Consider the following 72,089-nt stretch of genomic DNA (forward strand, 5'->3'; position numbering starts at 1 on the left):
TTGATGATTTTCTCCCCGATATTTCATCATCCCCAATAGAAATGGTGGGTCTCATCTCCAATTGAGCTGATGATTGATCCCTTTTGCAAATTCATATTCCCTAGCTGAGGTGCTCATGTTTTGTATCCCCCCAGTTTGTGATTTATGATTGGACCCTAGAGATCTGGAACCTTTATTTGGTTCCCATTTGCATAATTGTGTTGCATAACTTCGGCAGTTTCTCCGTTGTGTGAATCAGATTCGGCTATCTTTGCCCTAGAATTGGTTAATTTCGCAATTTCCAAGAAGAATTTGTTGATTATTGAGGAATGTTATGATCTTGGTAATGACATCCCCCAACAATTTGCTTAGATCCCCATGCAGAGTTTTATCTCTTATATTCCCCGGCGGAGTTCATCTTCTGACATGAAGATCCCTTGTTCCGGCGGTATCGGATTCTGAGTAATATTTGTTTTTGTCCCCTGCAGGGTTGTCTCCCATTTGATATGGTGTTGACCTAAAATTCCCCACATTGTTGACAATTTTGACCCTCGACAGATCTTTTATCTATCCTCGGCATGATTGGTTGATATTCCTTCAACAATATTCTTTTCTCCCCATAGAGTTTGTTGTGATTGATTGGAAGCGTTTTCTCCATGACTTTCTCAACAAAATTTGATTTGTTCATAGCAGGATGATTTATTTTCATCCTCAACATTTTCTCTAGTTGGTGTTTCCATCTTGTTGAGATTAGCCGGGTGTTGCAGTAGTGACTCAAATCTTCGTTATTTGTATCATTTATGTTGTTTTGTCAGCATAATAATAAATCATACTCATGCATTATACATGCATAAAACACAAAATCAAATATTTCATTATGTATTTTATCGCATTTGATTTCTTTGTTTCGATCCCCTGCTTCGGTGATGTCATTTACCTATGCAGATTTGGTGCGTTTGTCCTCCTTCAATCGTAGAGTGTCAGCCCCTTAAGCAGAAAGATTTTAACCTTTCTCATTCCCCATTGAGTTATTTCCTAGTGGATGATTATTATTTCAGTTTCCTCCCCAGTTAATTATCTGGATGGAACCATTCCCCTTGATTTATATCCTTATTGGGTTGAGTCTTTGTTTGACCGTTTCTTTCTAGCTATTACCTAGATAAATATTTTGTCCCACTGAGAGTCTATTACCCAGTAACTGGTAATATTTCTTCTCGATTCTTGATTACTTTACTTTTTCCCAATACCCGGTAAAATGTAATCTGCTTCCTTTGCTTTCCCCAGCGAATTCGTTTTCACGTTTCCCCAGGTAGTGTATCCTTGATATGTTCACTTTAACCGGTGACGAATATTCTTCCTTTTGTGTTTTTTTACCCAGTAAAAAGGTAGTTGTAATCCATATTTGTCATACCCCAAAAGTTGCCCATTATTCTTGCAAAACATTTCTCGAAGCACTCCAACTTATTCCGCAAGGCACTGACCTTAAAGGAACAAAAGCCCAGCTCACAACAGACCCAGTCCAGAAAATGGCCCAAACTGTCATGCTCGCTAGGCGAGCAAAACCTTCGCCTAGCGAACCCTTCGCTACAATACTCGCCTAGCGAAGCTTGCGAATATCAGAATTTCTAGGCTTCATTCTGAGCCCATTAGGTCACAACAAGAGCATTATAAATAGCCAAGCTTCAGTCAGAAAAAGGGAGAACGAAAACAGACGAGGACGGACGGAAACCCTGGCATAGAAACCCTGGAGACCGATTCAGAGAATTCCGAGTAAAGAAACCCTGAAGGCCGCTCATCCGCACCGAAGTTACCTCCGCCCAATTCGACCCGATTTGCCATTCCAAAGCTGCAATTCCATTGCAAACAGGTTTGCGCATCACTACTGTTTTATGCTTTTAATCGGTAATCGCTACATACATAAGGCATCATGATTAAATTTTCGGATATGTAATTTGATTTCACATGTGAATTTAAGTATGCCTGAATATCCAGAATGTTTGTCCATGTTATTCCTGTAATTAAATGCCATAAAGTTCAGGGTGCCGGAGATCATGCTGCTATCAAACTCAAAACCCGTAGCAGCTCGCTAGCACATCGCTAAGCGAGCCTGTAGCGAGCACTCGCTAAGCCTTCGCTAGGCGAAGCAGGAGCGAACGGGACAGTGGTTGTTTTGTTTCTTTTCTGTTCTGCCTTATGTTTATCTAATCAAGATTTATTATAATTCTGCATTAGTTGGCCTGACTTTATGACTGTTGTGTTTATTTTGTGGTGTAATTTTCAATTGTACTTTATCTCGATGTTCTAACCCGTGTGCTGAATTGTGTAAAGGCTTACACATTCCCGAAGAAACGGCCGGCTAAGTATTCCACTTCATTTGTGGGATACCCTTATGGAGATGGATTCTGAATTACTTAATTTTAATGTGGAGATACATCCTAAATTATCTAGCTGATTTTAATGTATTGATTTCATCGATTTTAATGTGGACCTAATTACTTAATCGATTACGGCTATCTAATTAATTGTAAAACTTTGCTTTTAAATATGCGATCTTGGACCTCTCTTTGTTACCCTACGATATTACGGTATTATGGTCATGTCCCGCGAATGTGGGGATACCCTTAGCCAAGACCCTTCGATTAAATCATCATGTCCCTCTAAAATAAATCATAGCCCCTCGGATGTTGCCTTCGAATATATGATTTTGTCCCTCGATGACCCTTCGATGTAGCCTACGGTTAAATGATGATAGTCCCTTCGAATGCTAAGGTATCCTTACAACCGTTGCTTTCAATGACCAATCGATGACCCTACGATGACCCTTTTACATCCAAAGGATAAAACTACTTATTTCTCAATAATAAGGACGGTTTTACCCTCACAAGGATAGGAAATGCCCATCAAGACCTTGGGTAGGTATAACTCTTAATTGCTTACTCACAATTTAAAAATACTTTTCACACTCCACAAATACTAGAAAATCACCACTTGGTATACATTCATACTAGAATCATTACTGAGTTATATTTTTCTAAACCATTTTCAAAACTAAATAACCACTTTGTATACATTCATACGAGAATCATTACAAAGTTAAATTCTCTTTTTCAAAACGTTTTCTAAACAATTCACAAACACCTTTTTCAGACCAACATAAGTGATCAAGCAATTAAGAGCCCATGGATAACCATGGATACAAGGGGTGCTAACACCTTCCCTTTGTATAATGTACCTCCCGAACTCAAAATCTAATTAAGGTCTTTCCTGTACTTTTCCACCTTTCCTTATTGGATAAAAGAAAAGTCGGTGGCGACTCTTGCTAACCGCGACATTTTCTTTCCAAAGCAAAACACAAAAAGTCAGTTCACCGTATGACAATATTCTTATTCCCTAGAGAGTTTATCCTTGATATGTTCACTTTAACCGGTGACAGATTTTCTCTCCCCTTTCGGTATTCTACCCAGTAGCCGGTAGTTGTAATTCCTATTTTATCTTTCCCCTCTGAGTCTATCCTTGATATGTTCATCCTAACCGGTGACGGATATTCTCTCTTTGGTATTTTATCTAGTAACTGATAGATATAATTCCTATTTCTCCCCGGAAGTTTATCCTTGATATGTTTACCCTAACCGGTAACGAATATTCCTACTCGTTCCCAGGTGGTCTATCCTTGATATGTTCATCCTAACCGATGACAGTTATTCCTCCTTTGAGTTTATCCTTGATATGTTCACTTTAATTAGGTGACAGATACTCTCTCTTTGGTCTTCTGCCCAGTAACCGGTAGTTGTAAATCCTATTTGAATTCTCTCCCTAGTAGGTTATTCTTACCCAGTAACAGGTAAAGAATACACCTCTCTCTCCTCAATGAGTCATCCTTGATGTGTTTACCCTAACCGATAATGGATGTCCCTCTATCAGAGTGTATTATCTTCCTACCCAGTAACCAGTAGTAGATAGTATATCTCCAGTACTCCTATGTTGAAGTTCATTCTTCCCTAGTTGAGTTTGAGTGCATGTTTCCTTAGTGGAACCGCCAACCCTCTGTTTGGTTTTGATACTTCAGTTTTTTTCTGATCTATTCCTATCCCCTGCAAATTTTCCTTTATCCCCGGACCGAGTCTTTACATTAATTTATTTTCGTGGAAATCCCCTCGTGTCTCCAACAGTTTTTAAGTCGTAGCCTAGCTTACACATAGTTTTTTATTCCCCTAGAGTCTCTGTCTCCCCGTGAGTTTTCCTTATGGAATGCAGTACGCTCCTGTGGACTTTCAGTCTCTTCGGATTCTTTTCCTTTGTGGCAATATATTCCCCATAAAGATTATTTTAACATCCATATCATATGCATCATGAGGTCTCTTAGGGACCAAAATTTGTTTCTATATGTTGTTATTTAAATCCATTCTACTGAGTTGATACGAAGATTTTAACCTTCACATCCTCACTTAGAATATCCTTAAATAGGGGCAGCTATAAGACCCCAATTTTGACCCTAAGATCCCTCATGCTATCTCATCATATGCATTGGCTTTGGGGGTAACACTTTTCCATTTGAACACTTTTCCAAACTTCCACCTCAAAATTCATCATGATCCAAGCTTCAAATGGAAAAGTGTTCAACATGAAAGTTGTTCCTCTTGATCTCACCTTACCAAAAAGTTTAAAATCACTTCATTTGGACAAGGATTGAATGACTTGCGCATGGCTCTTCTTCAAGGTTCCATTTGGATGAATCTCATTACCATTTCCCAATTCCAATTGCATAACTTCATGACACACTTTCAGCATTGCTCATGATCAATTTTGGACCTTTTGACATCACTTGATGGGCCTATCACATGCCCATGCATCCATGCAAGAGAGAATTACTATTTTTGGCATTTTGATGGAAGTGTGTGGAAATAAATTGCATAGCCTATAAATACAACCCCTTCTGCTCATAATTAGGGAGATCTTGCCCAAACATTGATCCTACAACCCTACCCTTCACCATTAGAGGATAAACTTGAAGGTTTTCAACTGAAAATTGAGTTTCAATTTCACTTCTATTTTGAAGTTGAAACTCCAAGAATCCAAGCCATTCTTTGATCCAATTCACTTCCTACAAGCTTCTAAAGTCAAGCCAAGGCCAATTGGAAGAAAGATTCAAGCTCCTCGAAGGTAATTTTCCAGAAACTTCATCTCTTCAATTCTCTCTTAATTCTTCACCATTGTCTTTGATTTTTGGTTGGCTGAAGTCCTATAAATGTAGGCAACAAGATTGAGTTGCTTTGAGGTCAAATCGAAGCGACTCAATTCATTATCCTCAAAATTCAAATCCCTGTATATTTTGATATACTTTGAATCAGAGAAAATTGAGGTCAGATTCGAGCTCTTGAGCATTTTTCCTGTGGATCCATGTCCTTATTTTTTTAATTTTGTTGTGGTTGAAGGTGGACCAATTCGGTGAGGTCCACCGGAGAAGTAGACCGAAGCCCTAGCTCCGGTGATGTGTTGGCACGCCTCCTGACTATCTGATCACGTTTAAATGTTTTAATCTGAGCCATTCATTTGAATGACCACGCGTGCATTGCATTGACTTGAGTCCACCATGGATAGCACGCGTGTGGCCATCAGATCTGCCACCTCAATTAATGAGGGAGATCTGATGGCCCTTGTTTTTTCTAATTTCTTTTTAATTTCTGATTTTTCATTTAATCCATTTATTTTGTTTAATTCATAGAAATTTCATTTTTAATCCAAAAAATATGGGACTTTCACCAAAAATCTTTAAATATTTTTCTCTTCCATATTCTGAATTAAAATTATTTTTTGGATTAATTTTGATATTTTCATGAATTAAATGTTTTTATGCATATTTTTAATTGTTTGAAAAAACTTATGACTTTCCAAAAATAGTGTTTTTTTTGTCTAAGGTCCTTTGACCTTGTTTGACCTAGGATAAATCCCTTGGCCATTTATTTGGTGTTTTGAAGGGATTTTAGATTTTGACCAAATTAAAATGTACTTTAATTTATTTTTAAATTGATTAAATGTTTAAAAATATTATTGAGTCATTTTTAGGGTCTTGTGATGTTTGACTTTCTGTTTGGACCTTAGTCAAGGTTGGTTTGACTTTTGTTGGATGAAAACCATTGGATTTAGGGGATTGATGAAATGTACATTTCATCTTTCAAAATGAATGGATGGTTTTGATTTGATAAAATTTCTCCCATGATCAATTTGTGTTTCTATCTTCCCCTCCCTCTTCACCTTCATCCCTATTCTTTCCCATTCCCCCATTTGACCAATGAAATCTCTAATGTCTAAAGGCTAATTGATTCATCAACGATCTTTGTGTCAGATGAATCAATACAAGTATGACTGAGATAGGTCCTTCCCTCTTGATCCTTTCTTTTAGTGTGTGGTATGTTTTAAGAGTTTGGTTCTTCATACAAAATCTCTAACATGCATTCACACCTAAATATTTAGTGCCCGACCTCAGATAGTTGTGACTTATACATAAGTCCAATTACGATTGCTTAACATAGAGCTAAATTTGACCCTCAAGGCATAACATTCTAGTACGTGAGATTGTAAGTCTCCCATTCTTCATGGCATTGTGTGAAGACTTGACCTTTTTTACTTTCATGAGAGCTAGTGGCATACTTGTTGAATTATCGAAGTTGGAGCCCTTCTCATGGAAGATGTCTTGGTTTAAGGATTCATACTTGTGAGTGAATGGTTGAGTGTTCTCCAAAGAATGACTTAATCAATTAAAACATCTCCACTAACACTTGACTAACTTTTAACTAACATTTGACTAACTCTTGTTAATATTTCTTTACTTTCAAGTCATTTACTTTATGCAATTTAAATTTCAGTCGTTTATCATTCATTGCCATTTACATTTCATTTAACTTATTTATGTTTATGTCATTTTCACCTTGCTCATTTGAGCCATATCTTGTGATTGTATATATTGTTTGTGTATTTTGGTTTTGTTTGTGGTCTTAGGACCTTAAAATACCTAATTACAAAAAAAAACCTAGAAAACATTTGGTGGACTGTTGGACTTGATATAAACTTTTGGACTTAGGATTAGGCAACATTCCCTGTGCAAAAGGACTTGGCCAATGCCAACATTCTGAGACTAAGCTATCTTGAACTGAGCCTTCATCTGATACAAGCCTTGGGATTTGTTTGAATCTATCTGCTACTCTGTCTTTGTACTTAATTATTATTTTGATCTTGTGTCTGATGCTTTGCTCTGAGTTGATAAATGAATATTTCATCTGATACATTGGAAGACAAAGAAGACTGCTAGCTATGGGAATTGCTTGCTTGGATGTGGATATCTTTATTTGATGCCTTGATCTTCATGATGTCTGGATATTGCTCATTGCTTATTGATTATTGCTTGATAAAAGTCCAAAGGAAAATGGATTTCTATATGACATTCTTGTTTGTTGGATTGCACCTCATTGGTTAGATCTTTTCAACTCTTAACTTTTAAATTTGTGCTTAGGATATCCTGTTCATCTCCTCCCACTTCTTAAATTTCAAAATCTCTCCCTCTTTTCAAAAATATTATTTGCTTATGATTCTTAAGCTTAGACTTCGTTTTAATGATTAGAAAGTTTGGCCTTATGCCAATGAATTTTTAAATCTTTTTCTTAATCAAATTTGTAAATAAACTTAACCATATTGACTTAAAATTTCAAAAGACAAAAATAACTAATAACTTCATTAAAACTTTGGCCCTTTGTGCCTTTTCATTTAAACTTTTATTAAAAGCAATTCACCAACTTTGAAATTTTTACCACGAACTACGAGGTTTTGATCCCTCAAACACAAAAATATAATCAATGAATTATTTTCTCATCCCCGCACTCTGTTTTTTCTCAAACATCTTTTATACCAAAACATATGCTCACATAAAAAAGGGTTCCCTAGGAGTACCTATGACACTTTGGGTGCTAACATCTTCCCTCCGTATAACCAACCCTCCTTACCTGTAATCTTTGGCATTTTATTAGTTTTGATTTGAAAATTTCTTATCTTTGGGTTTTGTTCGTACTTTTCCCTTTTCCTTTGGAAACAATAAAAGCACGGTGGCGACTCTGGTTTTATTGATGTTAAGCTTATCCATAGCTTGATGGTTATGAATTTACCGCTACAGGTAGAATTTGAGATCAACCTCCATCATCACTTACCTAGCAATGTCATATTATCCAAGCAATAGTCATAAACACCAATCTCGCCTTTCCACTTAGACTTACAGACACCATACCATTTATCCTAAAAAATATTAGAATCTTCTTTCAAGCTCCATGAACCTTATTTGGATCCCTTTTATCCCTTTCTATATATATGACTGCATCATACCAACTTCCTAGTAATAAGGTAAACTAAAGGCTCTCAAGTGGTCTTGAAATATGGGTTTCCACTCACCAGAAGTCCAAAATATTGGAAAGGAAGGGTCCTTTTAGAAAATTTGGATATACATGGACCATAATTAGACTATTTTTAGCATAAATGACACATGCACTAGAGGTAAGCTCAAACCCGACAAGATATCTTTAATAAAACAAATATTCTCAACTGAAGCTTATGTCAGAATAAGTGTATCATCTGCTTGGTGAATATGAGTATTACTAAGTGTGAGAATATCCCCCCTCCTCCCAAATTGAGAAAAAAGCTTCAAATCCACCACCTTATTAAACAAACCAATAAGCACTAGCACCTCTAATAGAAAGCGAAAAAGGGCCAAAAGATCACATTGCTTTAAGGACTTGAGTTTTTTTTCCTAATATAACTGCTTAATATTTCTTCAAATTTTATTTAAAATACTTATCTTTTGAGAAAAAATTCACACATACACGTACTTATCTCTTTTTACTTTTTGTTGTGTTGTGAAGTTGAAAGTTTCAACCACCCTAAAACCTTTTTGTTGTGAAAATCTAGCAATAATATTAATTTTGTATCACTCCAATAATAATGATGTGTGTGACAAAGAACAATGAAAACCAAATAAATGGCCTCGAACAAAAAAGTAAAATGCAAAATAGTATAATAAAATACATGTCAAGAGAGAGAAAGATAAAAGACAAATACACGAATAATTTGTTTATCCATTTCAATCAAACTGATCTATTCTGGGGGAAGAGCAACTCTATGATTCCCTATACTTGTAAAAGTTATTCAATAGATTAAAAATAAATAGTCTCTCAAATTTTCAAGAACAAACCTTATTTTCTATCCCAAGTGTTTCTTAATCTCTTAGATACTTCCAAAGGTTTCCCCAACTCCAAAAACTCAAGAATTTCAACATTTGCCTATATAATTAGGATTGTCATGTCTCTCATATATCTTTTCCTCTTAACTAATAAAAGTGATAGAGATGCATATTTATCACGGCTGAATCTCAACATATCTAGAATAGACCCAAACACAGTTGTCACGCCGCGAAAGATGCCCGAGCGCATCACACACTCGAAATACAAAAATTCACCACTGAATTTTATTTATTCTAAGAGAAAGGGAAAATATCAATAAAACTCAAATGGAAGAGAAAAGGGGTAAGGAAGTCGGTATTGCAAGGGATAAGTATTAGCACCTCTCACATCTGATGTACTCAACGGGAACCATTTTGATTGTTCTTTGCGCGGATGAGTGTTATTATCTAAAGATTACCCGCAATTGGATTTAATTAAGGGAAAAATAAGTTTTTAATTAATGTGCTCTCCAAGATTTCAAAACCTAATGCCTACGTATTCTCATAATGCAATGAGAAAATCAGAGCTTCCTAGTTCGTGGTATAAAACTATGTATTTGTTGGTTGATTTTAGGGAACACTGTTATAATCGTATCCTACAAGTGTTTTGATGTTAGCTGGTTTGATCCTAGTTCTAATGCTCTAAGCTTTTAGTCTGACTGCTAAGGAATGGATTATAACAATTATTTTGGGAAAATAAAATGAATTGAAAAGGTGGTGTCTGAACTAAGGACAAAAAATTGTAAATATGGTGTCTAAACCAATGACTAAAATGGTAAAAGTGGTGTCTTTAACCAAGAGCTTAAATTGAAAAGGATGGTTTCTTAACCAAGAACTAAAAATGAAAAGTGGTATCATAACCAAGAACTGAAATAAAGGTGGTGTCATTGTCAAGAACTGAAATAAAGGTTGTGTCATAACCAAGAACTAAAATAAAAGTGGTTTCCTAATCAAAAGCGGGAAATAAAAGTGGTGTCATAACCAAGAACTGAAATAAAAGTGGTGTCATAACCAAGAACTGAAATAAAAGTGGTGTCATAACCAAGAATGAGGTATTAACCATAAAATTTTGACTAACCATGAATGAGGGGTATTTTAACCAATGACTGGTGATTAACCCATGCATGAGGTATCTTTAACCAAGTTGTGGTGTCTAAATAAAGAATGAAATATTTAACCACGAAGTGGTGATTAATCATGAATGAGGTGTCTTTAACCAAATTGTGGTGTCTAAACCAAGAATTAGGTATTTAACCACGAAGTGATGATTAACCATGAATGACACGACTACTAAAGTTGTTGATGCCAACTTTGTAAATCAAGAGGCAAGAAAAGCTAATGCAAAAACTTTTGGCCTTTGGAAGAAAAAGAGGACTAGACACAAAACTATTACAATATTTAAGGATAAGGGGACCGAGGAAAGTGAAGTTCCCCTTCAAATAAGAAGAAAAAGAGTAACACGAATTCCCGACAACCTGGTCAGAGTCCCGGGAGTGCACATTCGAGTCTGCGTCCAACTTTTGATAAGGTAAATTATTACCTTATTCCTTTTTATATTTCTATGTTTTAAACTATATAATAATTAATATTCTTCATTTGGGAAGTCTGTCGATGTTGACCCTGCAAACCTCCAAGTACAAACAGATGCATCCTGTAGCCATGCTGATTTTTCCAGCATCAAATACGTAAAGCCTTCGACAACCACTTCACCCTCGTCCATCCACATAGTGATGTTGGAGATGGCGGGGTAGTCGTCAATGTAAGAGGATAACCCGCTGGAGGGACTTAGAGCTAATTACAGAAACTGTTGAAAGTCCGGCTAATGAGTCTCCCCCTGAAAAACAAGGTCCTCCTACATATGAAGTAACTCCTCATAGTGACAGGGTCGAGGCTTTAGCGCCAAGCGTTCCCATCGAAGCTAGCCCTGCACATGAAACAAATGGAAACGCTTGTGTCGAGAAGACTCCAGATGTTGGTATGCCCAACAAAGTTCAAGATCCTGCTGGATCTCCTTCTCATGAAGGCCTAAGAACGCACTCATTCTTCCCCAACTCCTAGGTCTCAGTCCCAATCTCTTGATAGCCTTGGTGATGTTTCTGATTCGACTCTAGAATCCTCAGAGGCTGGAGCCAACTAAGAGAATTGAGTCGAAGCCTTCAAAAGGATTGTTGATAGCCACACGGACTTCCCTTATGTATCTCTTGCTTCACCCGACATTCAGAATGATGATTTTGATGAGTTGTTCCAGCTGTTTGAGTACAGACTTGTCAACACGGATCTCCTCCAAATGATCAAAGACAAACTCATTGCCCTCTTTGAGATACATGGGTTGCTTTTGAAACTAAACAAACCGGAGGTTCCAAATCCTATGGCTGACTTCGTTTTAGATTTTGAGCCTTTTCTTGAACAAGCCATCTAGGTTGTTAGGCTTAAACAAGAGTTTTTCAATTGACTCAAGAGTAGAACTGAGGTTCTGTATGAGGATCAAAACCTATATTTTGAATCTCAACATCAAGTTGCTTAATTATAGGCAAAAGCCAAAGCGAAGAACAAACTAGAAACTCTAGAGGCTAACATCTTATCCTTGATTCAACAGATGAATTGGCTGCAATTGAAAAACGAGGCAACAAAGAAAGTGAAGGCAGAGATAGTTGCTTATGAGTTGCACATTATCTTGATATTTTGACTTTCTACAACATAGGCTTATAGTTCTTCAAGTATTTCCAATTTACTCGTATTATTCGCCAGTCAGGATTTAATTTCTCAATCTCATAAACATTGTTCAAAAATACTTGGTTAATTTTAAATGATCAAATTCCGTCTGATGAACCGACGCCGCTAACCACTTCCAGACTGACGCCATGTCCTCCACGTTGACTTTTCTAAAACTTTTTAGAATTATGACATTTTCGAATAATACTCCCTCCGTTCCTTTTTAAGTGTCATTTTTTGACTTTTTACACATACCAAAGAATCTAATCATTATTGTGACTTTTCAAACATTAATTCTTCTTTTACCTATAATACCCTTAATTATTTATTACATTCACTTTACTTTTTCTCTCTCTGCAATCACTATCTAGGGATAGTTTTGACAAAATTGCAATTAATACTACCTTAAACTTTGCAAGTGACAATTAAAAAAAAACAATTTTTTTTGCAAGAAAGTGACACTTATAAAGGAACGGAGGGAGTATTTTTCATTGATTTTGAGACACATTTTCCACATGTTGCTTTAAAAATCTCACTTTCCTATCCAACACATACATAAATATTACATACTTCCAAGTACCGAATTTCATCTGCATCAAATTATATTTCATCGCCTGCTGGTTTTTATTTGTGCTAACAATGGTTTTGTACCTCACATTCCAAACCATGGTTGTGTGATTTTCACTAAACGATAATGTAACCACCTACCTACAAACAAGGTGTGGGTTGAGGATTTATATATGGACCACTCAAAATAATAGAATAAGCAACATTATAATTTTGTCGCATGCATGAGCAATATGCACCTACTACAAGTTTCTTGGTCCTACAATTACAAGTAAACTCCAAATACAAGAATTGTGTGATTCAAAGATTGTAACAGATACACACTCCCTATTTCAATTCACAGATACCAACAAAAACAAATAACCCCCACTAAACCAAAACCATGAGCTGTTTTTTCACACCAAAACACACACTCCACCAAACTGAACTATGTTTTTCATTTATGTAATTTTTCTGCTACACGCTATATTTATTAACAACAACCTGAACCCATTTTCTACATCACTACATCTTCAATAATTATTCATTAAACTTAACACCTTATTCTCAATTCAACAACAAAATGAATTCAAAAAACCGAGATTGGACGTGGAGTGTGGCAACAAGTTTCGGAGTGATAGAGGCATTGAAGGATCAAGGAATATGGAGGTGGGACAGTGTATTAAGATCAGCACGACAACATGCTAAACATAGTATCGGATCTCTGTCTAATGCCAACAACAAACTTTCTTCTTCTTCGTCCTCATCTGCACCCAAATTGAGGGATGAGATCAAATCCAAGCAATCAGAGGAGTCTTTGAGAACTGTCATGTTCTTGAGTTGCTGGGCCCCAACTAAACAAGTTATGATATTTTAATCATGCTATATTCAATTGCATCATTCAAGGAAGATAAGAAAGGGAAAGATCAAAACAAGATAAAATTTAGTCATCATCCCTTTTGTTACATTGGGACATGGATTGATCTTGGAAGTGATATATATATATATATATATATATATATATATATATATATATATATATATATATATATATATATATATATATATATATATATATATATATATATATATATATATATATATATATATATATATATATATATATATATATATATATATATATATATATATATATATATATATATATATATATATATATATATATATATATATATATATATAATCGATTTATTAGTATATGATGATGACATGTAGGGGTGTTCGCGGTGTGGTTTGGGCGGTTTTTGCGATAAAAATCACCCGAACCGCAAGAGAAAAAAGCATGCAGTTCGGTTTGGTTCGGTTGACTTTTAGAAATAAAATCAAACCAAACCAAACCAAATCAATGCGGTTTGGGTTGGTTCGGTTTTTTATAATATTTTTATTGAGACATATATACTCCTATAAATAACGACATAACTTTTTGTTTAGTCATTCATACATTACTAAATAACATCAAAATTCATCATATTTAGACAAAAACGTTCCATTCAATATACAAAAAACCAGACTAGACAAAAGTGGAATAAAAGACAAATATAAATAGTAGAAGAAAATAATATCAAGGACATTATAATAAAACATAAGAAAAACATATGAGATGAGAGATTAGAGAAAATGAAAAAAAGAACATAAGAGATGCGAGATTAAGAAGAAAAGTGCAATAAAAACGTAATTGGAAGAGAAAATAGTAACATAAAAGATAAAAAAGAAAGAACATAATAGAGGACTTATTAGAGTAGAATAGGCGAGACCTACATGAAAAAGAAGATGAGAAGAATGTGTGATACTACTATGAGAGATTTAAGAAGGTTGAAATTGAAACCCTAAGTGTGATTAAGAGAAAATCGTTTGTAATTGTAAGGTTAATGCATACTAGGTTTGAGGTTTGGGTTGGATGTGGGATAAGTGAACTTTTGGTTGTAACATAATGCGGTTTGGTTTAGTTTAGTTCGGTTTGCAAAATACAAACCGCAAACCAAACCAAACCGTGCGGTTTTATTAAAAAATGACCCAAACGAATCCGAACCAAATGCGGTTTTTTGCGGTTTCGATTTGATTTGGTTTGGTTTGCAGTTTTCTATTGGTTTGGTTTGGTTTTGAACACCCCTAATGACATGAGATAGGAATTATGCTAAATTAATGGAATGTAACTTCTCTGCAGCAAAACAAGTTTTCACAAATTGTTTCTCTCATGAATTTGTCATGGGTTCTGATCTCAATTATTGTTAAACAATTCTTATGTTAATCAAAGGAAATAAAAATGGAATCATTTGGTATGGACTTGACTCACACACCGAGAGGTTGTGGATTCAACTTCCGTTACCGATGTGAGAATTAGGTGATCCGTAAGTATCTCTATAAAAATATTGAGTTTTGAGGTCAGTTCTGATCCTGATGAATTTACGTAACCTAATTCACTTAAACTCTTTATTAACAAGAAGGAATATTTTTCATCAATTTCGTTAAATCGATATAATTTATAGTTATAAAAACATTCAATTACATGAGTATAGCTTAAAATCAGAGTTTAGGTTTATTTATAGGAGCGATATATTAGATATAAAAATAGGGTTAAATATGTTTGTAGTCTTCATAAATATCTCATATTTCACTTTTAATTCGTCAAAAAAGTTTTTTCACACTTTTGGTCCCTCTTACTAAAATTATCGCTAAAACTGCTGCTAATTCAGTCGAAAAATAGGAAACAGTCGTTAATTCTATCATTAAGTTATAAAAATCGTCACTAAGTTGTAGGAGGGACAAAAAGTGTGGATGAAAGATTTTATGAGGACCAATCTTTTAAAAAGATTTTTTAAGGGACTAAAAATGAAATATAAAATATTTAGAGGACCACAAATATATTTAACCCAAAAAAATAACTATCATCAAAATAACCTTGATAAAATATCTTTAATTGTTAGTTATTAAACTCATATTCATGTGATGCAAAAGAATAATCCTGAGTATTAGGAGACCATTTTACATAAGGAATGCCTCCATTACAATTATTAGGACACTTTGAGATAGTTCCACTACGCCAAAAAGGTTTTTTAACAGCGCATCTTAGACAGCGCTTTTAAAAGAAAGCGCTGTCTAAGGTTAAAATAAAAATAAAACACGTAAAATGTTCTAAAAAAATAATGAAAGCGCTTTTAAATATAGACCTTAGTCAGCGCTTTTGAGGAAGCGCTGTTTAAAGTCTTTCAATTAAAAAAAAATTTAAAACCAAAAGTTCTGAGAGTGAGCGGGGAGGAGAAAAGAAGAAGAAGAGAAGAGAACCGCAAGTGTGAGAGTGAGCGGGAAGGAGAAAAGAAGAAGAAGAAAAAACCCGGGTTCAAACCGAATCAGAAACAACAACAACACAACGATGTCGTCTCCGTTCCACCGTCGATCTCAATCGGAAGGAATCGGAAGGAATCGAATCTAAGAAGGCTGTGTCCCCTGATAAACTCGCCCAATTGTGGACCGTTGATCCCAAACGAGCCAAGAGGTCCTTCTTTCTATAACCTAACGCACAATTTTGTCTAATGATACAATTTCCAATCTGGTTTTTGTATTGAAATTAGTTGCTGACTCTAATTTTCCCACCTCTCGCTACAGCACAAACTGCGACAAGGCTCGCCGACTCACAGCCGTTAAACTCCGACAGAGCGCCGCCGTTCACCTCCGTCAGAGAACACAAAGCCATTGCACTTCTCTATATCTATCTCCCTCTTCCTCAATGAAAAGGTAACTCACATACCCATTCATTTCTGCATTCTTGTTATAACTCCTTTTTTTCACTGTTTGACCGATGTTAATTTTTTGCTGGTAAAAGTTTAATGGTGATAAAATTTTGTTGATGACAAATTAATTGCTATTCTTCACTTGTTTCTTTTGATACTGTTGATGAGGATTATTTTTTTTTATCATAGGCTTGAGTTTGCAAACATGGTGTTTGTTGAAATGTCACAGTGACTTTGCTTATGTTGATTTTGAGTATAAATCGTTTATAGTTTTTGTAACATGTTTGAAAATATATATTGTTTGTTGAGAATGCATTATTTCTTGTTTGGTTGAATAAAAGTTCATCTTAACAAGCTCCGGCTCTGAGTCAAGGTGCTTCAAGGATTGGTTTATTATTCATTTAGATGTGTAGGTAACATATGCTCAGTTTTAATTTGCAGAAGTTTATCCTTTAGTAGAAGGGATCTTGGAGTATAGAATATTTAAACCGAATAACGATATTTTATCATATGATAATGTTTCTTTAACAAATGAAAACGCTTGCTTTTGTTTAGGGATCATCTATTGAAGTTAGGTTTTATGAAGTGTAACTGTAAAATAGAGGACTCTTGCGGGTTTAATGAAAAAGGGAAGACTTGTTCAATTTAAACAAAAAAATTATTCTTTTGCCTATTAATAATGACATTCATTACTGCTATATTTTTCTCACTACACTGGCAATGTTGGCACCTTTTATGTCTTCAATATCATCATTAAATAAAGTTGTAATTTAAAAGTCAACAGAGAACATGACCCTTGGTACTCTGTTTCCCAGTTACATATGTTGTTTGTTTTGAGGGAAGTCCTTGGAATTTCCAAACTAGTCATATAGTTGCTTAGATTCTTAATAAAGTAGCTGGAGGAGATGCCACTCGATATTTTGCTGTTATTTCTTCTTTAATTTCAGTTCTTGATTTCTGTTCGAATTAATTTATTGTATGTAATTTCTGTTGATCATTTGAGCTTGTGTGAGTGGTTAGAAAAATTTATAGAAATAGCTTATGATATGTCTATAAGTTGTTTTCGAGTTATTGCAATAAGTTCTCTAGGATAACCTATGAAAACATTATAGTTTGTATGAAATAGCTTATTCATAAGTACTCAAAAGACAAGCGCTTAACTAAACTATTTAGCCAAGTATAACCTAACCTATGATGGATATCAGTGGTGATTTTTGTGCTCGCCGCAATGATAAATATTGGCCGACATTGTGGGTTTTTCCGCCATAATCTGCTATGGTGGCGTCACTAAGTAGCGGGTATGGCTGTATTTTTGCTCTCTGTCATGGACCACCATGGACAACACTTATATTATAAGTGCTTAACTAAGTTGTTCACTAAAATACATCTTAAGTTGTTTACCATATTGCATCCTTATGGTATTTGGTCTTTAATGTTACCAATATCAACATTTCCGGTGATGAAAAATTTATCAGCTCTAGCTTTGATAGCCTGCTGAGGGAAAGTATCTTTCTCTGTTTTGCATTTTCCTTCTTGTTTCTGTGATCTGACCCTTTGTTTTGAACATGAATGTAATCCAGTGAGGCATATATTTACTTTTTATAAAGCAAAATAAAGGACATGTGTTTTGTTTCTTGTAGGTTACGAGGACGTGGATAGTATCTATGCATCTAATGAAGACTTTAAGAACATGAAAGAGAAAGAAAGGGTTAGAGGGACTCATCTGCTGGAATACTTTGTCAGTAGGTGTAATGAAATTGGGGTAATATTTTTTCTGCTCTACTTGTGATTTTAGAAATTGTTTGGATAAACTTCTCCATAAGCACTTATGATAAAAGAAATATTTAAAGAATCTTGTAAAAACTAAGGTTTTTAAACAAGAATTTCTCATAGAAGTTGAAATTAGCTATTGTATCTTAATTTTTTTAGAAGCTGTTGTTTAACTTCTTCATAAACAGACAGATTCTTTACTATCAAGAATCATTGACTGTTGGGTGAATATTGGACAACTCGTATTATTGGCCGTCAAGGAATATGACTTGTTTGATCTTCATCTGATGTACTGAGATTTATGACCGCTAGACCACATGACATGACTGTAGTGAATCTAAATCCTTCGTAAACATTTATAATATGCCTGCAGACAAGCTAAATACTTATATGCTTGTAGGTGTCCTGTCAAGCATGGATTAGGCAGGGCGACCCCAAAGATGTGATATTGAATGAGGTGAAACGGCTACGTCCAGATTTACTAGTTGTGGGAAGCAGAGGTCTTGGACCTTTCCAAAAGTATGTGCTTGGTCTCTTTTCAAATCATTGCACAATCTATATCCATATGCTTCTCTTCAATTTTACATTACTAGAATCTTACATAATCTCGTACTTGTTGTGGAATTTCGCGGTGTTTGAATTGTAGGTTTGGGTATGGTGACACCTCTGGGTTGTGGAGTGGATAAAACATGGAACCAATTGATTGATGGAAAATGTGGGATAAGAGCATTACGTTTGGAGGATCTCAAGATGAATAGTTTTGATTCAGAAACTCAGTTGACTACATTTGATCAATTGACTTCCAAAGTTGCCGCTGTTGTTCCCACCGGAACCAACAAGGGCGAATTCAATGAGGAACTTTGGCTTAATTCTAAGGTATAGCATTAATGTTAGAATAGGATTACAAATTGTCACTTTGTTTTGGTAAAGATTCTAGTTAGGCGTTTATAGCATAATCCCTATCATATATGTCTTGTGTATGAACTATGTTTATAACCAAAGATAAATGTCGGGCTGTTTTCATATAAGGTATAAGCTGTTTTTATATGCTATAGAGAGTTTATGGAAATAAGCTGAAAAGAGCTTACGAACATGTCAAGTGTTAGTTAATCTTATGTGGTATTGCTTTGGTTTTACGTATACATGCTGCATCTGAACAACTATTGTGCTTATTGATGTCATTGTAGTATTGACATTTCCCTTAGGAACATCGATCAATGACAAGGTTTGTAGCATATGCTCTATGTGCTGCTGAGGAAGCTCTTAGAGATTCTAATTGGTTTCCCACTGAGCAGGAACACAAGGAAAGAACGGTATGCTATTTTTAATATGGTTGATTGATTACAACCAATTTTCGACAATTCCTTTGCACTGTATTTTAACTTCAAAAGTAACCAGGGGGTGTCTATTGGTGGGGGAATTGGAAGCGTTAGTGACATGTTAGACTCTGCACAACTGATATGCGAGAAGGTCAGTTTGTTGAAACTCACCACTACTGATTCTGAAATACTTTGATGATCTTTCCTCATTCAAGTGTTTCTCCACATGCTTTAATTATGATTGAAAAATGGTTTGTTAATTTGAACTTTTGTATTTGATTTTTACCTTTTCTCCCCTTAATGCAGCGTCTTCGTCGACTTAGTCCATTTTTTGTCCCACGGATATTGATCAACATGGCATCAGGTCATGTTAGCATGAAATATGGGTTCCAGGTAAAGAACTACTCTCAATTGATTGATATTCTATAATACAAATATAGTCAGCTCCTATAATTGCTGGATAGGCAACTGCATTTTGCTTTACTATCTTCTGTAGATATACTTTAAAAAAGAAATTCTGTAGGTATATAGAGTGAAGTACTCTTACCGTACTCGTGGTACTTACTTTTTTCTCATTATTCTGTTTCGAGTGAAATTTGTAATTTTCTCATATATTAATATAATATGTTTATGTATTTTAGTTTCTTAGTTATTGTAACTTAACACAATTTTTACTTTTAAACTTTTATTGGGATGTTGTGTTGTGAATTGAACAATTTAATTCCCTAGTAATACATTTTATAGAGAATTTCTTATTTTCTATTAACGTACCCGTACCTTGATTAATATAAAAATGGTGTATCCTGTACCGCTATCCGTACTCGTACCGGGTACCGTATCTGTACCTATGCATCATATGTGCAAATTATTGTATTTTAAGCGTGGAGATTATTTGTTCATTACAATATATCTTCTTACTCCCATGTTTCTTACTCTTTTAAGTTTAAATATTAAAGTAACATCATATCCACTGAGAAATGGTTAGCAGCCTTCTGAAACAAAGATATAACTCTTTTACCCATCACTTTGGATATAGTTATGTGACTTATGTCAAACATGTTTTACGGGATTGGTTAGTCAATCATGATATATCTCCTGGCAGAACAATTATAAGTTTTAACATATGTAAAAAAAAACATCTGAAAAATAAGGTACTAAAGCTGATTGCTGTTTTTGTTGCAGAGCTACTCACATATTTTTCTATGCTGACCTTTGTGATCATTATTAATCATGAATTGAACTTTTTCCCTATTCCTGAATACATGGGCCAAATCATGCTGCAGTCACTGCTTGTGCTACTGGATCACATTCTATTGGTGATGCAATGAGAATGATTCAATTTGGGGATGCAGATGTTATGGTGACTGGAGGGACTGAGTCGAGCATTGATGCATTGTCAATTGCAGGATTCTGCAGGTAAATTGTAGCCACCATCCTGTGTTTTATGTTAGTGCCAACCACCATATTAGTTCTGTCCTTTGTTCCTCTGATGCTTTAAAACCTGATATTGGAAACTTGCAGGTCCCGGGCCTTGACTACAAAGTATAACTCATTGCCACAGGAAGCATCACGGCCATTTGACAGTGGCCGAGACGGGTTTGTGTGAGTATAACAACACTGCAGATTCGTTACTTATATTAATTAATTTTTTTTGCTTAGTTTTCATTTTCTGACTTCAAATTATTGGTTTGTTTGTCATGCTGCTTATATCCATGTTGTGTTCTTACTCAGGATAGGAGAAGGTTCTGGAGTCTTGGTCTTGGAGGTTAGTTAAAAAATTTATTGTGTATCTATCCCTCCAATTCCTCTTCAGTTATTTGTTTATAGTCTGGTCTTTCTTGTTTGTTTATATGTTTCCCCTATTGTTTAGGAACTTGAGCATGCTAAAAATCGAGGAGCCAAAATCTATGCAGAGATTCGTGGCTATGGGATGTCAGGTAATTTGTTGCAGGATATGCTAAATTTTCTCCCTAATCTTAGTTTTATATTAGATTGACTTCGTTTCATATGGATTTTGATTAGGGGATGCATATCACATTACTCAACCTCCTAGTGATGGGAGAGGTGCCATTCTGGCCATGACTCGTGCTTTAAGACAGGTTTTTTAATCATCCTATGTTGATTTGTATTTTCTACGTAGCATTAGAGGTTTTATGTTTGCTAAGCTGCCAACTTATCATGTATGCATGTTGTGACTATATTTTTCCTTTCTCCCCCACGTTTTATATATAGTATTATCCAACAAACTTCATACTCCAGATGTCATGTTTTGAGCGTGACAATGGTGTTGATTGAGATTCTCACATTGGATAGTGATTTAATTTGAACAATGGTTTATAAACCTGGAAAAAATGTGGTTTAAAACAAAAGCTTCAAAAATTTTCGTATACCTTAGACAGCGCTTTTGTAAAAAGCGCTGTCTAAGGGGGGGATTAGACAGCGCTTAAGGCAAAAGCGCTGTCTAAGGGGGGGGGGGGGCTTAGACAGCGCTTTTTGAAAAGCGCTGTCTAAGCCCCCCCCCCCCCCCCCCTTAGACAGCGCTTTTGCCTTAAGCGCTGTCTAAGATATACCTAAAAAAATTAAAATAGGGGGGGCATAGACAGCGCTTTTTGAAAAGCGCTGTCTAAGCCCCCCCCCCCCCCCCCCTTAGACAGCGCTTTGGCCAAAAGCGCTGTCTAAGGTATACCTAAAAAAATTAAAATAGGAGGGTCTTAGAAAGCGCTTTTGGACAAAGCGCTGTCTAAGGGGGGGGGGGGGCTTAGACAGCGCTTTTAAGATTTAAAAAAGCGCTGTCTAAACCTTTAGCAGCGGAGGTTTAGACAGCGCTTTAAAGCGCTGTCTAAGGCCAAAAAAAGCGTTGTCTAAGGTCTTGTTTGGCGTAGTGTTCTTTAGATGCTCTCACCATTCATAAAAATTACATTTTAGTTTACATTTAGAATCTATTACGGGTACGTCACACACATTCCTTATATCATCTTTAAATATAATAGCACTCCTTTTGTTTCAAATACACCAACAAGAAGTCTTTTAGATTAACCATTCCCTATACTTGTCTACCTTTCCTCTTAGAAGATTGAGTGATCTTAGAAAATTCTACTAGCTACATGTTGTTTTTAAGACTTCAGTGTCAAGCCATAAACTAATTTTATACCATATGCGCTTGGAACTGTTGAGATCAATTGAGAGGGTCAACACGAGGGAGTGTTTTATACTTTGGAGTTTCTATTTAAGAGCAACACACATTTGTGAGAGACACACCAAATATTCACCCAAAGTCTTAAGGTTATAGGTGTGTGGATTCTTCCACTTATAAATGCTCAAGTCTCCATATTTTTAACCAATGTGAGACTTTCCCACACTACTCACACTTGTTATTCTCAACACTCCCCCTCAAGTGTGAGTTTATCCACAATGTTCCCCCTCAAGAAAAACCTTTTTTTCCATCACATACACTTGTGCCGCCGTTGACACTCTTCAATGAGACACTCTACCCATGATCATGTGGGAATACTTTCGATACAAGTGAGTCGGTCCCTTCATTCAAACCACGCTCTGATACCAGATGTTGGAATTATGATGAATTCCTAATGTGAAATTTAACCATGTTGCTCATCGAGGGTTTTATGTTAACAAACCAATATTTTATACCATTCATGTGTGATAAGCATCCTGAGTCCAAGTATCATTGAACCTTGAATCTTTTTTCATCTCTTGTTATGATCATCAACAACATCTCTTCTTCTTCATGCTTTAAAATTTTTGCATCATTTTTTTTTATTCTTTTACTTTTCAGGACAACCATTGGAGTAGTGATCATACTTCTAATAATTGAAATATTGAATGTGACTTTTGTCAGGTTTTAATCCACCACCTCTTCCTCTACTTGCAAAATCACCTCTATGGTTGTTTTGGTATGAAGGTCTTCTTTGAGTCAACGAACTTCCTTCTTGTTGGTTTCCTCTACAAGTCGAATTGTTGTAGCCTCCTCTGTCTTTGTCGTCGAACCATTTTCCTTTGGCTTTATTTTCTCTTGTTGATTTCCCCTGCAAAGCCACATCACTCTTCGACTTGCTTATGCCTCTTTCAACCAGTCTTTATTCATGAGATTCAAGTGTCCCTCGAAGCTCTTCATTTGTCCATGTTGACAAGTCTTTCGATTCTTCTATGACTACAACCACGTGATCAAACTTGGGAGCCAATGACCTCAAGATATTTTCGACAACTGATCTTATGTCAACATTTCTCAACATACCTTGATTTGATTCACCAATTTCATAACCCTAGTGAAAAAATCAGGCATGCCTTCACTTTCTCCAATCTGAAGCAATTCAGACGTTCTTTTCTAAGTTTGTAACCTCACCTCTTTCATCTTCAACATACTCTATGAAATGCTGACAGAGTAAAATACTTCTGTTGTGGTATATATTGTTTAATATGTACAACATCTATGGAAAAAAAAAGTAAACTATAGTTACAAAGTTCTAATACATTCATTTTTCAAATATTGTTTTTAATTTATTTCATTAATTTTTCTAATTTCATATTTATTTTATTAATTCATTAATTATCCTAATATCATCTTTGTTTTTATTTTATTTTATCTGGAGTAACATGTAATTTGCTCTATTTGATGGCTAAATAATTTTGACATAGCCATTCTCGTCATGGCACACAAAACTTCATCTTTCCACCATTATTTTTGTCAAAATATCCTCATTTCTGTAAAAAAAAAAAAAAAAAATTAAAAAAAAAACGTACCGAAAGACTTTAGGAAAGACTTCCGGAACACACATAATGCATACCGGAACACTTCTCCAAAGAGTTCCGGTATGCAAATTTTTTTGAATTTTTTTTATCTGAACCGGAACTCTTTCCTTAAGTGTTCCGGTTTGCTTTTTTTGTGTTCTGGAAGTCTTTCCTAAAGTCTTCCGGTTTGGAAAAATACATACCGGAAGTCTTTTTGCAAGAGTTCCGGTGCGAGGGGTGTGAAAGTGTAATTTTTGCAATTTTCAACTGAATGGTAAAAATGAAATGGTAAATTGGTTAAAACCAATTAAGGATAAAATGGGAATTTTTAAATTTTTGTAGGGGTATGGGGTTAATTGTAGGGGTACAAGGTAAAATTTTCAAATAAATTTTGAGCCAGAATAATAAACAAATCATAAATATTATAATTTGGTGGAAAGATGAAATAGGTGGAACGCCGCATTCATAAAATAGACAAGACAAAATCTCAAAATATTTTAAAGTTTAATATTAATTACTTTTATTTTAGATATTTTACCTTTTATATAAGGGTGTTTGTTTCGTGGATTAAAATTATAATTTCGGAAATATCATTTTTAGAAAAATTATTGTTGGAAATTTTATTCTCGTCAATGTATTTGAAAAATCAATAAAATTTATAGGAATATTTTTAAATTTTATTTTAATTAAATTTTATGAATTAAAAAATAAATGTGTTAAAATAATATGAGAGTGAGAAGTTATGGTTGATTATTTTATATTTATATGGAAATATAAGATTCTCATCCTTTGACATGAGAATAAAAATGAAGAAATTTATGAACAAAACATATTCTTGAAAATAAAAAGTAAATTATCAAAATTTGAAAAAAGAATATGTGAATTCCAATGTCACATTCGCGATAATAACATTTGTATCCACGAAACAAACACTCCCGAAAAAATTGAAATTCTTATACAAAATCTTACTTTCAAGAATCTAAATTACAAGCTTTAAATTCTTTGAAATTTATAACCAACCATTCTCAAGTTAAAATTTTTAAAATCACAATACCTTTTATATAAAGGATTTCGACCTTTGATATCATCCATTTGAGAAAGCATACCTCTAGAAGTCTTTAAAATCACAATACCATTTCTTTATTACTAGGTTACAAAATGAATGAGTGCAATATAACGAGTATGGCAACTATGAAATGATAGGTTATAAAGAATCATGAACCAAAGTAGGATCACCGCGAGAAACATATTTTTTATTAGATTATGTATTTTCCAATCTAAAACTAGAAACAATAAACTCCTATTATCTCATAAGTCTTTTATTTTTGAAAACAAAATCTAATTTCATTAGATTTTTACCCTATGTGTGTTATCTCAATCTTTATATAACATGAATAAAGCAACGAAAAAACTTCAATTATGGAGTGATAAATTATAAAATGAAATAGGACGGTTATTATAAGAGTGAGACTGTGACATAGATAAAATGAAATAGGGGCGGTTATCATAAGAGTGAGACGATGACATAGATAAAAATTGGTGGGTTGCAATCAATTGCAAATTTTGATTTGATAAAAAAAGATTGGTGTTGTTACGCATTCAATGATGCTTAGATGTAATAAATTTGATCAATAATAAGAGGTTTTTCATTACAACTTATGTATTTCTCACATATTCTATAAAGATTGAAATTGTCTATTTAAGAAGTCAACTTTTAGGCAGACCCATATTTTTTGGAATGTGAAAAAAAGAATATTATTTTTCAAAACAATATAAGCTAATGAGTGTGTATGGAAGATAATTTTCAAACAAACTCCTTTAACTTTAACTTACCATGAGTCTAAATGGACATCAAAGATAATAAGTATGTATGAAAGTTATCTTCCTGAGATTAAATGGACATCAAAGATAATAAATATGTATGAAAGTTATCTTCCTAATGCACATACTACGCATATAGAGACTCAGAGCAAATCATAAAATATGACCTTTTAAAATGTGGCAATGGACTCAAACCAACCTTCTACACACAAACACGTGTAAAATATTACTTATTTTTAGAAACAGAGTTATATATTATCTGTTTCATATATTTCTATAAAGCCTAACACAAATTTGAGGTATCCAACTATTTCAGGTCTTGTGTTATGGATCTCTTTAAACTTGCGCAGAATTGGTCTGGTCAAATGAACGACAAATAATAATGGATACACCCGAAAAATATATTCTAACCATGAGCATCTTCAAAGTTTCATAGGGTTTGTGATAGATTTATGAGGTGTAATTAGAATATCCCAATAATAACTGGTTATTGGACAACTAATATTCATTTGTGTAGAAAAAGTTTAAGTCTAACCATTAAAGTCTATGATGGATGATACATAAGGTTATGTGATTAAAAATAGATAGATTAAGTCCTCAATGTCGTCGCACGGACAATTACACTAATTTAGGATTTGCCCCATTGAGAATTCAAATCTAGAACACATAACAAGGCAATAGAAAACTCATTCATACACTTGGTGATTTGTTAGAATTAATTCATATTTTCAGAAATTTATAGACAAAGTTTGTTAGAGGGTATTTTAGTATTTCTCATTAAGTCCCGCTTGTATTTAACCAAGTGAGTGGTGTGAACAAATAGTATCTTTTATTCCTTTTACAGCCTGTGCAGTGTTTATGTGTGCACCCATTTTATAATAATTTTAAGAGTAGTTGAAGTTTGTTATTATTATCTCTTCTCTCTCTTATTTCCATTGTTCATCTTTATCATCTTATACACAACAATTGATATCTAGAGCCCTAATTCAAATCCACAGGGAAACACCACGGAAAACACGAGTGAAATGGTGAGGCGCTATGCGATTGATTTTTGTTCGGAGAATTCATGCTGAATTTCCGATCAAAATCGTAACAGAATCACATATCTTGATTTTGTGGTATTGGGAAACACTATGTTTAGGTGAGATCTGAGTGTATTACTAAAGGTTGAATATAAACGAAAACAATTTGAGCACCAAGCTTTCAGTGTTCGATGGAAAGAATTGGAATCGGTTGGATGATTCAGATACGTGTGTTGTTTGGAGCTCAAGATGTTCTTGATCTCATCAACGATGGTTACATTCAGACTGCACTTCCATAAAATGCAACAGAAGCACAGAGAGATGCTCAATATGATTTGAGGAAGAAGGATCAGAAGGCTTTGTTCTACATCCATCAGTGTGCGAATGTGAACGTGTTTGAGAAAATCAATGATTCGACGACAGTGAAAGCTGCTTGGGATACACTGGTGCGGTGCTAAGACGGTGATGCATCAGTGAAGAAGGCGAAGCTTCAGTTTCTACGTAAGCAGTATGAGAATCTCATCATGAAGAACAATGAGAAGGTACCTGACTACATCTCCAGAGTGATTCTGACCACAAATGAGATAAAGTCGTATGGAGAAAATCTTTTTGAAGAAAGTATCATTGAGAAGGTACTTAGATCTCTTACTCCTCAGTTTGATTACATCATTGTAGCAATTAAATATTCTAAGGATCTGAGCACCATGAGAATAGAAGAACTGCAAATCAGTCTAGAGGCGCAATAGTTGTGTATGAACGAAAGAACCTTTGAGAGAGAGGTTAAACAGGCTCTAAAAGTTTTTTTTTTGTCAAGAAAGACCAGAAGCAGTCTTGGTTAGAAGCCAAGAAAAGACAAGGTAGGTCTCAGAAGTCAGAAACTCCAACTTTTGGGAGTCAGAAGGGAAAAGAGAAGTATGACAAGAGAAAAGTTCAATGTTACTGTTGTAAGAAGTTTGGCCACTTCGTTGCAGATTGTTGATCAAACAAGGAGAGGAAATTATAAGAAGTGAATATAGCCAGAAGTTCTAATGATGAACATGTGCTATTAATGGCTTCTGATTCTGATAGTGTGTCTCTAGAAGACTGGTGGTATATGGACATTGGTTGTTCAAACCATCTTACTAGAAATAAGAAATGGTTGGTTGATTTTGATTTTGGGAAGAGGACCAAGATCAAATATGGTGATGATAAGTATCTGAATGCTGAAGGAATGGGGAATGTTAGAGTGATTTTGAATAATGGAAAATCTTCGTTCATTCAGAATGTTTGGTATATTTCTGACATGAAGAGTAATCTGATGAGTATAGGTCAATTAATTGGAAAAAGATTCTCAGTCACCATGAAACACAATCTTTTGAATATGTATGATTGTAATAAGAAGATGATTATGGAGTCAGAATAGGGAGGTGAATGTTAAAACTGTAGACTCTGAATGCCTTAGCGCAACAAGTGTTGTGAAGGAAAGTTAGTTGTGGAACAAACAATTTGGTCATTTTAACTTCAGAAGCTTAGGGCATCTAAATTCAAAGAAACTGATACGTGGAATTCATGTAATTAAGAAACCGGAAAAGTCATGCAACGTATGCATGAGAGGGAAGCAACCAAGACTGCCATTTGCATCAGAAGTAGCTCCAAGAGCAAAATATGCTTTGAAAGTAATACATTATGATGTGTGTGGACCATTTCCAGAACCTTCACTAGGAGGGAATAAATACTTTGTGTCATTTGTGGATGAGTTCACAAGGATGACATGGGTATCCCTTATAAAGTTCAAACATGAGGTGTTTGCTGAATTTTAGAAATTCAGAGTCAACGCTATGAAACAGAATGGTCATACTCTGAAGATTCTCAGAACTGATGGTGGAGGTTAGTATAAATCTATAGAGTTCAAGAAGTTATGTAAGAAAAATGGAATTGAGCATGAAGTGACTGCTCTATATACTCCTCAACACAATGGTCTTGCTGAAAAGAGAAGTCGAACTTTGCTTGATATGGCAAGGAGCATGCTGAAGGAGATGAAGCTTCCTAACACTTTGTGCGGAGAAGCTGTTTCCACTGCAACAGATGTGCTCAACAAATGTCCAACCAAGAAGCTGAAGGAAATTGTTCCTTTTGAGAGGTGGGCTGGAGATAAGCAAGGTGTGAGTAATTTCAGAGTATTTGGTTATGTCTATTATAAACGTGTTCCAGATGCTACTAGAAAGAATATGGAAGATAGAAACAATGTGATGTTACTAGTGGGGTATCACAGTACAGGTGCTTATGAGCTTTATTGTCCATTCACTAATAAGGTTGACGTCAACATGGATATTGTTGTGAAAAGTATGAGATTTGAGCAAGTCTCAATCAAACTCCGCTGCAAAGTTAACTTCTGAAGATATTGATTTTGATTCTGAAGATGAGTCAGAGCCTGAAAATGATTCTAAGAGTGAGTCAGAATCAGAAGGCAAGATTGATTATGAGGAAGAATTTGATACTGATCCAAATTATGATGGTGATTTAGATTCTAGTGATCGAGATTCTGATGGTGATTCAGATTTAGGGAATATTCTAGATTCTGAAGGTGGTCATGCTTCTAAAGTCGATACTTCTGGAGTTCCAACATCTGATATTGTTCCAGAATCAAAAGGTTCTAAACAAGTTCATAGGCCATAAAGAATTAAAAATATTCCAAGAAGGTTTGGCGAGTTTGACATGCTGCAAGATACTGAAGTAGATTCTGAAGAGGAAGTTATTCAGTGTGCCATGTTAGTAGACTCTGAACCCGTGAGTACGGAAGAAGCTCTCAAGCAGAAAGTTTGGCTGAAGGCCATGAAAGAATAACTTGATGCAATAGAGAGAAACAAGACTTGGAAGCTGACAGAACTTCCAAAGAACAAGAAAGCCATCATTGTGAGATGGGTTTACAAGGTGAAGTTAAATCCAAATGGATCAATTGGAAAACACAAAGCAAGGTTAGTTGTGAGAGGTTTTCTGCAGAAACCTGAGTTAGATTACTTTGAAGTGTTTGTGCCTGTAGCAAGACATGAAACAATCAGGCTGGTGATTGTGATAGCTGCTAACAAGAATTGACATTTGATGCATTTAGACGTGAAATCTGCATTTCTGAACGATCCATTAGAAGAATAGGTTTATGTGTCACAACCTCCTGGTTTTGAGAAAAAGAATCAGGAAGGGATGGTGTACAGATTACACACAACTTTGTATGGACTGAAGCAAGCCCCTAGAGCTTGGAATCTGAAATTTGATCCATTTTTCAAGAAGTAGGGATTTCAGAAATGTGAGATGGAGTATGGTGTCTGTGTTCATCTTATTTCTGAAGGCAATATGATTCTAGTGTGTCTGTATGTTGATGACATATTGCTAACAGGAAGTTATGAACATGAGATAACTAAGTTCAAGAAGGAGCTGATGAATGAGTTTGAGATGAATGATCTAGAAAATATGGTTTATTTTCTAGGGATGGAGATTATGTACTCTGAGAAAGACATAATTTTACATCAATTGAAATATGAACTTGAGCTTCTGAAGAGATTTGAACTGCTGAATTGTAAAGTTGATGTCACACCTGCTGATACAAATCATAAATTATTCTAATTCTAACGGTGATGATGTAGATGCGACAATGTTCAAGCAGTTGGTAGGGTCTCTGAGGTATTTGTGTAATACCAGACCTGGTATTTGTTATGCAGTTGGAATGGTGAGTATGGTTATGAGTAAACCGAAGTGGTCTCATTACCAAGTTGCTGTCAGAATTCTGAGGTATATAAAGGGAACTTTGAAGTATGGAGTTTTGTTCCCTTCTTGTGTTGAAAGTGACTTAGAACTTTTGAGTTACTCAAATTCTGATTGGTGTGGAGACAAAGTTGACAGAAGAAGTACTTCTGGATACTTGTTTAAGTTTCTAGGAAGTCCTATTTCTTGGTGTTCCAAGAAGAATTCAATTGTTGCTTTGTCAACCTGTGAAACATAATATATTGCAGTTGTTGTGACTGCATGTCAAGTTGTGTGGCTTCTGAAGTTACTACAGGATCTGAAGATCAAAGTAAACAAGCCTCTGAAGCTGATGATTGATAACAAGTCTTCAATCAATCTTGCCAAGAACTCAATGCTGCATGTGAGAAACAAGCATATTGAGACTAAATATCACTTTCTAAGAAATCAGGTTCATAATGGAATGCAAGAAGTTGTGCACTGTAGCACCAAGAAGCAATTGACAGATGTTCTGACGAAGGCGATCAAGACTGATCAAACTCTCCGCTTGAGAGATGGAATTGATGTTATTGGTTTTGGTTAAGCTGAATATGAATTAATGGATGATGTTAGAATTAATTCATATTTTCATAAATTTGTAGACAAAGTTTGTTGAATGGTATTTTAATATTTCTCCTTAAGTCCCACTTGCATTTAAGAAAGTGAGTGGTGTGAACAAATAGTATCTTTTATTCCTTTTGCAGTTTGTGCAGTGTGTGTGTGTGTGCATTTATTTTATAACCATTTTAAGAGTAATGGAAGTTTGTTATTATTCTCTTTTCTCTCTCTTATTTTCATTGTTCATCTTTATCACCTTGCGCACCAATAAATAATGCTAAAAATATAAGTTATATCTTCAAAAATTAAGTGTGTTCTAATTTCTTAGAATATCAATCAAATTTCATAATATATGATATTAGAGATTTGGTCCGGATTGGTGGGGATTCAGAAGTTGGATCTTATTATAATACGTAAAAACTCATATTTGGTAAGAGATTATAATTACAATTGTTAAGTTTCACATTATCTATAAATAGTTAAAATATAAGAGAGATAACTTTGTAAAATTTTGAATTGAGTCATGGTATCCACCTATCTTGTAATGTTCATTCTTAATTTCGACTTTCCTAAACTTCTTAATAAGTGACATATTTTAATCTTATTGAATTTTAATGATATATATATCATTAAAAATATATATTAGATTAAATTCAATGATTATTCCATCTGTTATTATTTATAATCTTTTTTTACTATTTAAGTAATAATCTATATAGTAGATTAAATTCAATGATTATTCAATAAATTTAAAAATTAAAATTTTTCTGTTAAATAGAATAAGAAAAAATAGTATATAGAATCTTAAGATCAACAAAAGATCATAAATTTTAACAATAATTCTTTTTGAACTTATTGTCTTTTTATTAGAGGCTAAGTTTAAAGATTAACGAAGCCTCTAATTAGTACGAGATGACTCAGTTTTTTATGAACATTTAATAAGTTTTTTTTATGAACATTTTATTTGTCTCATCTCTTCTTATATTAGAGATTTGAGTTTTTATGAGTATATGAATATATTATTTTTTCAAAATATATTTATCCAAACACGTTTAGATAGGCTTGGATACTGAATTTGAGGTGCACCAAATTATATGTCATCATCATTTGCTGGTTTTGATTGTGTTGCTAACATTGGTTTTGGCTCACACATTCCAAACCATGCTTCCGTACAGTAAGTACTAAATGATTATGTAAACATGTGATACTTACACGAGCAATGAGCAGCTACTGCAACTTGCTTGGTTCTACAATTACAAGTAAAGTCCAAATACAAGATTTGTCGCATAAAACGACAAAAATATAACCAAAACCATGTGCTGTTTTCCTTTCCTTCCAAATTATAACGAAACTAAAGTGTCTTTTTCATTAATCCAACTTTTTATGTCCCACACTATATATATTACTAACAACAACCTGAGTCCAGTTTCTACATAACTACATCATCAACAAAATGAAGAATTCAAGAAGCAGAAGTTGGACATTATGGAGTGTGGCAACAAGTGTTGGAGTAGTGGAAGCATTGAAGGATCAAGGACTATGGAGATGGAACAGTGTGTTAAGATCAGCACAACAACATGCTAAACATGATATCAGATCTCTTTCTCAAACCAACAAATTTTCTTCTTCTTCATGGGATGAGCAGAAAGCCAAGCAAGCCGAGGAGTCTTTCAGAACTGTCATGTTCTTGAGCTGCTGGGGTCCCAACTAAGCAAATTAAAATATTTTCAATTGAATCATTCAAGAAAGATAAGAAAGGGAAAGATCCAACAAAATTAATTGAAACGTCACCCTTTTTTAGGTTTGGCACATGGATTGGACTCGGAAGTAATTCAATTTTTAGATGATATAAATTTGTGTATATATATGATTTATTAGTATCTATGATGATGAAAATAGTTGGAAGTTATGGTGAATTAATGTAGCATGTAAGTTGCTAAATATAGCACTGCACAACTAATTATCACCAAACACTATAAGATGTTGTTCATTGTTAAAAAGCCCTAATTCAAGTGATGCAAGAGAGTAACTGCGTTATATTTCTTAACAAATGGTATTAGATTAAGGTCAAATGGATCTTCTGCTCGATTACTTTTTTTTTCCGGCAAATGTTTAGTCATTTGAACTTAATTTGTTACTTTCAGTTATTTTTTAACACTAAATATATAAAATATCTTGCTCATTTGGATCTCATGTTTGAGAGAGATCTCATGTTTGAGAGACTATATACATTCGAATTTCACTAGTTAAAATACATCGCTTCTTTGAACCTCATACTTGAGGGACATTGTATCTTTTAGTCTCTCTATGGACTGGATCCGTACCCGGACATGGAGTAACTTGCTCCGACATAACTCATTCACAAGAAAGAGTTAGACCAAATCACTCTTAATAGACCAGGCCAAGAAGGTTGGTCCAAGACCGAATACATCTCACTCTTGATGATTATCCATTATACATATAGATTGAGCGTTTAAAGTCATTGAATAACCGGCGACTCGGACAGGGGAATAAGATACCTAACTCGCCTTTATTGCTTTTAGCTAGAAGGGGTCATGTGCCTTAATGACAATTAAATCAACATGAAAATTTAGAGAGGACTCTATTTAAAATGCAACCATCCAGTATAAAGACACTTTTCATACCCTCGACAGAGAAAAAGATGTTGACTCTTACTGACTTACCATCACTAGAGTTAAAAAATTAGTGTACTATGTACTTGTACAATATTATTTTTCTATTGTCTTGCGTTATTAATTTGTTGGATTAGTATGTCAACTTAATGTTTATGTATTAAGTTTGTTGCAAAAAGTGTTAGTATTGTTATTAATTTGTTTATTATTATTTGTGATAAAGTTTATCAATAAAATATAGTTATTCATTCGGCTATTATCCTTGTCAGAAAATAAAAAAATTATTTTTTTTAAATACATAAAAAATGGTTTTTAAATAGGTTAATAGGTCAGATAGACATATGTATCTAAATTTTTTAGAATTTTTATTTTTAAAAATTATGTTCTATTGAAACTCTAATTTCTTTTTTCTTTCCTCCTTTATTATCTTTATTGTTAACATGGTTTCTTGAGTTTGCTTCGATTCTTTTTGAATTATTTGTCGTTTCTTCTATTTAATTTTCATAAAATTGAATTTTTTTTGCTTTTGATGAGTGATTCTATCTATATGTTGTTGTGTCTTCGCTTCTAAAAAGAGAAGATAAACTCTTTTTTAAAATGCAACGTTGGTGTTGGTGGATCTAAAGTTTGCCTATATGTGTTGCTTGATTTTACGACTTTGCGATTGGATTGTAAATGTGTTGGCATATGACTTCGATATCATGGATGCAATATAAAAGATCCAGCTAAATACTTAAAGAATTGGAGCCAAATGTTAGCATTTTGACAATGGGGATTCTTTGGTCCAAGGGTGTCTAAATGTCTGTATTAGTTGGAAGTTATGGACTTGGAACAAATTTTAGAAGTTAGTTCTCAAGAGGTTCGACGAGGGTAGTTTGGAGAGAAACCTTGCGACCTGATCATGTAACTGCTTGGAGATCTTGTCCATGGGGTGAACACACGTGGTGACAGGCCAATGAAGTCGAAAGAAAGCGAAGTGATACGTGTCAATCGGTAGAATTAAAGTCGTTATTATTGGTGCATAAGAATGAAGAAGATGAAGATGAAGATGAGAGAGAGAGAGAGAGAGAGAGAGAGAGAGAGAGAGAGAGAGAGAGAGAGAGAGAGAGAGAGAGAGAGAGAGAGAGAGAGAGAGAGAGAGAGAATTTGTACCTAACTTTTACTCTCAATTGAAAACGGTTACAATGAAAAATTTGTTACAAACTAAACTTGAGTTCAAATATTTGTATCATCAGAACAACTAAATGAAACTCAAATTAAATCTAAATGCAACTTGAATGAATTTGAATTATACTTCAACACCATATCTTAATCCACATTCAAGACTAAAATCAACAACACCAATTTCATCCCTCAATTGGATAAAGTGTCCAGTCTTGATTGCTTTAGTTAGCACATCTGGAAGTTACTTCTGAATGGTATAGTGAACAACTTCAAGCATTTCATTCTGAACCTGATTACGCAGAAAATTGAACTTCCTGTCATTGTGCTTGCTCCTTCCATGCGGCACTAGAATCTTGGCAAGGCTTATAGTTGATTTGTTATCAATCATCAACCTCACATGTTTGATCACCTTGATCTTCAGATCCTACAATAAGTTCATAATCCAAACAGCTTGACACACAGACAAAATACCTACAATGTACTCAGTTTCACAGGTTGACAACGCAATCACTGGTTGCTTCTTGGAGCACCAAGAAATGGGACTTCCCAGATACTTGAAGAAATATCTAGAAATACTTCTTATGTCAACCCTGTATCCACACAATTAGATTCTTAATAGCATATCAGCTTTGAATCAGATTTAGCACCAAAAGGGAATAAAACTCCATACCTCAAAGCCCCTTTAATATGCCTTAGTATCCTGACAACAACTTGATAATGTGATCACTTTAGTTTGTTCATAAACATACTCACAATTCCAATTGCATAACAGATGCCAAACCTGGTGTTACAGAGATATCTTAATGAGCCCACCAACTGTTTAAAATTTGTAGAATCTATATCATCACCCTCAACGTCAGAATCTAGCTTGTGATTTGTTTCAACAGGTGTGATTGCAGACTTGCAATTTATTAGCCCAAATGCCTTCAGTAGCTCAAGTTCATACTTCACCTGATGCAAAATTACACCCTTATCAGAGTACATAATCTCCATCCCTAGAAAATATACCATATTTCCTAGATCGATCATCTCAAACTCATTCATTAGCACTTTCTTGAACTTGAGTATCTCATCTGAACAACTCCCTATAACAATATGTCATCAACATAGAGACACTCCAAAATCATATCGCTATTAGATGTATGTTGAACATAAACACCATACTCCATCTCACATTTTCTGAATCATTGAAGCTTGAAAAATGAATCAATTTTCAGATTTCAAGCTCTAGGAGCTTGTTTCAGTCCATACAAGGCTTTATGCAACTTGTACACTATCCATTCTTGATTATTTTTCACAAATCCAAGAGGTTGTGACACATAAACTTCCTCTTATAAATGACCATTCAGAAATGCATATTTCACATCTAAATGCATCAGAGGTCGATTTCTATTAGTAGTTATAGTAATCATGATTGTTTCATGCCTAGCTACAGCCGCAAACACCTCAAAGTAATCTAATCCATATTTCTGTAGAAATCCTCTAGTTTCTAACCTTACTTTGTGTTTTCCAATTGATCCATCTGGATTTAGTTTCAACTTGTAAACCCATCTCACATTGATGGCTTTCTCGTTCTTTTGAAGCTCAGTCAACTCCCAAGTCTTGTTTCTTTCTATAGCCTCAAGTTCTTTTTAATGTCTTTCAGCCACACTTTATTCTTGAGAGATTCTTCAGCACTAACTAGTTCAGTGTCTACCAACATAGCACACTGAATGACTTCCCCATCAAATTTTATCTCAGTATCTTACAATATGACAAACTCTATAAATCTTCTTAGTATTTGTCTGATTCTTTGTGTCCTCTGAACTTGTTCAAAACTTCTTCATATGCTAGAAGAATATCATATCTTGGACTACCTTCTTAGGTTGGACCACCTTTAGAGGAATGACCACCTTCAGAGGCATGATTGCCATCAAAGTATGGATCATCATCAGAATCTGGATCAAAATCAGATTCACCTTTAGAGTCATACTTGCCTTCAGACTCAACTTCAACATCAGACTCACCTTCAGAAGTTAACTCACATATTAAAACTACACCAGAGTTGGATTGAGAATTGTTCTAATCCCATGCTTTTGTTTCCTTCACAGGACAGTAGAGCTTATAAGTACCTATACAGTGGTACCCAATCAATAACATTACTTTGCTTCTATCATCCATCTTCTTTCTAGTAACACTTGGAACATGTTTGTAACAAACAAAACCAAATACTCTGAAATGACTCACATTTGTCTTATCTCTAGTCCAATTTAAAAAAAAATCCTTCAGCTTCTTGGTTGGACACCTATTGAGCACATTTGTTGCAGCGACAACATGTTCTCCCAGAAGGTGTGTCATAGCCTCAAATTTACCCTACCTCCATATCATCCTCTTGAACCCTAATCCATGAGCATACATCCCACACATATCATCTCATATGCAGTTTTACTTAATGACCCTCAATAATCCATAAACCCAAGGCATGGGATTCATCTGTGAAGCCTCAAGACCCTTTGGCCATGTTAAGGTGTGCCCAAGCCACCTTAACCCAAATTTATATCCTCAAGTATCTAACAAAGCTTGGAGGATCATTCAAGATATCTCACTCACTCTCCAAAACCCTAATTGGATGGTGAGTCCCCATTGAAGACACATCAAGATTCATCTGGTCAGCCAAGGACCTCATCCCTAACTATTGACCCTCATTTAGTGTATAGTCATGATTCACCATGAATCTTGACCATGTCACCGAGGAACCCTAAAATCCAAAAAAAATTCATTCCCCAAACCTTTGAACATCTCAATATACCCCTTGCATCACCAAACCCTAATTTCTCTGACCATGGTTCTTGATGAAGCTTGTGATTCAAGAAACCCTAATTTGGGCATCCTTTGATCATTGACCTTGCTTCATTTTGATCGCCCTATTATACCACCACTCATTCAACATCAACTTAAGTCATTTTCAACCATAATTCACCATTCAACTATATATTTAATTCATGTTACAAGTACTTGGTTTGGTCATGATTTTTGAACTTTCAAGGCATTTGATTCACCCATGAACTTGACCTAACATCACTCCACAAAGCCCCAAACCTATTTTTACATCACTATATGATCATATGAGCTTCAAACATCCCTCATTGCACCATAATAATCAAGAAATCTCAAAGTCACATTTTTAGGTCATGTTGGTTGGTCACATTTTGGCAAGAATGGCCTATGGAAAGTTCCAAAGTCCATAACTTTCTCATATTAAAACATTTTTAAGTTCCACTTCATTCAAAATGTCCTAATTAAGTCCCTCTCCAACTTTGTTTCAAGGTCCAAGACCAAATTCATTGAGAAAGGACCTCAATTTTTGTACTGGCTAAGTTGGTCCAACATGCCTACCATGCCATAGAAACATGACTAAGACCACTACTTTACCACATTGCCATTTCCAAACCACAACTCCTTTTGACCTGGTTCTTTTTGCATCTGATCAAGCACATGGCAAGGAACATTTGGCATAAATTGCATGCAATATACACGAGCCAATTTCATTTGGCCTTGGTTCAAAGTTGCTAACTTACCATGATGCACAAACTAGATACACCTCAGCCAGAATTTGCAAATCCAATCACCAAGGTTTCATTTCATTCCAATCTGATATCTATTGACTTATGACATATTATGTAACATAACAATGCCTAAATGCAGGTCAACTCTAATGTGGAAACCTCTCCTATCCCCAAACCCGATGCCATGTGATTCTTCAGAAATTTCCCAAAATGGCCAAAGTTCAAATGCATAGCAGACTATTTCATTTCCTTTGTTTGTTGCTAATTGGTGCTAAGAACCAAACCTAAGTGGTTGGTGAAGGAAACTAGCTCAGAATGTACCATTCTATGTCTCCATAAAGCCGTTTTCGAGCATGCTCCAAGTCACATATGATTTATGACCAAACCACTTCATTCTCCCTCCGAAACCATTCCATCACCTTCCCTATAAATAGGGGAAGGAGTATCACTCAAAAACCAAGCTTAGAAAGCCAGAAAACCTTTGCTACAAAATCAATTTTCTCACCCAAGAACAGTGTTACCATCTTTGAGATTCAAATCATTTCAGGTCAAGATAGCCACCGAGAGATCATCCTTAAACATCACTAAAACTTTCCCAAGTCCTAAGTCACCTTCCCAACACCTCCCCTGAGTTGTCCTTTGTCATCGGAGCACCACTCTGAAACCGATTCCAATCAGGTAGTTTCACACACACCCTCCACTCAAACAAGTTACCATTCAACTCGAAATCACTCATTGATCATTAATCCCATGCTTTGAGTTTTGATTAACCATTATCCATCATTTAATTTTTAATTTAGGTCAACTTATTCTTCTGAGTTTTGGCAAAATACTCCACACTCAGATCCAATTAATGTCTCATGAGTGTGGAGGGTGGTTCATTTTTATGATTAGGCAATGATTCCATGTTTAAATCCCTTGAAAAACACATGTTTTTGGATTTTGATTATGAGGTTCCAAGGTTGAATATGAATGTTTGCCCGTGTTTTTGAATTTGAAAACAAATGATGTTGTGTCCTGATTAGTTCTTTTGCGCGCGGTTTCATTTTTAGCATTTGATTTAATATTTTATTTCATCAACATGTTTCTTATCACAAGTGGGCGCTTGGCCCAGTGGGAGATGGGGGTTGATCCCCCCATGACCCCCGAGGTCAGGGGTTCAACCCACAACACATGCATTTTGTCTTGCTTTTATTTCTTTCACTTTTATTTTATTTATTTTCCACCTTATTTATTTCCAATTTCATTTTATTTTTTATCCCATTTATTTTTATTATTCTTAAAATATTCCCAACATAGACCCTTGTTATTTTTGTCTCTATTATTTTATCATGCTTTGTTTCATGTCATTTGAGCAATTTTTTATGGACTTATGAGGTCTTGAACCTAGTGGCTAATGAAGTCTAAAGTTGTCATGATATTGGATTGATTAGGGTTGCTTGAACCTTCTATGTTTCAAACCTACTAATGAATGATCAATAGTTCATTCTTGGTACTTTGAAGTATGATAGATTACCTCTACATCAACCAACTTGGGTCATTTGACATATAGATGAAGCCTTGTTTATGTACATACTAACTTGTGGTTCCTTTTGTTCGATCTTGTATCCATTATTATACTAACCCATTAACCCTTATTGTTAACTTGTTTATATTGTATATTGATCCTTATAACTTGCCTAACCTAATTGTAAGACCCCAATTTTGTCCCTAAGATCCCTTATGGCATCATATCATATCATTGCATTGCCTCAAGGATCATTAGACACCTTGCTTCCTTCCCTGTGGATGGGTTATCTTTTTGAGTGGTTCTTGATTACCAAGAATTCCTTGCATTTATATGTCATTTCTTTTCTTTCAATCTCTAACCAAAAGTACAAAAATATGTCATCTAACCTTTGTCTTGCAGATGAAGCAATAACAGGTCAAGGCAATCAAAGGCATTCATTGAGCAATAGATGGTGGTTATTCTTGAGATTTGGATCCCACAATCATTCACAAGAGTTCATATGAGTTGTGATGCCATTTTGAAGCAAAATCCCAAGTGGTAGAGGCTTGAATCTCATCAGAACATTTTCAGGTCATCTGAAGACCTAGAAAGTCAACTGCAAAGTCAACTGTGGATTTGGAGGTGGGAAGTGATTAGGAATACTTCATTCATGTTCAAACAAGTCTCATTTGACATTTCAAACACTCACATTGAAGAATTTGAAGTCAGGTCAAGAATTGCCCAAAATAGCAAGTGACCAATAATTTGAAATTTCCAAAAAAGGAAAGGTTTTGGACCAACTTCAACTCAATCTTACATCATCAAAAAAGCTTCAAATTAAATTTTGTTGAACACGAAAGTTGTAGATTTTTCTTTCCCATTTCCAAAATGTCCAAGATCATGAGCATATGATGTGTTGTTGAGGAGATATGATCAAATCATGGCAAAGTGTGCTTGAAAATTCAAATGGGCATAACTTTTGAACCAAGGCTCCAATTTTGGTGGTTCTTTTTGCATTTTGTTCCTCATAACATGTAGTTTCCAAAACATCCATTACATGGCATGAATTTCACTTGCATGACCATGTGCTCATTCATGAAGTTTTTTTTGAAGGAAATTTCATAAAATCAATTTGTTTGATCATATGCATAAAATATCAATTCCAAAGCTTGCATGAGCCTTGTTTAAGTGGTTTTGGATCAACATTGTGCACTGTTCACGCATGCATTTCATGCATGGGGGTGAAAATCCATTTTGTACATACACCTCATAACTTGTTAATCCTAATTGGTTTTGGCTTAAACATGTTTTCAGCATCATTAGCAAGTGATATATAAGGTTAATCATAACTGCATTCAGCAGAAACCACAGTTTTCAGATCTAGATCTCAAAATCAACCAAATTTTTCTCTCAAAATATTTTCCAAATTCTTCACACAAAAGCCATTTCTATTGATGGATTCATGATTAGGAAGTGTTCTTGAAGCAAATTGGACGTGGAATTGGAAGAAATCGTGCCAGTTTGGACCATACTCGAAGCTTGAAGGTTCAATGGAGTTTGCAAATTGAGCTAAATTCGTGCATGCTGGAGCATCCAATTCATCATCAATCACATCAACAAGCATTGTAGGAGAGATTTGAGCCATTGCTGAGCTTTGTAGCACACAATTCCAGTTTGCAGTTCTTCAAGAGGTTAGGATTCGATCTCAATTATTCTTGAATTCATTATGATATTTGTGTAGATCTTGGCTTGGTGATGATTTTGATATGAAAATTGAGTGAAATGGTGCATTATCCATGAAGTTATGCATGATTGAAATATGAGATGCAAAAAAGTTTTTCTTCGATTCAAGCTTGTTATGATGTTTTAGCATGATTTGATTATGGATCTTTGATGTGCATGAAATGAGGATTCGAATGCTGTGCTTGTTTTTTATTTCTGGAGTTTTCTGAAATTTTCTGGAAATTCACTCATGAAGTTCATCATCTTTATGAAGAAGAAGATGAAGATCATACGTTTTCCAGATTAGCTACGAACTGGCTATGAGTTTGCTACGAGTTCATCATTTGCTACGAAATTCTGGAGATTTTGCCAGGCTTAGGGTTTCATCAGTGAAACGGCGTCGTTTCACTTGAGCGCGCCAATTTTGAATCCACACCGGATTCGATTCCCAGCGAAGGGATTTTTTCAAATGTTTATTTCATTTTTATGTTTTCCCTCCTATTTTCTCATGCTATGTCCATTTCCATTTTTTTATTTTTTCCTCAACTTACAAAAATCATATAAAATTGAAAACTCATCCAATTTGATCCCAATGTTTTGCAAAATGCTCCTCATTCTGTCTAGTTTTTTATGATCATGAATTTGCAAGTTGTGCCTGGCTGGAAAATTAATTTGTTCTAGGTTGATTGATCATATGTCTAATTGTGACCTTGCCTTGCTTATCTCATTATGAAATGCTTGTTTTTAATCCAATGAACTTGAAATTTTTCATGCTGATTCTAGACACATTGCTTGACATCTTGGTTTTGGTTTGACATTTTTCTCAATTACCATTTCTGTTTTATGCATGTGCTAACTTGGTGTGACAATTTGTGTCACACCTTTGATTGTCCAACTTGTGCAACTTGATTTCTATGCCAAATAATCTCTGATTCCCCTGATTTTTTGTATGTGGATCATGTTAGATGTCTTGAATGTTCATGAATTTTTCCAGATTTATTTGAATCATTTCTGTTTTGATTTGAATTTTTCATTCATGATGATCACATATGAGCTTTGAAATTGCCTTGAACTTCACTTGATCATGAAATGCTTTTGGTGATTGATTTTGATGTGAGCCTTTTTAGGATATGTCAATATGTGTTTGAAGTTACTTTGTGTTAAATTTCAGCCCCTGTTTCAAATTGTTTCTCCATCTTTGACCCTAGGCTTTGACCTAGTGGTTTGTTACTTACTTGTGAGCTGTGATTTCAGGTTTAAGCATCCAAGTTCCATAGTTGATGATGCTTCATCATGTGAATATTGATGTTTGCTTTTGATTGCTAACACTTGTGTGTTTTGTAGGTTGATGCTAACTCATTTGAGTTTGCCTTGTGGCTTACACATTTTGTACATTGGGATTGTCTGTTGCTTATTGACTATTGTCTGTTTATCTGAGTATTGTACTGATTTGTTTAGTTGTTTCCACAGGTACCTAAGTTGCTTTAAGTTCATTTGAACTTTGCTTTGCTTGGTTGCTTAACCACTTAGGTATAATCCCTAATCTTCATGTAGTCTGGAAGACCTGCCATGTTACTTTGGCAGGCACCTGTCTGAAGCCCTCCTTAAGAGGCAATGCTTGTGATTGTTTAATTTTGTGCCAAGCAGGTAAAGTCCTCTTAAGAGGCAATTGGCAGATAAAAGAGATGTGTAATCCATCTCCTGCTACTCAGTGTGTCATTCACTTTGCTCACACCATGTGTTGATGCATTGTGAATAAGAACCCAAGATCTTATAGAGTCAATCATTTGTGGAGAAGAGTTACTACTTTCTGAACTCCCACACTTTCCATTGATCAAAGCTCTCCCTGACCAGGGATAAGAGCTATGAGGCACACCCCTCATCTCCATTTTATCTGCTTCACCCTAATTCTCAATAGTAGGGTTAAGAGCTCAAAACACCCCATTCCAGTTGGCTGTAAAGCCTAACCTTGCTTGAGCCTAATTGATTGTGTATAGTGTGTGCTAATTGACTTGTTTGTTTACTTACTTGATTCACCCGTACATGTTTGCTTGAGTGTGCCTTTGTGCATTTATCATCATTACTTGTATATCATTTCATAAACATTGTTCATCTACTTTGTAACATTTTGTTTTGTCCATGGAGGAGGCAAGCATAAGTCCATTGATTGGCAGTTGTTTCCTGTGATATGGTAGGAGACTAGTATAAGTCCATTGATTGGCATCTGGTATCCATGTTTCTCTTTGTTTTAGGAGACTAGTATAAGTCCATTGATTGGCATCTGGTATCCTTGTTTCTTTGCTTTGTGAGACTAGTATAAGTCCATTGATTGGCATCTGGTATCCTTGTTTCTTTGCTTTGTGAGACTAGTATAAGTCCATTGATTGGCATCTGGTATCCATGTTCCATTTTGTTTTGTGAGATTGGTATAAGTCCATTGATTGGCGTCCGGTATCCATTTTGTTTTGTGAGATTGGAATAAGTCCATTGATTGGCATCCGGTATCCATTTGCTTTGTTCATCTGTTATTTGCTTGTTGCCTTTTCCAAAGGAATCACTTGGATCATCTACATATGATCTCAAGAGGTGAACATCTAAGAAGTTTTACTTCCTCACCCTCCCACCTTTTGTTGCTTTAAACCTCTATTTTGCATGTTAACCCAAAACTTGAAAACTATTGTGCAAACATTTTCATCTTGTTTTTTTTTCAATTAGAAACCTAGGTCTCAAGCCTCTAATTTTCAAACTTCATTTTCACAATACTTCTTTTAAATTGAATTCTAATCATACTTTGACTTCATTTTTGTGAATACTCATAACCAGTTAATGTCACTCACTCAATTGCTTTTGTGGCTCAAGTCCACTTCTTAATCAAGTTTTCATACATTAGCCATAAATCTCAATTATCTTAGTGGTTGATGTTAATCTCGCCTTTTGTCCTTAGTGATCGAACTGTAAGACTTCCATACTGAAAACAGGGTTAACCCCTCTAGTAAGACTTGTTATTTGTATAAGGTTGAGTTTTCTCCCGTGGATAATGAAAGACCTTAGGGCTTTTGTTTAAAATCAATCCACTATCTCTTTTGGAAATCTTTTAGCCGAACTACGGCGTTTTGATCCTTACCTTCCATGGAAAGGTACGTAGGCAACGGGTTCATCCGTTCAAACACAAAAACAATAAAAATTGTATATCCTTTTCTCATCCCTTCAATCCATGTTTGCGCAATAAATATTTCATAAACAAATAACATTTCATACAACAAGTGGTGAAAAGGGCTCCCTAGGAGTACCTAGGACGTTTTGGGTGCCTAACACCTTCCCATTGCGTAATTAACCCCTTACCCAGATCTCTGATCTTTTCATTAGTTTTCTATGTGTAAAACTTCTTAGGCTTTTGTTCGCTTTTTAGCCATTCCTTTGGATAAATAAAAGTGCGGTGGCGACTCTATCTTTGTATGCTTTGCTTTTGATTTAGTCTATAAATCATAAAGTGACGAATACACCGCTACAGAAAAGTGGTGACTCTGCTGGGGATCTCCTTGGTGGTTTTGCCTACTTTTCACCCTTGTTGTATGATATTTGTTTATCTGTTATATGACATATTTTTGTACAATTTGGGATTACTGTATTGATTGTAATGATTGAATTGCTTGATATACAATTGCTTGTTTGGTTGGTGATCTCTGTGAGATGAGTTCTATACCCGAACTCGAGTGCACCTTAGGATAGGAGAATGGCATAGTCTCGTCGACTTGTGTGGAGTTATTCCTTAGCAAGTTGACTTGTGAGTCCATTCACTTGGTGGAGGTCATGTTGGATTAATAATGTCACACAAGTTATTTGTGGTTAGGCATTATTCTTTTAACATGTGCCTTAGAAGCCAAGGACCTTAGTTTACCAAGCCCATCTTGGCCTATTTTTAGGACGTAGTGCGGAAGTCGTTCAGATGTAAGATCTGATGCGATTGTTACGCGATACTACACTCATAAGAGTCTCTCTTGAGAATATTTTTGGAACACGAGTATTCGTTCCTCCGATAATATTCGAAAGATGGGATGATGACTATGGGAACCTCTTGTAGAACATGTTCGGCAGGTTTAAACCCTAGTACACTCCCTTTGGGTGGTTCTTAACTGAGACTCCATGCTCGTGACTCTCAACAAACCCGTGATTCATGGTTGAGTCATTCAGACATCCTTAATATTAATGGAACTTGGGTGTCGATAAGGTGAAAATCATAATCCACCAAAATGGATGATTGATATTAAGGATGATTGAGCCGGTTCATGTATCGTTAATATCAATGGAACTTGGGTGTCGATAAGGTGAAAACCATAATCCACCAAAATGGATGATTGATATTAAGGATACTATGAGCTTTCCCATGACCTTTGTCTGGTGTGATTTGCTTGATCCTTGAGTGTGATTGTTGCATTCATGCATTCATGCATTCATCTGCATTCATGTCATCAAAAAAAAAAATCAAGGAACTTAAAGGGTTTATTTGCAAAATCTTCAGACATGGAAAGACCAAAAAGGCATACAAAGAAGTACAGCTTTCGCCAACCCGATCTGAAAGAGTTAAGGAATCTGACATCTTATGTATTAGATCCCTTGGGTTTCAAAGCTCGCTATGGGAAGCTTCTGCCTCTGTTGACTACTCAGGTTGACGAAGGATTGATGAGTACTTTGGCACAGTTCTATGATCCTCTGTATCACTGCTTCTCTTTTCCGGACTTTCAGCCGTTGCCTACGCTTGAGGAGTATGCTCATCTTGTGGGTATTCCTATTCTGGATCAGGTGTCGTTCAGTGGCTTAGAGAGTATTCCGACTTCTCGAGAGATTGCAGACTTGTTGCACATAGATGCATCCCTGATTGAAGCGCATATGACCACCAAAGGTGGAATTCAGGGTCTTCCTTCTGATTTCCTCATCGCTCAAGCTACCGTTTATGGGAAGGCCATGAGTGAGGATGCCTTTGAGGCCATATTCGTGCTGCTCATCTATGGTTTGGTATTGTTCCCCAACATCGACAAATTTGTGGATGTGAACGCCATTAGGATCTTTTCTGTTCTCAATCCCGTTCCTACTCTGTTGGGTGATACCTATTTCTCTTTGCACCTGAGGAATGCAAAGGGTGAAGGAGCTATTGTGTTATGTTTGCCTCTGTTGTATAAGTGGTTTATTTCTCACTTACCGCAGACGGTCGCTTTCAAGGAGAACAAGGGATGTCTACGGTGGTCTATGAGACTTATGTCTCTCACTAATGATGATATCTCTTGGTATGATCGCGTGTATGATACAGTTCAGATTATTGATTATTGTGGTGAATTCCCTAATGTGCCTCTTCTTGGTACATGTGGTGGGATCAGCTACAACCCTATCTTAGCACGTCGTCAGCTTGGGTTCCCCCTAAAGGATAAACCTCATAACATTCTGTTAGAAGGTGTGTTCTTTCAGGAGGGTAAAGATCCCCAAGGCCTGAAAGCCAGGATGGTCCGCGCTTGGCGCAAGATTCACAAGAAGGGTAGAAGTGAGTTGGGTCCGAAGAACTGCACTGCTTTGGAGCCGTATACGACTTGGGTCAGACAGAGAGCATCAGAGTATCTTATGCCTTATGATTATCCGAGACCTACACCTTTGGTTGTGGCTGGGCCTTCAACCCTCCCTAACCAAGGCGTAGAGGAGTTGAGAGACGAAGACCTTTCACGTGCCTGGATCCGTGAAAGAGAAGAGTTGCTTCAACAGCTTAAGGAGAAGGACGCTCTGATCGAATTCCTCGAGCATCAGGTGATAGATGATCCGAATGATACCTGGACTTCTCTGCTTCCTCAGTCTTCCAAATTCTGGAAGAGGAAGTATGATCGACTTGCTAAGGAGAAAGCGGATATGGAAGCAGCATATGAGAGAGAGATCAAGAAGCTTTGTGCATCTCGTCTTCCAGCATCTCGAGTTTCTAGGGATCCATAGGATGTTTATTTTCCTTTTCCCTTGTAATATGATCAACAATGCTGTACTTCTTTGTCTCGAATATATATTTGATGAGATGTTTTCCATGTGCGATTAAATGTTTTAAATTTCAAAATTTGCAAATGATACCCTAAAGGTTCCTTGAAATAAAAACAAAGCATATGCACGAGCATTGCATGCATCATTTTGCATAAGCAGGTGTTGTTCTGGTCTTCTTGTCTGTGGCCTAACTCTGTGATCTTCGTTTATTTTGAAGACAAGCTGACTCATCGGTACTACACCCGAGCTAATTCTGCAAGAGTGATGGATCAGTTAGAGCAAGAGAACCGTGAGCTAAAAGAAGAGGTCGCTAGACTGAGTGCTCTGATGGAGCAATTCTTGGCTGCTCAGATTCAACCGTCTCCGACTCCTGCAACTCCTCCCCAGAGGACTGTGATTTCAGAGATTGCTTCGTCGACAGTGCCAGTTGCTAGTGCCCACTTTGTGCCGAATGCCATGCCAGCCGGGTTTCCGTGGGGTATGCCTCCAGGTTTTATGCCTGATATTCCAGCTCCTACCTTTGCTTCTATACCGGCATCTAGTCCGGTTCTTGCAATGCCTCCTCCTATCGTGCATACCATTCCTAGGGTAGACGATACCATCTATCATTCTAAGCCGTCTGAGGGCCCAGATGTTAATGAAAAGATGGATGCGATGAATGACCAATTTCTTGAACTCCACAAGGAATTGAAGACCCTTAGAGGGAAAGATTTGTTCGGCAAATCTGCTGCTGAATTATGCTTGGTTCCCGGTGTTAAGATACCCGTCAAATTCAAAGTCCCTGACTTTGAGAAGTATAAGGGGAACACCTGCCCACTCAGTCACCTGGTTATGTATGCCAGGAAATTGTCTACCCAAACAGATAATGATCAGTTGCTGATTCATTATTTTCAGGATAGTTTGTCTGGTGCAGCTCTTCGTTGGTACATGAGCCTTGATAGCGCAAACATCCGTTCCTTCAACGATCTTGGAGAAGCCTTCGTCAAGCAGTACAAATATAATGTTGATATGGCTCGTGACCGTGATCAACTCAGAGCCATGTCTCAGAAGGACAAAGAGACATTTAAAGAGTACGCCCAGAGGTGGCGAGAGCTGGCAGCTCAGATTACTCCTCCGCTGGAAGAGAAGGAGATGACTAAGATCTTTCTGAAGACTCTTAGTTCATTTTATTATGAGCGGATGATTGCAAGTGCTCCCTCTGATTTCACTGAAATGGTGAACATGGGGATGCGATTGGAGGAAGGAGTCCGGGAAGGACGTTTGTCTAAAGATGAAGGCTCTTCTAAACGATATGGGGCATTTAAGAAGAAAGAGGGAGAGGCACATGCTGTGTAATCCCATGTTAAGCCCAGTAGACCCTCTGATAAGAGGAGGCCAGTGCGTCATCAGCACCAGGTGGCTAGTGTAGCACCTGTTTTCAGGGATAATCAGCAACCTCAACATTATCAACATCAGCAACACAATTATCAACAATCTCCTCAACCGTATCATCAACAACAGCATCGCCCTCAGCAGCAGGCTTACCAGCCTCGCAGTAGTAATCCAGCTGGTCAGAATTATGAGAGGAAGAAGATCACTTTCGATCCGATTCCTGTATCGTATGCAGAGCTGTATCCCTCTTTAATAGAGCGGAAGTTGATTACTCCAAGGGATCCTCCGGCTATACCGGTTAACCCTAAGTGGTGGTATAAGCCTGATTTGCATTGTGTCTATCATTCTGGCGCTCCGGGCCACGATGTAGAGAACTGCTTTCAGCTGAAGACTAAGGTTCAGGACCTTATGAGATGCGGCATTCTGAGCTTTGAGGACTCAGGCCCCAATGTTAAGAAGAAACCATTGCCCGAGCATGGGAAGTCATTCAACATGGTCCAGGGTTGCCGTGGAAAATACAAGGTCAAATATGTAAGCCATATTCGACAGTCATTGGTCGAGTTGCATCGGTTGATGTGTGATTACAGTCATTTGGAGCACGACCATGACAGATGCCGTATCTGCTCCGTCAACAGATTGGGTTGCCGCCAAGTGCGAAAGGATCTTCAAGAGTTGCTAGATGATGGGACTATTGAGATTCTGCAGAACAGAAACGTTGATGAAGATAAACCTGAGTTGAATGTGATTTCTCCTGTGTTCAAAATCCCAGAGCCTGTTGTCATCCGATATGATGGTAGCAAACAGAAGTCTTCTCCTTCTCTGGTCATCAAGCCTGCAGGCCCTGTGCCTTTTTCTTTTGAGAAGGCAATTCCCTTTCGTTACAGTGATGTTGCTGTTGAAGATGGGAGAGAAGTGTCGTTGCCTTCAACCTCTGTGGTAAATATTGCTGATGTGAGCGGGTTGACCCGTAGTGGTCGTGTGTTTTCGGCACCCCCGAAGCCTCATGTTGTTTCTGATTCTGCTGAGCGTCCGGTTGGGACTGCAGTGAATGTTCCGAATCCGGCACCTGTTGCCAAATCCTCCTCTGTACAAAAGACTCCTACTTCTTCTGTTGGCCCTAGTGGCATTGTGAATGAAGACTGTGATGAGATGCTGAAGCTCATCAAGAAGAGTGAGTACAACGTTGTAGATCAGCTTCTACAAACGCCGTCCAAGATCTCCGTACTATCTTTGCTTCTGAATTCAGAACCTCATAGGGAGGCTCTGCAGAAAGTGTTGGACTTGGCATATGTCGATCATGACGTCACAATTGAACAGTTTGACAGTATTGTTGCAAACATCACTGCTTGCAACACTTTGAGTTTCTGTGACGCTGATCTCCCTGAGGAGGGAAGAGACCACAACATGGCTTTACATATTTCTATGAACTGCAAGAACGACGCCATGTCCAACGTGCTGGTGGACACTGGGTCATCTTTGAATGTATTGCCGAAGACCACTCTTTCGAGATTGTCATATCAGGGGCCTCCCATGAGGCAGAGTGGTGTTGTTGTGAAAGCTTTCGATGGGTCGCGCAAGACCGTGATTGGGGAAGTTGATCTCCCAATCAAGATTGGACTAAGTGATTTCCAGATCACCTTTCAGGTTATGGATATCCACCCATATTATAGCTGTCTCCTTGGTAGACCATGGATTCACGAGGCTGGCGCCGTGACATCCACCCTACACCAGAAGTTGAAATTCGTCAAGAATAAGAAACTGGTTGTGGTAGGGGGAGAAAAGGCTCTCCTGGTTAGCCACTTGTCTTCTTTCTCATGTATTGATGCTGAGGATGAAGTTGGAACGCCTTTCCAAGCTTTGTCTATTGCTGAGCCGATTGAGAAGAAGTTTCCTTCATTTGCTTCCTATCGAGATGCGAAACTGGCCATTGAATGTGGTGCAGTTGCTGGTTTGGGGAAGATGATTGAGCTTGAAGACAACAAGTCCCGGGCTGGCATTGGCTATTCTTCTGGGGCATTCAACGAGCAAGGGTTGTTCAAGAGTGGAGGTTTCATCCACGCCGATCAGACTGAAGAAACTGCTGCTATTCTGGAAGAGGATGCAGAGGATTTGAGCAACTTTGTTATTCCTGGTGGTGCCTGCCACAATCGGGTCGCTGTGGATGTTCCTACGGTCATTCATAAGTCAGCGTAATTTGTTCACTTTGTTCAAAAACCCTTCTCCCATGCCAAAAGGAGAAGTGATGACATTCTTGGCATCATATATATAATGATATTTTCATTCAATTAATGCATTGTTAAACATTTGTTTTTCCATTTGTTTTCACTTTTTGCTTTTGCATGAAATCAGTGATCATAAAAAAACCCTAAAAACAAGAATAAAAGCAATCTCTTCATCTGCATAATGATTTGTTTGTTTAAATTCTAAAGTTTTTATTATCCAAAATCATTATGCAGGTTGATTCTAAAACCCATTGAACATAATGATCCAACGCCATCTCCCAATTTTGAATTCCCTGTATTCGAGGCAGAGGAAGATGATGTTGAAGGGATTCCTGATGAGATTTCCCATCTCCTTGAGCACGAAGAAAAGATCATTCAGCCGCACCTCGAGAATCTGGAAACAGTCAACTTGGGGTCTGAAGATTGTGTTCGTTTGGTGAAGATTGGGGCACTCCTTGAAGAGTCTGTCAAGAAGGGGTTGATCAGTTTGCTACGAGAATATTCTGATATCTTCGCTTGGTCGTATGAAGACATGCCAGGTCTAGATACATATATGTGCAACATTTCCTGCCTTTGTAACCTGAGTGCGTGCCTGTGAAGCAGAAGCTCAGAAGAACTCATCCGGATATGGCAGTAAAGATCAAAGAAGAAGTTTAGAAGCAAATTGATGCGGGGTTTCTGGTAACTTTTACATATCCTCTATGGGTGGCCAACATTGTGCCTGTGCCTAAGAAAGACGGAAAAGTCCGTATGTGTGTTGATTACAGAGATTTGAATAAAGCTAGTCCAAAACATGATTTCCTTCTACCACACATTGATATGTTGGTAGACAATACAGCTAAATTCAAAGTCTTCTCGTTTATGGACGGATTTTCCGGTTATAACCAGATCAAGATGGCACCCGAGGATATGGAGAAGACAACATTCATCACACCTTGGGGAACATTCTGTTATCGAGTGATGCCCTTCGGTTTGAAGAACACCGGAGCCACGTATCAACGTGCTATGACTACCTTGTTTCATGATATGATGCACAAGGAGATAGAGGTCTATGTCGACGACATGATTGTTAAGTCTAGAACGGAAGTTGAACATGTTGAACATTTGTTGAAGCTTTTTCAGCGTTTGAGGAAGTACAAGCTTCGTCTGAATCCGAACAAATGTACATTTGGAGTCCGTTCTGGCATGTTGTTGGGTTTTGTTGTCAGCGAGAGAGGTATTGAAGTTGATCCTGCAAAGGTCAAAGCAATACAAGAGATGCTTGCGCCCAAAACTGAGAAGCAAGTCCAAGGTTTTCTTGGCCGCTTGAACTATATTTCCAGATTTATATCCCACATGACTGCCACATGTGCGCCGATATTCAAGCTCCTCCGGAAAGATCAGTCTCATGATTGGACCGAGGATTGCCAGAAAGCTTTCGACAGTATCAAAGAATATCTGTCTGAACCTCCGATCTTGTCTCCGCATGTGGAAGGAAGACCTCTGATCATGTATCTGACTGTTCTTGAAGACTCGATGGGTTGTGTACTCGGTCAGCAAGATGAACCAGGGAAGAAGGAATGTGCTATCTACTACCTCAGTAAGAAATTTACTGATTGTGAGTCTCGATACTCTATGCTTAAGAAGACGTGTTGTGCTTTGGCTTGGGCCGCTAAGCGTTTGCGCCAGTACATGATAAATCATACAACTTGGTTGATATCCCGAATGGATCCAATCAAGTATATTTTCGAGAAGCCTGCTTTAACGGGGAGGATTGCCCGTTGGCAGATGTTGTTGTCTGAGTATGATATCGAGTATCGAGCTCAGAAAGCTATCAAAGGTAGTATCTTGGCTGACCATTTGGCACATCAGCCGATTGAAGATCATCAGTCTGTTCAGTACGACTTCCCCGACGAGGAGATTCTGTATTTGAAAATGAAAGATTGTGATGAGCCTACACTTGATGAAGGGCCGGAACCTGGTTCTAGATGGACGATGGTGTTTGATGGCGCTGTAAATCAGTATGGAAATGGAATTGGGGCAGTAATCATTACTCCTCATGGCACACATATTCCTTTTACAGCAAGGCTAACGTTCAAATGCACGAATAATATGGCTGAGTACGAGGCATGCATTATGGGATTGGAAGAGTGCATTGATCTAAGGATCAAGCATCTTGATGTGTATGGTGATTCGGCCTTGGTTGTCAATCAGATCAAGGGTGAATGGGAGACGAATCAACCTGGTCTCATTCCGTATAGAGATTATGCGAGGAGGATTTCAACGTTCTTTACTGAAGTTGACTTTCATCATATTCCTCGGGAAGATAATCGGATGGAAGATGCGCTTGCTACGCTTGCTTCGATGATTGTAGTCAAGTATTGGAATGAAGTTCCCAATATCACCGTGATGCGCTTGGACAGACCAGCTCACATATTTGCAGTTGAAGAAGTCAAAGATGACAAGCCTTGGTATTTTGATATCAAGAATTTCCTTCAGAGTCAGATTTACCCGCCTGGGGCATCTGCGAAAGATAGGAAAACTTTGAGAAGGTTGTCAGGCAGTTTCTACCTCAGTGGTGAAGTACTTTGCAAGAGAAATTATGACATGGTTCTGCTCAGATGCGTGGATAGACACGAAGCAGACCTGTTGATGACTGAGGTCCATGAGGGTTCATTTGGTACTCATTCCAATGGACATGCCATGGCTAGGAAGATGCTGAGAGCAGGCTACTATTGGCTGACAATAGAGTCTGACTGCTGCAAATATGTGAAGAAATGCCACAAGTGTCAGATTTATGCGGATAAGATTCATATTCCTCCGACACTTCTAAATGTGATTTCATCACCATGGCCTTTCTCTATGTGGGGAATCGACATGATTGGCATGATTGAACCAAAAGCGTCCAACGGACACATGTTTATTCTCGTAGCAATTGATTACTTCACCAAATGGGTTGAAGCCGCATCGTATGCGAATGTGACCAGGCAGGTGGTTGTGAAGTTTATCAAGAATCAGCTTATTTGCCGTTATGGTGTGCCAGATAAGATCATTACTGATAATGGATCTAATCTGAATAATAAGATGATGGAAGAGTTGTGCGCTGAGTTCAAGATTGCACACCATAACTCCTCTCCCTACAGACCCAAGATGAATGGGGCTGTTGAAGCGGCTAACAAGAATATCAAGAAGATTATCCAGAAGATGGTTGTTACGTACAAAGATTGGCATGAGATGCTGCCAATTGCTTTGCATGGATATCGTACATCTGTCCGCACTTCAACAGGGGCAACCCCTTTCTCTCTTGTTTACGGCATGGAGGCTGTTCTCCCAGTAGAGGTGGAGATCCCATCAATGCGAGTCTTGATGGAAGCCAAGTTGACTGATGCTGAATGGATTCAGAGTCGTTACGACCAGTTGAATCTGATTGAAGAGAAGCGATTGACTGCCATGTGCCATGGTCAGTTATATCAGCAGAGAATGAAGAAAGCATTCGATAAGAAGGCCAAACCTCGTGTGTTTCGAGAAGGTGACCTCGTGCTCAAGAAAGTCTTATCTTTCGCGCCCGATTCCAGGGGCAAGTGGACTCCAAACTACGAAGGTCCATATGTTGTCAAGAGAGCCTTTTCAGGCGGAGCTTTGATGCTCACAACTATGGATGGGGAGGATTTCACTCGTCCTGTGAATTCAGATGCAGTCAAGAAATACTTTGCCTAAAATATATATATATATATATATATATAATATATATATATATATATATATATATATATATATATATATATATATATATATATATATATATATATATATATATATATATATATATAGAAAAAACAGAATAGCTCGCTAAGTTGAAAACCCGAAAGGGCGGCTTAGGCAAAAATGAGCGTCTCGGTGGAAGACCTGAAAGGGCGATCCAGGCAAAAATTAGAGACATAAAAGAAAAAAATGTGTTTGCATCCCGCCAGATTGAGTACCTCACCCTGGGGAAATCTAGGCAAAAATTAGGGATTTGGCAAGTAACTGCATCCTGACAAGACTTCCTGTTCCACAACTGTCTTTTCGCCAGAGATTCTCGATTCGTCGCCGACTGAAGCTTCGAATACATCGAAATTCAAATTGGTAGAAAAAGGATCATTATGTTCAATGTAGCCCTCTTCCAATATATATCATTGATTTCAAACTTGTACAGATCTATGGAGTCTCGCCATTCGCAGACTACCATTCCATCAAATCAATTTGAGCTTTTATCCAATTATTTGCACTCTTATTTGTTTTCAATTCAACAAATGTTTTGCATGTTTTAATTGATAAAATGTCATTGTTTTAAACAAACAAATTTTTCATAAAAAAAAATTGTTTTAAACAAAGTGAACATTCACAATGATGAAAGGATACTTGAGAATTTCTCAGTGCTCTCCCAAGGGGGGCATGATTTCCAACAGGGTAAGACACTCGTTCATTATTCCTGGCTTGTTTGTATCCTCTTTCTCCAGATCGTTGTTGGGGTTTGTTCCCCAAGCAGAGCTTCTGTTGAATTGGTTTGTGTTCCCAGAGCAGAGTGCTTGTTGGAAACTTCAGTTTTCCTCTCTCGCAGTGTTCTCTCCCCGGCACGGTCGATTTCCTTTTGGAAGATTCAGTAGTTGGTGGGTTGACACCCCGTTACTTTGTCTTTTTCCCCGGTGAAATCTCCAGGAGTTGTTGATATGATATTTCATCTATGATATCTCCCCATCAGAGTGCTTGTTGAGGTTTTCACCTCCCCTCCCTTCAGCAGAGCAGTGAGTTCTTTCCTCCTCAGCAGTTGTGGTATTTTGTGAAGGTTCAGTACTTGGTGGTCGATCCCCGGTTCTCCTTCTATTTTCTCAGGTAAATCTCCAGTAGATTAGTTGCATGGTGGATTGTATCTGTGTTGATTTCTCCCCTGCAGAGAGTGGGTGATTTCCTGATGTTTTGATCCCCAGTAGAGTGGCTTGTATGGCAGAATCTACTTGTGTGATCTTTTCTCCCTCAGTGGGTTGTTCCCCAATGGAGTCGCTGACAGTATCCCCAGTAGAGTTGCTTGTGCGGCTATATTCTACTTGTGTGTTCTATTCTCTTCAGCAGTTCTTGCCTGTGCAGTGAGCACCTTTTTCTCAGATGAGAATGATAATCTCTTGCAGAAGTCTCATGATTTCTCTACATCTCCAACAGAGTTGCTTCCGTGGCAGTTCCTGCCTGCTGTGAACTTCTGTTCCCCAGTCGGGTGGGTTGTTGATCCATCATTCAGAGATTTGGTGATTCCTTTGATATCTCTGATTTTCCTCGCATATTTTTGCTTTTCAGCATTCAGATCTCCAGCAGATTGGCTTTCCATTGGATTTATTGGATTTTCCCCTGGAAGTGTAGTACCGGGCGTTTGTTCCCTGGACCTGTTTGTGTTAGAAATGTCTATTTCGTCAGCATTCATCAAACATAAATCACGCATATTCATGCATAATCATAAACATACAAAATATTCATGTTGCATTTTTTGCCATATATCTTTTGTTTGTTGTCTCCTGCTAATGGCGATACAGATCTCTCCAGTAGATCTTCCCAAGCGGATGTCGGGTGTCTAATCTCTCAACATAGAGTCAGCCCTTAAGCAGAAAGTGTCTATCCTTTCCTGCCATTTCCCCGCTGAGATGCATCCTCGTGGATGACGGTTGTTTCCGTTCCCTCCCAACACACATAATGGGACGGGTTTTCCCTTTTGAGTTCTATCCTCATTAGGACGAGTCTTGATTCAAGTTTCGCCTTTTTGGTTTGATCCTAAATTGGCCCTTTTTTTCAACTGTCTCTCGTGCTTCCCTGTGGTATAAATGAATAGTTGCTTACTAACCGGCGCTCATTCATCTTATCCTCAGTGGAACTTTTAGCTTTTTGCCTACAAACCGGCGGTCGTAAGTCCTATCTGTGTGATTTACTACCTACTACCCGGTAGTTATAAACCCTATTTTCTCCTCTAGCAGAGTTAACTTCATTGTTCATCCCAATCGATGACAGTTACTCTTCTGTGGTTTTCTACCCAGTATTTGGTAGATGTAATCCCCTCTTTGTGGTTATCTTCATCCAGTATTCGATGTTGATTTTCCCTCTCTCTTCTGGGTAATTGCTCTGAGTAAGCAATTTTATTCCCAGCGGGTCCTTTCACCGTTTGCCAGTGATTGTGTTCCTTGGATCATTGATTTTCATCAATGTATTCCCAGTGAGTATTCTTTCATTTACCTTTTTGTTGGTAATGTCTGTTGCTCCCTTTGATTGGTCATCATTATATACCTAGTTTGGTATCCCAATGCCTTTCTTTTCGGTTGATTTATCCTTTAACAACCTACAACCCGGTTATAGATAATCTTCCATGCGAGTATATTATCTATGTTTTGACGACTATAGATAATATATCTCATGCACTCTTCGGTAGAAGCCTTTCGTGTTTCCCCAGTTGAGTAAGATTCGTTGTCCCTTTGTGGAACCGAATATTCACCCCTTCTCCTGGATAATTGTCGGACGCTTGCAATTTATCCTCAGTGAGTCATCTTTCGTCTACCCTGTTGTTGTTGGTAACGATTGTTTCTCTTTTCGGTTGATTTATCCTTTAACAACCTACAACCCGGTTATGGATAATCTTCCATGCGAGGTTATTATCTACGTTTTGACGGCTATAGATAATATATCTCATGCACTCTTGGGTCAATCTTTTGATTGTTTTCTCCAGCAGAGTAAGATTCGTATTCTTTACAGAATCAAATGTCCATCCTATAAACAAGTTTGCTTTTCTAGCTTTCTTCAGGATGATGAGTGTTTTGGAACACAAACCAATTCACGATTTCGGTTGATTTTATCCTTTAATAACCTACAACCCGGTTATGGATAATCTTCCATGCGAGTATATTATCTATGTTTTGACGGCTATAGATAATATATCTCATGCACTCTTTGGTTGAATCCTTTGTTTATTTCCCCAACTGAGTAAGATTCGCATTCTTTACAGAATCGAATATCCATCCTATAAACAAGTCTGCTTTTCTAGCTTTCTTCAGGATGATGAGTGTTTTGGAACACACACCAATTCACGCCTTGGTCAGTCACCAGTTATATGCCTACAACCCGGTATCCTTGGTGTTCCTTCCTGTCTGCTCCCTATTGCGACCCTGGTCCCCTGTGGAGTCAGATTTCCCTGAGTTGAAGTATACCTTTTTCAGGTTTCCCTCAAACGATTTGGTCGATTGATATCTCTCACCCGTACACAAGTCTTAGATATTCATTCTTCCCGAGCATGTTACTCACTAACCGGTAACATCTCATCCTTTGGTTTCCCCTGGAAAGTCTTTTGTTAGATTTCCCCAGCGGAGTTGTGGATAGTTTGAGTCAGCTTGAGTCGTTCCAATGGACGTGTGTTCCTTTGGAACCCTTTCCTCCCCAGTTTGAGTCCTTTACTCCCCAGTAAGGTCTCCAGTCTAGTCGTGTCCTGCTCACGCAGCGTCAGTTTCCCCTAATTCAGAGTCGTGTCCTGCGCATTCTTTTTTTTTTATCCCCATGAGAATCCTGTCAGAGTCTCTGTTTCCTAGGAAGTGTATTATTCCTATGGATGGTCTTTTCTCCTGTTTTTTCTTTTCTTCTTTGTGGACCCATATGTTCCCCACAAAGATATTTTGTTTTGCATTCATACATTTGCATCATGAGGTCTCTCAAGGACCAAAATTTGTCTCATTATTGTTATTTAAGCCCATTCTACCGCATCGAGATGAAGACTTTAACCTTCACTTCTCCGGCTAGAATGACCTTAAATAGGGGCATCTGTAAGACCCCAATTTTGTCCCTAAGATCCCTCATGGCATCATATCATATCATTGCATTGCCTCAAGGATCATTAGACACCTTGCTTCCTTCCCTGTGGGTGGGTTATCTTTTTGAGTGATTCTTGATTACCAAGCATTCCTTGCATTTATATGTCATTGCTTTTCTTTCAATCTCTAACCAAAAGTACAAAAATATGTCATCTAACCTTTGTCTTGCAGATGAAGCAATAATAGGTCAAGGCAATCAAAGGCATTCATTGAGCAATAGATGGTGGTTATTCTTGAGATTTGGACCCCACAATCATTCACAAGAGTTCATATGAGTTGTGATGCCATTTTGAAGCAAAATCCCAAGTGGTAGAGGCTTGAATCTCATCAGAACATTTTCAGGTCATCTGAAGACCTAGAAAGTCAACTGCAAAGTCAACTGTGGATTTGGAGGTGGGAAGTGATTAGGAATACTTCATTCATGTTCAAACAAGTCTCATTTGACATTTCAAACACTCACATTGAAGAATTTGAAGTCAGGTCAAGAATTGCCCAAAATAGCAAGTGACCTATAATTTGAAATTTCCAAAAAGGAAAGGTTTTGGACCAACTTCAACTCAATCTTACATCATCAAAAAAGCTTCAAATGAAATTTTGTTGAACATGAAATTTATAGGTGTTTCTTACCCATTTCCAAAATGTCCAAGATTATGAGCATATGATGTGTGGTTGAGGAGATATAATCAAATCATGGCAAAATGTGCTTGAAAATTCAAATGGCCATAACTTTTGAACCAAGGCTCCAATTTTGGTGGTTCTTTTTGCATTTTGTTCCTCATAACATGTAGTTTCCAAAACATCCATTACATGGCGTGAATTTCACTTGCATGACCATGTGCTCATTCATGAAGTTTTTTGTGAAGGAAATTTCATAAAATCAATTTGGTTGATCATATGCATAAAATATCAATTCCAAAGCTTGCATGGGCCTTGTTTAAGTGGTTTTGGATCAACATTGTGCATTGTTCACGTATGCATTTCATGCATGGGGGTGAAAATCCATTTTGTACATACACCTCATAACTTGTTAATCCTAATTGGTTTTGGCTTAAACAAGTTTTCAGCATCATTAGCAAGTGATATATAAGGTTAATCATAACTGCATTCAGCAGAAACCACAGTTTTCAGATCTAGATCTCAAAATCAACCAAATTTTTCTCTCAAAATATTTTCCAAATTCTTCACACAAAAGCCATTTCTATTGATGGATTCATGATTAGGAAGTGTTCTTGAAGCAAATTGGACGTGGAATTGGAAGAAATCGTGCCAGTTTGGACCATACTCGAAGCTTGAAGGTTCAATGGAGTTTGCAAATTGAGCTAAATTCATGCATGCTGGAGCATCCAATTCATCATCAATCACATCAACAAGCATTGTAGGAGAGATTTGAGCCATTGCTGAGCTTTGTAGCACACGATTCCAATTTGCAGTTCTTCAAGAGGTTAGGATTCGATCTCAATTATTCTTGAATTCATTATGATATTTGTGTAGATCTTGGCTTGGTGATGATTTTGATATGAAAATTGAGTGAAATGGTGCATTATCCATGAAGTTATGCATGATTGAAATATGAGATGCAAAAAAGTTTTTCTTCGATTCAAGCTTGTTATGATGTTTTAGCATGATTTGATTATGGATCTTTGATGTGCATGAAATGAGGATTCGAATGCTGTGCTTGTTTTTGATTTCTGGAGTTTTCTGAAATTTTCTGGAAATTCACTCATGAAGTTCATCATCTTCATGAGGAAGAAGATGAAGATCATACGTTTTCCAGATTAGCTACGAACTGGCTATGAGTTTGCTACGAGTTCATCATTTGCTACGAAATTCTGGAGATTTTGCCAGGCTTAGGGTTTCATCAGTGAAACGGCGCCGTTTCACTTGAGCGCGCCAATTTTGAATCCACACCGGATTCGATTCCCAGCGAAGGGATTTTTTCAAATGTTTATTTCATTTTTATGTTTTCCCTCCTATTTTCTCATGCTATGTCCATTTCCATTTTTTATTTTTTCCTCAACTTAGAAAAATCATATAAAATTGAAAACTCATCCAATTTGATCCCAATTTTTTGCAAAATGCTCCTCATTCTGCCTAGTTTTTTATGATCATGAATTTGTAAGTTGTGCCTGGCTGGAAAATTAATTTGTTCTAGGTTGATTGATCATATGTCTAATTGTGACCTTGCCTTGCTTATCTCATTATGAAATGCTTGTTTTTAATCCAATGAACTTGAAATTTTGCATGCTGATTCTAGACACATTGCTTGACATTTTGGTTTTGGTTTGACATTTTTCTCAATTACCATTTCTGTTTTATGCATGTGCTAACTTGGTGTGACAATTTGTGTCACACCTTTGATTGTCCAACTTGTGCAACTTGATTTCTATGCCAAATGATCTCTGATTCCCCTGATTTTTTGTATGTGGATCATATTAGATGTCTTGAATGTTCATGAATTTTTCCAGATTTATTTGAATCATTTCTGTTTTGATTTGAATTTTTCATTCACGATGATCACATATGAGCTTTGAAATTGCCTTGAACTTCACTTGATCATGAAATGCTTTTGGTGATTGATTTTGATGTGAGCCTTTTTAGGATATGTCAATATGTGTTTGAAGTTACTTTGTGTTAAATTTCAGCCCCTGTTTCAAATTGTTTCTCCATCTTTGATCCTAGGCTTTGACCTAGTGGTTTGTTACTTACTTGTGAGCTGTGATTTCAGGTTTAAGCATCCAAGTTCCATAGTTGATGATGCTTCATCATGTGAATATTGATGTTTGCTTTTGATTGCTAACACTTGTGTGTTTTGTAGGTTGATGCTAACTCATTTGAGTTTGCCTTGTGGCTTACACATTTTGTACATTGGGATTGTCTGTTGCTTATTGACTATTGTCTGTTTATCTGAGTATTGTACTGATTTGTTTAGTTGTTTCCACAGGTACCTAAGTTGCTTTAAGTTCATTTGAACTTTGCTTTGCTTGGTTGCTTAACCACTTAGGTATAATCCCTAATGTTCATGTAGTCTGGAAGACCTGCCATGTTACTTTGGCAGGCACCTGTCTGAAGCCCTCCTTAAGAGGCAATGCTTGTGATTGTTTAATTTTGTGCCAAGCAGGTAAAGTCCTCTTAAGAGGCAATTAGCAGATAAAAGAGATGTGTAATCCATCTCCTGCTACTCAGTGTGTCATTCACTTTGCTCACACCATGTGTTGATGCATTGTGAATAAGAACCCAAGATCTTATAGAGTCAAACATTTGTGGAGAAGAGTTCCTACTTTCTGAACTCCCACACTTTCCATTGATCAAAGCTCTCCCTGACCAGGGATAAGAGCTATGAGGCACACCCCTCATCTCCATTTCATATGCTTCACCCTAATTCTCAATAGTAGGGTTAAGAGCTCAAAACACCTCATTCCAGTTGGCAGTAAAGCCTAACCTTGCTTGAGCCTAATTGATTGTGTATAGTGTGTGCTAATTGACTTGTTTGTTTGCTTACTTGATTCATCCGTATATGTTTGCTTGAGTGTGCCTTTGTGCATTTATCATCATTACTTGTATATCATTTCATAAACATTGTTCATCTACTTTGTAACATTTTGTTTTGTCCATGGAGGAGGCAAGCATAAGTCCATTGATTGGCAGTTGTTTCCTGTGATATGGTAGGAGACTAGTATAAGTCCATTGATTGGCATCTGGTATCCATGTTTCTCTTTGTTTTAGGAGACTAGTATAAGTCCATTGATTGGCATCTGATATCCTTGTTTCTTTGCTTTGTGAGACTAGTATAAGTCCATTGATTGGCATCTGGTATCCTTGTTTCTTTGCTTTGTGAGACTAGTATAAGTCCATTGATTGGCATCTGGTATCCATGTTCCATTTTGTTTTGTGAGATTGGTATAAGTCCATTGATTGGCGTCCGGTATCCATTTTGTTTTGTGAGATTGGAATAAATCCATTGATTGGCATCCGGTATCCATTTGCTTTGTTCATCTGTTATTTGCTTGTTGCCTTTTCCAAAGGAATAACTTGGATCATCTACATATGATCTCAAGAGGTGAACATCTAAGAAGTTTTACTTCCTCACCCTCCCACCTTTTGTTGCTTTAAACCTCTATTTTGCATGTTAACCCAAAACTTGAAAACTATTGTGCAAACATTTTCATCTTGTTTATTTTTCAAATTAGAAACCTAGGCCTCAAGCCTCTGATTTTCAAACTTCATTTTCACAATACTTCTTTTAAATTGAATTCTAATCATACTTTGACTTCATTTTTGTGAATACTCATAACCAGTTAATTTCACTCACTCAATTGCTTTTGTGGCTCAAGTCCACTTCTTAATCAAGTTTTCATACATTAGCCATAGATCTCAATTATCTTAGTGGTTGATGTTAATCTCGCCTTTTGTCCTTAGTGATCGAACTGTAAGACTTCCATACTGAAAACAGGGTTAACCCCTCTAGTATGTCGAAGCTATTCTCACATGGTGGACTTGTTGTTTGTATAAGGTTGAGTTTTCTCCCGTGGATAATGAAAGACCTTAGGGCTTTTGTTTAAAATCAATCCACTCTCTCTTTTGGAAATCTTTTAGCCGAACTACGACGTTTTGATCCTTACCTTCCATGGAAAGGAACGTAGGCAACGGGTTCATCCGTTCAAACACAAAAACAATAAAAATTGTATATCCTTCTCTCATCCCTTCAATCCATGTTTGCACAATAAATATTTCATAAACAAATAACATTTCATACAACAAGTGGTGAAAAGGGCTCCCTAGGAGTACCTAGGACGTTTTGGGTGCCTAACACCTTCCCATTGCGTAATTAACCCCTTACTGTAGCGGTGTATTCGTCGCTATATGATTTATTGATTAAACCATAAGCAAAGCATACAATGAATTCGAGTCGCCACCGCACTTTTATTTATCCAAAGGACTGGCTAAAAAGCGAACAAAAGCCTAAGAAGTTTTACACATAGAAAACTAATGAAAAGATCAGAGAGTCTGGGTAAGGGGTAAATTACGCAATGGGAAGGTGTTAGGCACCCACTACGTCCTAGGTACTCCTAGGGAGCCCTTTTCACACTTGTTGTATAAGATTGTTATTTGTTTTTGAAATATTTATTGTGCAAACATGATTGGGATGATGAGAAAAGAATATACAATTTTTATTATTTTTGTGTTCGAACGGATGAACCCGTTGCCTACGTACCTTCCATCAAAGGTAAGGATCAAAACGCCGTAGTTCGGCTAAAAGATTTCCAAAGGTTAGTGGATTCAATTTTAAACACAAGCACTAAGGCTCTTCATTATCAATGGGAGAAAACTCGACCAAGACCAACATCCACCATGTGAGGATAGCTTCGACGTACTAGAGGGGTTAACCCTGTTTTCAGTACGGAAGTCTTATAGTCGACTCACTAAGGATAAAGTGAGGTTTACATCAACCACAATGATAATTGAAACCTATGGCTAATGTGTGAAAAGATTAACAATGGACAAAGCCAAAACAATTGAATGGGTGAAGTTAATTGATTGTGATTATGAAAGTAGGGTCAAAGTATGATTAAGATTGATTCAAAAGAAGTATTATGAAATGGAGTTTGAAAAAAAGTCAAGGACTTGGGGTCCAGGTTTTTGATTTGAAAACATGAAGATGTTTGCACAATATTTATCTCAAGTTTTGAAAGCAAAGTGTGAAAAGGTTTAGGACAAAATGGATGAATGGATGAAGATGGAGTGTAAAACTTCCTAGAAGGTTCACCTCTTGAAATCATATAGAAGATGACTCAAGTGCGTCCTTTGGAATAGGCAATGAGCAATAGCAAAATAAGCAAACAAATGATACCGGATGCCACTCAATGGCCTTACTCCAATCTCACAAACAAAAGCGGATACTGGATACCAATAGATGGATTTACACCAATCTCCTAAACAAAGAAACAAGGATGTCGGAAGCCAATAGATGGACTTATTCCAATCTCCTAAAACAAAACGAAACTTGGATACCGGATGCCAATCTGTCTGGGCTTATACCAATATCCAACATATGATCATAGGAAAGCAAAGGCCAACTTGCAGGGACTTACAATTGCATCCTCACATACAACAAATGCAAATGCATCAAGCAAAGAGAAGATGAGTGGCCAATGAGATGGTCTTATACTCACTTCCATATCATAGGAACAATGGCCAATGGATGGTCCTACAATCGTCCTCAATGGGCAAACAACAAAGATATGTCACAGAGACAAATGAAATGATCATGCACTAATGAGTAATTGATGATGATAAATGCACAAAGCATGCAAGCAGACATGTGTATATGAGGTAATCAATCAATCAATTAAAGTCATTCAGCACACACTATAACCAAACAATCAGGCTCACACAAAGGGTTAGGCATTGAAGCCAACTGGAATGGGGTTAATGGTGCTCTTAACCTTGCCATTGAGGGGCTAAGGTGAAGCAGATGAAAAGGTATGAGGGGTGTGCCTCATTGCTCTTATCCCTAGCCAAGGAGAGCATTTGAATATCAGAAGGTGTGGGAGTTCAGAAAGATGGAACTCTCTCCACATATTATTGACTCGATAGATCTTGGGTTTTTACTCACTATGCATCAACACATGTGGTATGAGCAAGGTGAGTGACATACAGAATAGTAGGAGATAGGTTGCATATCTCTTGGGTTCTACCAATTGCCTTATTTAAAGGACTTTTCCTGCTTGGGACAAATGTAAACACACACAAGCATTGCCTCTTAAGGAGGACTTCAGACAGTTGCCTGGCCAAGTAACAGGCCAGGTCTTCCAGACTACATGAAGATAAGAAGTTATACCTCAATGCAAATTGCTATTAAGCAAAGCAAAGCAAGTTCTTAAAGAACTATAATCAACTAAAGGTACCTGAAACCAGTCAGACAACATCAGTATACAATTCAAAGTTAAATCAAAATAAGATAGAGATCAACAGTCAACACAATCAGTTAAATATGCAATGCACAAAGCTCAAAGCATGTGAGCCAAGAAACCTACAAAACAAACAAGTTAGTTCATGATAATCAATCAAGCTCATTCAATTTGTAATGATCTCTTTGAAACATTTGTTGCTTAACCTGAAACAACAAACTTAAACATGAGCAACATGACCACTAGGACAAGCCTAGGGTCAAAAAGAGATAAGAAAATCAAAACAGCAAGTGACAAGTGTCCAAAGTCATGTTCAAACAATCAAGAAGCAAACTCAATTGGTTTCATGTTCATATCAATCATCATCATCATTTCATAAGCAAATTAGGTCAAAGCATGGCATATAGAAGTTCAAAGAAGTCAACAGAATGATTTAGCTCAAAACCAATCACAAACATTTCAATAAATTATCAAATAATTCATGATCAGACATCATCCATAACATGATAAGCATACCAAATTTCAGCTCATTTGGATCAAGGGAAGTAGGTCAATGAAAATCAGAAAAGCAAGGCAAGTTCAAGCATGCTGAAAGAAGTCAACCAAACATGCACCAACTTCAATAAATCATAAAACAGTGACAACATATGAGAAATGAATGGGATCAAAACCATGACAAAGCTTAAGATGTCTACTAATCACATGTCCAATTTCAAATTCATCCAATTAAGTATGAGAATTTCACAAATCAAATGAGAACATGTGTCATAAAAAGTCAACATATGACCAAACAGGGGAGAAAATCCCAAACAAATAGGAAATGCCATCAAATAATTCCATAAAAATTCACATGTATTATAGACATCCATAAGTATGTTCATGCAAAAATTCAAACCAATTTGAGTTCATTAAGCATGGTAATAAAAATCATGAAGTTGGACATGAATGGCGTGACACAAATTGTCACACCCCTAATAAAAAAATCATAACTGCACAACCATAAATGATAAATTCACAAACTCTACACCAAAATCACCATGAACATGTCTAGTTTAATCACAAAACATTTCAGCCTTATTGGATTAAGTATCACCATTTCACAATCAATTTGGCAAGACATACATAAAATGGACACATATGACAAACCCTAGCACATTTTAAAATCCACACATGCAAAAAATCTGGAAAAATCATGATAAAAAACTAGAGGTCATGAGGATCATTTTGCAAAAAATCCCATGAAAATTGGATCAAAATTGAGTGTGCTATGATTTTTGGAAGATTGGTATCAAAATGAAATAAATATTGCAAATGAAATTGATTTAATTAAAATGCAAACACGGCAGTGGCAGTATGGTAATATTGGAGTCCCTTAAGTGAAACTCTGCGTTTTACTTAAGGAGGTGTCAAGCTGTGGTTGGCGCATGGCAATGTAACAGGGATTCCTCATGCAAACAAAACAAACCAGCGACCAAAACACGAGCAAAACGAAATTCTGGGTTTAAATTAGGGTTTCTTTACTGTTCATCATCATCACCAAATCGTGATGAACTTTTTTGTCCAGAAATGGAAAACAAACATAGCATTCGAACCAGCAAACAGCATACATCAATAACCTAACCTTATTTTTCATTAAATCAAGCTAACAGAGAAGAACCGAGCAAAAACTCATTTGAATGTCAAACTTTGAATCCATGGTGCTCACTCAATAATCAATGGTTTTTCATGATTTAAGTTTCATGGTGATCAGCATGGTAAGATCTTTATAAGACATAGCATGATTTTAAAAAATGAGAGAGTCGAAAACCTTACCAGATTTGAAGAACAATGGTGATTTGTGGTTTTCTGGTTGCAAAAGGCTGAAACAGATGCTCAACAAGTTTCCAGATGATGAATGAATGATGGGTTTTAGCTCAACAAAGCTCCATTTTCCTCTAATCACAAGCTGCCATGGAAATGCTCAATGGAACAGTGGTAGCTTTTTGGCTTACAGTGATGAAATGAGGCTTGCAACTACTTCCAAGATGATGGTGAATGATGAAACCAAGCTCAAAAACACGGGCTCTTTGAAGATTTTAGAAAAAAAGTTCAAATGGAGAGTGAGAGTGTTTGAGAGAAAAATGAGTTTTGATCTGTTTTTGTGAAAGTGGCTAGGGCTTCTCAGCAGAAAATGTTCCATATATACCCTGTTTAGTGTTTGTAAGCTTGGTTAATTATGTGGTAATTGGAATTTGCTTAATGAAGTGTGTTTGGTCATTAGTGAAATTCCACTCATGCTGCATGTCCATGTGCTACAGCTGTGAATTGGGCCTTGGCAACACATCCCAAATGAGTTTTCTGAACAATTCCAATTGGTAAAATGTATTGGAGATGGTTATTTTGAAAGGTCATTTTTTCACCTCACTCATTTTAATTCAAGTCACTTGGAAAAAGGCCATTTTGATTGGTAGGTTTTTGGTGAATTGTGATGAAAGATTTGGATAGAGCACATCAAATATGACTTGTAGCAAAAAACCTCACTCAATTTGGCCAAACGGTTTGGAAGATATGCCACTTTGAAGTTCAAATTTTTTTGAGAATGATTTGATTATAACTTGCCAACCATAAATGGGAATTGAGTGTTCTTGGACTTTTTGAAAATGGGAGAACAAGATCTTCAACTTTCATGTTGGGAAAAAATTCATTTGAAGCTTGTATGATGAAGTAATGTTGAGGAGAAGAAGTTTCCATTTTTGACAAATTCCAATTACAGGTCAACTTTCTATTTTTGGAAATTTCTTGACTGACTTCAAATTCTTCACTGTGGATGTTTGACATGTTATATGAGGCTTACATGGACATGAATGAGACCTCTCAGACCAATTCCCACCATCAAATCACTGATTAAATGCACAGTTGACCAAGGTTGACTTCAGTTGACTTTGCTAGGGTTTTGCTTGACTGAACCATGTTCTGATGAATTCCAAGCCCCTACCACTTGATATCTTGATCCAAAATGATGTCACAACTCATATGAACTCTTGATGAATGATCATGGTGCCCAAATTCTGCAAGAATGGCCACCATTTATCTCAATGACTGACTTTGACTGATTTGACCTAATTTGCTTCATCTGCAAGTAATATGGTTAGATGACAATATTTTTGTACTTTTGGTTGATAAACAGATGAAAATCAATGATATACAAATGCAATACATGCTTGGTGATCAAGAACCACACTCACAAGACAACCCACCCACTAGGAGGGAAGCAAAGGTGCACAATGATCCTTGAGGCAATGATATGATATGATATAGGCCATGAGGGATCTTAGGGCCAAAATTGGGGTCTTACAGATGCCCCTATTTAAGGTCATTCTAGCCGGAGAAGTGAAGTTTAGAAATCTTCAACTCGACGCGGTAGAATGGGCTTAAATAACAGTAATGAGACAAATTTTGGTCCCTAAGAGACCTCATGATGCAAATGTATGCATGCCAAAGACACAAATTCTGTGGGGAATATGGTTCACACAGAAGAAAAGACGATCCATCGGAGTAATACACTCACCAGGAACAGAGACTCTAACAAGATTTTTGTTGGGGATAAACAAAACTGACACAGCGTGAACAAGACACGACTCTGATTAGGGAAACAGAAATCAGACTGGAGACCTCACTGGGGAGTGAAGGACTCACACTGGGGAAAAGAAAATTCCAAAGGAAAACATCCATTGGAGAGACAAAAGCTGACTTCTGGGAAGAAGCAAAAGGAAATTCCACTGAGGAAGCAACAAAGAATGAGATGCTACCGGTATACGGGTAACAAGCTCAGGAAGAATGAATGTCTAAGACCGGTATAAGGGTGAGAGATATCAATCAACCAAGCATCTGAGAAAGACCTGGAAAAGGTACATAAACTCAGGAAAATCTGACTCCACAAGGGGACCGAGGTCATAATAGGGAGCAGAAAGGAAGGAACACCAAGGATACCGGGTTGTAGGTATGTAACAGGTGACCGACCAAAGACGTGAATTGGTGTGTGTTCCAAAACACTCATCATCCTGAAGAGAGCGAAAGCAAACTTGTTTATAGGATGGATATTTGATTCTATAAAGAATGCAAATCTTACTCAGTTGGGGAAACAAACAAAGTGTTCGACAAAAGAGTGCATGAGATATATTATCTATAGCCATCAAAACGTAGATAATGTACTCGCATGGAAAATTATCCTGAACCGGGTTGTAGGTTGTTTATAGGATAAGATCCGAAATCGTGAATTGGTTTGTGTTCCAAAACACTCATCATCCTGAAGAAAGCTAGAACAGCAGACTTGTTTATAGGACGGACGTTCGATTCCACAAGGAATACGAAACTTACTCTGCGGAGAAAACAATCAAAAGATTGACCCAAGAGTGAACGAGATATAATATCCATTGCCGTCAGAACGTGGATAAAATACTCACATGGAAGATTATCCTGAACCGGGTTGTAGGTTGTTTATAGGATAAAATCCGAAGACGTGAATTGGTTTGTGTTCCAAAACACTCATCATCCTGAAGAAAGCTAGAACAGTAGACTTGTTTATAGGACGGATATTCAATTCCACAAGGAATACGAATCTTACTCGACTGGGGAAGATCAACAAAGGACTCCAACCAAAGAGCGCATGAGACATATTGTTCACTACCGGCAAACCGTGAATAATATACTCGAAAGGAAGAGACACCAGAGATACCGAAGTATATAATAGGTGACTAACCAAAAAGAGAGACAATCGATACCAAGCATACGGGTAAACGAAAGACAACTCAAAGGGATAAATTGCAAGCATTCGGCAATTATCCGACAACAAAGAAATATTCGATTCCGCAAAGGGAAAAAGCGAATCTTACTCGACCCGGGAAACACGAAAGGCTTCGACTGAAGAGTACCTGAGATATATTATTCATAGCCGTCAAAACGTGAATAATAACCTCGCATGGAAGATTATCCTTAACCGGGTTGTAGGTTGTTTATAGGATAAAATCCGAAAAGAAAGACATCGGGATACCAAACTAGGTATATAATGATGAACAATCGAAGGGAGCAACAGACATTACCAACAAGAGGGTAAATGAAAGAAGGCTCGCTGGGAATGCATTGATGAAAATCAATGATCCGGGGAACACAATCACTGACAAAAGGTGAAAGGACCCGCTGGGGATAAAATTGCTAGCATATGGCAATTATCCACAAAAGACTTGCTAGGGATATAAGTGCTTATCTGAGCAACTTATCCAAGCGAAAGGAAGATCACCACAAAGAGGGGATTGTCATCGGTTGGGATGAACAACAAAATTAACTCTGCAAGTGGAGAAAACAGGGTTTATGACTACCGGTTCGTAGGTAGAAAAACCGCAAAGGTAGGACTTACGACTGCTGGTTTGCAGGCAGAGGGCCAAACTCTGGTGGGGATGACCACAAAATTAGGGTTTACATCTACCGAATACGGGGTAGAAAACCAACAACTCCGCGTGGGGATAGAACAAATCGTAAATCCGCACGGGAAACCAAAATAGGGCTTATAACAAACCACAAACTGCCGGAGAGCAGGAAAATAGGATTTACAACTACCGACTGTTAGGTAGAAAACCAAAACTACTCCGCTGGGGAACAACCCACTGGGAAGCACAAGACTTTTGACAAATAGCCAGTTCGGGAATAATCCAAAAAGACAGACTGAATCAAGACATGTCCTAATGAGGATGTAACTCAAATAGGAAAATCCGTCCCAATATATGTGTTGGGAGGAAACGGAAGAAACCGTCATCCACGAGGATATATCTCAGTGGGGAACTGCAGAAGGACAGATAACAGACACTTTCTGCTTATGGGGTTGACTCTATATGGAGAGATTTAACACCCGACATCTGCTAGGGGAGATCTATTAGGGATCTGCATCACCATAGCAAGGAAACAAATAACAA

The 72,089-nt window shown here is 36.9% G+C and overlaps 2 protein-coding genes and 1 long non-coding RNA gene across 3 annotated transcripts; all 3 read left to right on the top strand.

Annotated features, from left to right (window-relative positions):
- Nucleotides 1-15,927: 15,927 nt before the first annotated feature.
- Nucleotides 15,928-18,547, top strand: LOC127086823 (uncharacterized). The gene is made up of 4 exons (XR_007789648.1): nt 15,928-16,007; nt 16,118-16,246; nt 17,883-18,004; nt 18,413-18,547. It is a non-coding gene; the product is annotated as an uncharacterized LOC127086823 (long non-coding RNA).
- Nucleotides 18,548-18,651: 104 nt separating this feature from the next.
- LOC127082303 (3-oxoacyl-[acyl-carrier-protein] synthase, mitochondrial) lies at nt 18,652-21,612 on the top strand (the record flags this gene model as incomplete). Its single annotated transcript, XM_051022538.1, has 9 exons — nt 18,652-18,888; nt 19,218-19,325; nt 19,411-19,482; nt 19,638-19,724; nt 20,596-20,747; nt 20,853-20,933; nt 21,063-21,096; nt 21,202-21,268; nt 21,354-21,612. Coding segments are annotated over 9 exons (924 nt in total), but the record flags the coding sequence as incomplete, so codon positions are not given.
- Nucleotides 21,613-32,554: 10,942 nt separating this feature from the next.
- Nucleotides 32,555-33,147, top strand: LOC127086824 (uncharacterized). The gene has a single exon (XM_051027640.1). It carries the CDS (start codon nt 32,685-32,687, stop codon nt 32,940-32,942), a length of 258 nt encoding a protein of 85 aa, XP_050883597.1. The 5' UTR covers nt 32,555-32,684; the 3' UTR covers nt 32,943-33,147.
- The last annotated feature ends 38,942 nt before the right edge of the window (nt 33,148-72,089 follow it).

The sequence above is a fragment of the Lathyrus oleraceus genome, chromosome 5, assembly GCF_024323335.1.
Source record: "Lathyrus oleraceus cultivar Zhongwan6 chromosome 5, CAAS_Psat_ZW6_1.0, whole genome shotgun sequence".
Taxonomy (NCBI): domain Eukaryota; kingdom Viridiplantae; phylum Streptophyta; class Magnoliopsida; order Fabales; family Fabaceae; genus Lathyrus; species Lathyrus oleraceus.

Coding starts and splice junctions, on each gene's coding strand:
- LOC127086824 (XM_051027640.1), top strand. CDS start 32,685: ATGAAGAATTCAAGAAGCAGAAGTTGGACATTATGGAGTGTGGCAACA.